Genomic DNA, 72,089 nt, shown 5'->3' with positions numbered 1-72,089 from the left:
GAGGCTGACTATGATCTAAGAGGTGACACAATGCACTAAACTCCAGGAGGATGTTTTTCAATATCCTCCAAATTTTGCCTTTTGCATACTGTGGCATGTAAGACTGCTTTTTTTTTCTGATAAATAAGCCCATCTTCCAGATACCGTGGGCCCCAGATGTGAGGTGGAATTACAGAGTTATCCAGCATGCAGCCATCTTTCTTCGGGATGGCATGAGGTGATAACAGGCACTCCAGGTAGGTGATGGTCAAGAGGACAGGCCCTGGAGACAAATGCCCTGGGGAGTATAATCAAGTTGCTTGGCCTCTTCTTGCCTTAGCTTCCTCGGCTAAAACATGAAGGTTATGATGGTAAATTAGCTCTTATGGTTGTGGTCAGGATGAAACAAAATTGTATACATAAACTCTGGGTATAGTTCCTGCCACACAACAAATACTTGAAATTGTTATCTTTTTATCACCATTTATTTCCTCATACCACCTAGCTGCAGTACTTTCAATCAGTCATTCTTCAAGTGTGGTCCGGGGATTGCAGAAGGTTCTGAAACCCTCTCAGAGGGTCTACAAGGTCCACACAATTTTCACATAAGTATTATTTTCATAATGGTAATAAATACCTGATTTTATTTGCCTTCTTACTCTTGTCCTCTCAGGCACGGACAGTGGAGTTTCCCAGAAACTACAGAGCATGAGATACCACAGTAGATTAAATGCAGAAGCATATGAAAATCTAGCTATCTTCTGTGAAGTCAGATATTAAAGAGATTTAAAAAAATCTGGAACAGTTCAACTCTTCTCACTAAATGTCTTTGCTTTAAAAAAATACAGGGGGCGCCTGGGTGGCGCAGTCGGTTAAGCGTCCGACTTCAGCCAGGTCACGATCTCGCGGTCCGTGAGTTCGAGCCCCGCGTCAGGCTCTGGGCTGATGGCTCAGAGCCTGGAGCCTGTTTCCGATTCTGTGTCTCCCTCTCTCTCTGACCCTCCCCCGTTCATGCTCTGTCTCTCTCTGTCCCAAAAATTAAAAAAAATAAAAAAAAATAAAAAAATACAGTACCTTTTCATAAAAATATGTTAACATGCAAAGGATTTTTTTTTTTAATTTTTTTTTTAACGTTTATTTATTTTTGAGACAGAGAGAGACAGAGCATGAACGGGGGAGGGTCAGAGAGAGGGAGACACAGAATCTGAGACAGGCTCCAGGCTCTGAGCTGTCAGCACAGAGCCCAACGCGGGGCTCGAACTCACAGACCGCGAGATCGTGACCTGAGCCGAAGTCGGCCGCCCAACCGACTAAGCCACCCTGGCGCCCCACAAAGGATTTAATATTATTTTAAGTAAATTAACACAGAGACATTTTCCTAATTTCTCAGTTTTAACTTCTAACACAATAAATATAAATATATAGAAATCATGTAAATAAAAGCTCTTTGGATTCCTTAATAATTTTTAAGAGTGTCCTGAGAGCAAAATATTTCAGAACTGCTACCTTAACTCACATGGGTAATCATTAGGATAATTACTTTTTTCTCTATTTATGATTTTTAATCTATTTTTTTATTTACAAAGAGAATGGGGAGATTTAGAGTATAAAAATAACCAAAGAGAAGGATTAAATATCCTATAATTAAACCATTCAGTAATAGCCATTATTAATATTTTGGCACATATCCCTCTGGTGTTTAGTCCATTCATATACCATGCACATAGAATTAAAATGGGATGATATGGTACATAGTATTTTGAAACATTTTTCTTTTACTTAAAATACATCATATCATCCATCCTTATCATTAACTGTTCTACAATAGCCTTTATGAGGACCACATTATCATTTATTTCATTAAGCTCTTATTTTTGAACATTTGTTGCTCACATTTTTTCACATTATAAACAATGTCATAGGATGTTAAGGGATATAATGAACATCATTTTTATACATAGTTGATTATTTCTTAGAATATATTCCTAGAAGTAAAACCATCATGTCAAGTGTATGCATATTTTTAAGACATTATGTTACCAGATTGCTCTTCAGAAATATGCCAGTACATATTTTAGCAGTTTATATTTGACACCCTTGTTATTAACCATTGTTTCATATCTTTGCCAGACTGCTAGCTTGAAAGTGGTATTTCATTGTTAATTTACATTTCTTCAATTACTAGTATGTTTATTTCTTCATATGTATCTTGGCTTTTTATATTTCACTTTCTGTAAAATGCCTCTTGGAATAATGAATTTCCATTGAACTGATACAGCTTCTAAATATTGCTCACTTCTCTCAAGTACCAGTTTCTATACTGGAAACATTAGCTTGTAAGATACAAGTGATTACATAGCTAATATGGTTTTTATATATTTATGAATATCAATATAATTTTTTTGGGTAAATTCAGTTGCTGCAAATTCTCCCCACTATGTTTGATCTTTATGAAAATGTGAATTTCACAGAAAGAGGCAACAATCATCCATATGATCTAGCAAGTAGAAACAGTTTAAAAAGAACTGTGTAAATTACAAAATGCTATTCAAAAGTAGGGTAGTATTATTCTTTCAATGTTTTGGTCACAACAAATTTACTTAGCCTATCTGGATAATATCCCAGCCAGGCAAAGTTCTCAAGAATGCTACTGAGAAGAGAAACCAGACTTAGGTGGCCCTGGAGAGACATCTAAGGATGGAAATGGCAGTTCCACAGGACAGGACAGGGTAGGATAGGATAGGATAGGATAGGGTAGGGCCACCTGAGACCCTCACAAACAATGGCATCATTAAGATACTAGATGGGCAGGGGCTGAAGCAACATAACCATCAGTTGCAAGTTGGACTGAGAGAGCATCATAATTCTGATGCCTGCCCTCTTCTCCCTTCTCTCTTTGACCCCTCCCCATCCATCTTCTGGGGCTAAAGTAAGAGAAGACACTAGACAGAAGATGCTAGAAAGAGCTGAGCAGAGCATTAGCCCCCAGCTAGGGGCTTAGACCAGTGATGGACTCCAACATGAAGAGAAACCCATGCTGATTGTACAGCTTAGTCCACACAACAGGAACAGAAGTCTTCTATAGAGCCAGGGTCACATCTCACCAAGTCAACAACAGCAAGCTCCTAAATCGTCCCTGTCCCCATTAAGAAGGGCTAAGCAAGCATTTTAGACCAAGGCTGTACCTGAGCGGAGCCGGGGAAGGGATAAGCCAACTGAATACCAGCCACTTCTAAAGACTTCTAATGCCACTAATCTCATTCTGTCGCTGAAACTGCAGGCAGAATACTGCACACAGTGGGGCTTGTAAATATTTGCTGAATGAAAAAAATAAGTAAATAAATGGGTAGATAAAATTTGTAAAACCCAGGAAACTAAGTAACAAATGATCAGTATTTTCAAAAATTGCTGTTAACTCTTCAAAATAAAGATTTTTTTTAACTAAAAATAATGGCGAAAATAAAATATTTACCTCCATTTATGTCAATGGCCATTACATCTATTTAAGTTTCCTACTGGGAATCCTAATAAACATTTAAGCCAACCTTGCCAGTTGGTACTTAGAGAGAATTAAGCACTGGATTACAAGAATGGTTTCTTCGGAAGCTTTGAAGTCTACTGTTTTAGGCTGTATGATCACAGGAATGTCTCATCCACTTCCCTTTCTCCTTTATTTTCTAATCTTTTGTTAAAGAAAAGTAGCTATAAACATGCCAACCTGTGTTGCTATAATGATTTTCTTAGTTAACACTGTAGTTAAGGTTACATACAGACTTTTACTGTAATCCCCTTCTTTACCAGTTCCCAAGGTTTTGAACACATCCCCTCAGCCTAAAGCTTTCCAGTCTTTGTTCCTCATTCAGATAAACTTTAAACTTGGCCTGCTCAGCTGCTTCTGAGAAGAGAGAAAACAAGAGGTGTAATGTTTTGCCCATGAGCGTTAGAAAGACTAACTTACAAAAGTTGACATATTCTTCACGGCTACTCGTTATTTGGGAAAGACGTCATCATTCAGGGAATTATCACAGAATCAAAAGACCAGGAGAGAAGAATCAGGTGATGTCTGAAAGCCAATTTGGCTCTTTTGACTGAACCTACTCAGGTATCTTCACAATTTCAAAATGTCTGAAAAGCAGTCTATTGATAGATGGTTATTCCATATGCTAGAATTATCTACTCAGGGGACGAATACCATTAAATGTGAGCTTTTTTATGCTCTTCAGGGTAATACTAGATAGGTAATACTATTCAGTGGTTTACTTGGTATAAAAATTAATATTCGGTTCATTAATGGTTAGAAAATCAAAACTTCCTTAAGTTTTTGAATTTACCCCACAAACCTTACAAGCCTAACACATTTCAGCAAACGTTTTTAAAGTCCTTAGATTAATTCGTCCATTTACAGATTTAATTAAATGCCTTAAAATATTCTTAACTATATTTATAAATTCAATATATTCCCTTTTCCTTTAAATATATTTTCTGGCTTAATAAACTCTTCCAAAGTGTTTAATAAATCATGCAAATGTCATAAATTGAACATAAAATTTTAATTATAAACCAATTATTCAATTCCACGTGTAAAACTTGAATTATAAATCTGGGATTCACCCTAAGAAGCCAAATTCTCTTAAACAAATTGCAAATGCTTAAAATGCCAAACATGTACAGATCTCTTTATGCAAAAGTATTAATGCTATGGGTTTGAATTTTTATAAACAGTATATATTGAATTCTGTATTGAGGGGGACTTAAAAGTTGTTTATTTGCTAACAAGTAAGTCTTCCAAGCAAATTTGGAGCATACCTCCTCAGGCATTCAAGACCCTTGACCCTTCTGTCATGTTAATGTTTCTTCTTTCCTAAGTCACTTTTCTCCATTTCCTTCTTCTTTTCGAATTTCTAGTGCTTGCTGGCCACCAACACAAAATCCAGAATTAATGCTAACTTCTTAATGAGGAGAAATTTAGCCATTCTAGGAAAGCTTCTCCTGATTGGGCTTGTCCAAGGAAGTCTTATCTTTCTCATCCCAAAAGTCCTATCAAGCTTAGCAACTAAAATCCAAGTGGCCTCTGAGTATCTGGTGTCATTACTAATGTTTGTTCTTCCTCTAGAATGCACAAATAAAGTAAGATTTTTTTTTTTCTAAATAGCACTTATTTTCCTTCCAGGTTAATTAGGTGTAAAGTTTCCTCAGGACAAAGATCATAACTTTTACTCTCCTTTTAACTCCACACTTGGAATTATCTCTAACAATGTTTCTGCTGGTTTGTGTGGACCCAGAAATCATACTTGTCGCCTACATGGTGTTGTCTTTTGAGAACAGGTGTAGCAAATTAAAGATAGGTAGAGATTTTTTGCTACTCATCCTACTGAAAGTTGGGGAGTCTATTTTCCTCCCCCTGAATCTGGGCTGACAGTCATCACTCACTTGAGTAACAGAGGCATGATAGAGTAGGATAGAGATAGAGTCCTGGACCAGCTCCAGGACTAATCTTTAAAAAGACTGATAGCTTCTGCATTGCCCTCTTGGAGCTCTGAGCCACCTACTACGAAGTCTGACTTCTTTGAGGCTGCTATAAAGTGAGGAAGCTCAAGACCAGTGAAGAAATCGTTTGTAGGTGCTAGCCAACAGTCACTATCACTACCACACATTTGAATCCTCTTGGACATACAGTTCAGTTAAGACTTCCGATGACTCTAGCTGGCATCTGACTGCAACTGCCTGAAAGACCCCAAGCAAGAACCATCCAGCTGAGCACAGTCAATCCACAGAAATATGAGAGATAATTATAATAAATTACACAAGCCACTGTATTGTGGAATGAGTTTTACTAGGCAGCAATAGATAAGTGACATAGCAGATAATCATGACTATGGTTCTAAACCTGAGCCTTTGGTGTTACTTGTGTTTAGTTGTTGAAATACATTACAGTCTTAAAGTACGTTCAGAGAAACTTTTGACATCCAACAGCATCTGACAAGTGTTTAGGAGTTCAGTAATCTGGAGCATGTCAGGATATCCCCTTTAAAATAAAGGACAAGGTGTATGGAGTGCCTGGCTGGCTCAGCCAGTTAAGTATCCAACTCTTGATTTCAGCTCAGGTCACCATCTTACCATTCATGAGTTTGAGCCCTGCATCAGGCTCTGTGCTGACAGTGTAGAGTCTGCTTGGGATTCTCTCTGTCCCTCTCACTCTGCCCCTCCCCATCTCTCTCTCTCTCTCTCTCTCTCTCTCTCTTTCTCTCTCTCTCTCTGTCTCTCAAAATAAATAAACCTAAAAAATTTGTAATGGTACAATAAATAAATAAAATAAAATGAAATAAAATAAAATAAAGGATAAGTTGTTGCATCTTGCATACCCTATGGCTAAGGAAAAGACATAGTGCTTAGTGACCCATTTTGAATTTTGGAGGTAGCACATACTGCTCTTAGGAATACCACTCTGATTTAGTTGTTGGACAACTTGGAAGACTGACAATTTCTAATGGGAGCCCAGAGCAAAAAGAAGGCTCAGCAGCAAATACAGTCTGCATTACAAGATATCCTACCCTTCAGACTATATAACCCAACGAATTCAATGGCACTAGGGGTACTCATGGTAAATACGTGGAACTATGGTGAACACAAGTGTGAGACCTATGGGAAATGACAATACAAAAGCTACAGTAGAGAGACACTTCAGATTTTGGAGTGAGACTATCTTCCATGGCAGAAACTATACATTTTGCAAAGTAGTTCCTAGCTGCTATTAAGCTCCAATAGAGATTAAATCTCTAACCAAATGGCTAAGTGTTGCAGCCCATTACTAATTGATATTTCTAGATCTACCAAGTTGTAGAGTCAGACAAGTGCAGCAACAGTCTATCATACTATGGAAATGGTACAAAATCAAGACCAAGAAAAGTGAGAAAATATAAAAAAGCTCCATGAACAGGATTTCTGAATCCCACACCCCTTACTTCTGCTGCATTGATGCCTAAACCTCAATTCACACATAACATTTTGTTGAGGGGATGGGAAATATTCCTAAAGCCAGCTGATGGAAGAGGAAAAATCTTAGACGTGGTTCATAGCTGAGTCAGAGCAATATGTTGATATAAACTGAAAATGGACTCCTACTGCAATGTAATCCTTCTTTGAGAGTGCCATATATGTCATTTGTGAGGGACAATCCTTCCAATGGACAAAGCTGGGAGCAATATTTTGATTTTTTTACTTTTTATGTAATAGAAAAGTAGCTTGAAAAGGATATATATATTATATCCTTATATATACATATATATGTATATATGTATTATAGGAAATATATACATATATACCTATCTAATATATATATATATATATATATATACATATATATATATATATACACACATTTGAAAATGGGTTGGCTTGTTGCTCAGGGCATGGAAGGAGCAAGTTTGGAAGATTAAAGAGAAAAAAAAAGTCTAGGGAAGAAGCACACAATGGACCCACTGAAGTGGGTACAAAGTGGAAACAAATCTCATGCTACTGCCCACCAGAGAGCATCCAAGTCAGGGGAGACACTCAACAATGAGGCTGACTCATCCTGTGACTCAACCTCAGCCAGTCTCCCTCCTCTACCACCCCCATGCTTGCACAATAGGGTCAAGAATAGAATCACCATGGTGGCAGGAATAGAGGCTATGCGTGTTCCCAGTGGTATGGTATGAGTCCCCACTCACCAAGGCCAAACTAGCTGCTGCTACTGAACACTCAGCCTGTCAAAGTGTTAACAACCTGAGACAAAGCCCTTGATAAAGCATCAGAGCTTGAGATCATCCAGACACTTAATGTCAGGTTGATTACATCAGACCCCTTTCACCCTGGAGAAGGCAATGATTCATCATTACTGCAATTAATACTTACTCCCAAATGGCTTTAATTTTCTTGTCTGCCATGTCTCTGTCAGCACCACTATTCAAAGGCATATAGAATGCTTGATTTACTGTCATAGGATTCCCATATAGTATCACTTCAAATCAAGAGACCCATTTTACAGGGAAGGGTGTGCAACAACTGATGTATGACTGAGGGATCCATTATTTCTATCACATAGTACATCACCTGGTAGCAGCCAGCCTACTGGAACAATGGAATTGCTTGCTTACTAAAGGCTCAACTGTGGCGCTAACTCGAGACAAAGGTGTTTGTTTTCTGTTCCTCCTGCAAATTACCACAAACTTAGTAGCTTACAGCAAAACAAATGTATTATCTTACGTGTCCTGTAGGTTGAAAGTTCAACACATGTCATTGGGCTAAAATCAAGGTGTGAGCAGGGCTGAATTCTCTTCTGTAGGCTATAGGGAAGAATCTACTTCCTAACATTTTCCAGCTTCTAAAAGCTTCCCACATTCCTTGGCTCATAGTCCCCTTCCTCCATCTTCAAAGCCAGCAATGGCATGTTGAGTTCTTTTTATATTACATCACTCTGACCTCCTCTTCAATCTCCTTCTTCTACTTTGAAAGACCTTTGTGGTTATATTGGGCCTACCCAGATTTTGCAGATTTCCCTGTGCTAAAACCACCAAATTAACAACCCTAATTCTACCTGCACTCTTAATTCTCCTTTGCTGTATTCATAGGTTCCAGAGATTAGGATATGGACATCCTTGGGAGTAGGATAGAAGGCATTATCCTACCTACGACAGTAGTAAAGAAAAAGAGAGTTTATAGATTTTCTTTAAATCTACCTTCATATTTATTTTAGACCTGAACTGTTATTTAAGATAATAGAACTTCAATTTTTTGGTTATAATTATTTATAACATTTGATTACATTAGGCTAGCAAGTCCATTTTCATTTTATAGGTGAACAGAATTGGATATGAAAAACAAAAGAAAGGACAAAAATAAATGTAAGACAGTGAGAGGGAAGGAAAAAGGAGGAAGGAAAGAAGAAAGAGGGAGACAAACAACTTTTATTTTATTTTTACTTATGGAAAGTATGCTTAGTTACTGAACCAATGCGGTCATTAGGTTGGTGTGATGGTTAATTTTATGTGTCAACTTGACTTGGGCTAGGGGATGGATAACCAGATAGCTGATAAAACATTATTTTTGAGTATGTCTATTAGGGTGTTTCTGGAAGAGATTAACATTGAGTAGAGAGAGTTGCCCTCCCCAATGTGGGAAAATATTATCCAATCCACTGGGGCCTAGATGGAACAAAAAGGCAAAGGACAAATTCTTTCTCTCTTCTCGGGCTGGGACATGAGAGCTCCTGACCAATTCTTACAAGAAAGCTCTTAAATATATCTCTATATATTCTAACAAGTTTGTTTCTCTAAAGAACCCTAATATAGTTGAAGAATACTGTCTGAAGAGGAAGAACCTGATTGCTTGAAGTTAATAATCTCCTTGCCACTCAAAAGCTCCGATGACAGATTTTGATCATCACAGCTAATCAAAAAACAATATATAACAAAATATAACAAAATATATTTTGTTAAATATAATTATAATTATTTGCACATTGCAGGTTTTCCAGCTCAAATTTTCTTGAAACAACTCATATTCTTCTTGATCCTGATAATATGGACAATGCTGAAGAGTCAATGGCAGACCATAACATCCTTCGGGAAAATAAATGGGCATTAACAGATAAAATGTATCTTACAGGCATCTTCAGTAATTAGCATTCATTGTTCTTGTGTGAGTTGTTCATATTTCATAACCTCCCAAATCTGATCTGTACAATTAAATGTGATAAAATGTTTCAGTTGACACCATGTAATATTGTATTTTACTATTGATCGCAATCCACATGATTAAGGTTAATTCTGCAAGACACATTACTTTTGAACCAGTAAATCCAACAAAAGTGATAAAGAAATGGCAGGGAGGTGACATCCTGAATATGCATTTGGCACTTCAAAACAAATGGATTGTTAAAAAGTTATTTGAGATTAGTTGAGCATGAGTAGGTATTTATTGCTTTCTTCTTGGCCAGAAAATTGTTAGAGAAATAAGGCTAATGGTAAAAATATTTCCTCTCATAAAGCATAATCATCTTTTCTTGAGAAGATTGGTTTTAAAAGGTCCTAGTGCTTTTAGATATTATGTCTTTTCCATTATGCCAAATATCAGTTTACTTCAGGAAGTCAGTAATATGATCTATGATATATTTAGTACAGAGAACTAAAGAGAAAACTGGAACCAGAAAGATGGTTCAGGAAGGGAAGTCAGTGCTTATTCCATTCCCTACCTAATTTGGTACTTTGAATTCCTTTTGAGACTAAATTTCCACTCCTGAAGACATCTGTTCCTAGAAAAGCCTTCCCTCTGCCTAACTCTCAAATTATTTCCTATTTTGATTGTTCTGATCTCTACTGGCAAAGAGATCTATTGATGTTCAAAAACATTAAGGCAAATAGTTAGGAGGCAGATTTACAATCAATCATACTTGTGAACAGGAATTGAGGGAGACTTCTTGTAAGAAAAAGTAGGTAAATCTGGTAATTTGTGGGGTTTTTTTATGATTCGGGGGTGGAGAAGGTCACTGTTGGGAACTGTACATATGTATTATATAAGTGGACTCCACTTATATAATATATTATATTATAATTTTATATTATTAATTTCATGATTTTATATATTATAATTTATAATTATATATTATTAATTTTCTCAGAAGAAATGAAGGTAAAATAGGTAATGTATTGCAATATGCTGAAAATGATGCAAGTTGTCCTCTTTTCCTATGTCTCCTTAATATAAGCAGTAATTAAAAGCTTTTGGGGGAAAAAGTGAATATATTAAAAAAATTCATCGTCAATGACAAAAAGTCACAGAAAATGTCTAGAGACAATACACAGACAAAATTGCTCTCTTTTGATGTTTTATTTTTCATCATACCCATTAAAGAAATTCTGACACATGAAGTCTTTGTTACATAGTTGTCCACCAAATTCTAGTGAATAACCTTTGAAGGAAAAATATCTAGGGCACAACAATTAGAACCCCATAATGAAGAAATTTATGTTACCCAGAAGACAGCAACTTAAGTAATTTGCTTACATCTGTATAGTGCTCTGGCCACAGAACTCTTTGATATCCACAATCTCATTTGACTTTCACAAACTCCCTATGAACTTGGTATTGCTAGGGAGGCACCTCTGACCATCCATACTGACTGAAGAAAAAACTGTACTCAAGAAGTCTTAGTACTTACCAAGTAAGTGAGCATTTGAACATGAAACTGTGTTTTATCCAACTCACTAGGTAACTCCTCAAAGAACTCATTAGCTAAAGACACAATAGGAATTGAAAATGTAAATACACCTCAAAAAGGCTTAAATAAAATTCATATAAAACTAACTTCTAATGGGCTATAATGTGCTGTTTTGTATGTAGCTATTTAATTCCCCCCCCCTTAAGATAAAAATAATTTCCTTTATGAAATACTTGTCATATTGCATAGCTTTATCCTGTAAAACCACTGTATTCACCATGTTATGTCTGGAGTAAGTTTTAGAAAGAGAGTTCTTTAAACATAAGTGATAGGAAATTATACTGCTGTGCATTTACTTGCTTTAATTAATCACAGCTTATGACTGGTGTGTCTGGCTGGCTCAGTCTGTTAAGCCTCGGACTTTGTCTCAGGTCATGATCTCACAGTTCGTGAGTTCAAGCCCCATGTCGGGCTCTGTACTGACAGCTCAGGGCCTGGAGCCTGCTTTGGGTTCTGTGTCCCCTTCTCTTTCTACCTCTCTCCCCACTCTCTCTCCCTCTCTCTGTCTGTCTCTCTCTCTCTCTCAAATATAAACATTAAAAAGAAACCATAGCTTATTACTAATGCAAACATGAAGCATATCTTAATACCAATACTGACATCTGTCATAATATCTGCATTGTATATAAGAAATTTTCTGTATGTAAAGATTTTTTTTATTTTTATTTTTTTAGAGAAAGAGCACAAGTGGGGCCAAAGGGCAGAGAGACAGAGAGACAGACAGAGAATATTTAAAAAAAATTTTTTTAATGTTTATTTTTGAGACAGAGAGAGACAGCATGAGCGGGGGAGAGGCAGAGAGAGAGGGAGACACAGAATCAGAAGCAGGCTTCAGGCTCTGAGCTGTCAGCACAGAGCCCAACGTGGGGCTCGAACTCGTCAACTGCGAGATCATGACCCAAGCCGAAGTTGGACGCTCAACCTATTGAGCCACCCAGACGCCCCGAGACAGAGAAAGAATCTTAAGCAGACTCCATGATTAGCATGGAACCCCATGCAGGGGCTGACTCCATGACCCTGGGGTCATGACCTTAGCCAAAATCAAGAGTTGCCCACTCAAGGGGCGCCTGGGTGGCTCAGTTGGCTAAGCGTCCGACTTCGGCTCAGCTCATGATCTCACGGTTTGTGAGTTTGAGCCCCGCATCAGACTCTGTGCTGACAACTCAGAGCCTGGAGCCTGCTTCTCCTTCTTTCTCTGCCCCTCTCCTGCTTGTGCTCTGTTTCTGTCTCTCAAAAATAAATAAACCTTAAAAAAAAAAAAAAAAAGAGTTGGCCACTCAACCGAGCCACCAGTCCCCCCCATAAAGATACCTATTTTCACGTAGTCCCATTTCTATTAGAATGGTCAAATTAAGAGGAAAGCTGTTTCCATTTCCAAATATCTCTATGTTAAAAAATATTTGTATATTATTATTATTTACCCTTTTGTGGTTTTGAGAGTTTTCAATTGAGAATATTACCAAATTCCAGTCAGTCAAAGCACTAAAAAATAAGCATGGCTCTCTAGGACTGATAATAATAAATTCCATCTAATAAGTATCTGTCATGTACCAGGTACGTATACAAGTTACTTCACTTGATCCTTACCTTTATGAACAAACTCTCAGATGTTATTATTCCATTTCATAGATGAGAAACCTAGAGAGCACATGTAATATATCCAAGAACATACAGCTTAATAATGGTGGAATTAGCATTTGAGCAGGTCCAGTAACTCATAATTCTTAAACTACTCATTTAAATGACAAAGGATGTTATCATTTCAAGAATTATTATAGAAGGTTTAATAAGAAAGAGTCTTACTTACCTTGATATTAAAATACCATTACTATAACCAACCCAGTTACACTGAATTTCTCTGCAAGTATCTCTTACACACATTGAAACTATCCAATCTTCTTAAAAGATAGCCTGTTCTGTCAATATTTTGCTTAAATGATAAAACACAAAAGAACTTTCAAACATTGTATTCAAAACTGTATAACAGTAGGCAAGAAATATTTTGGCACACGCATCTTATACACAATATTGGCAGATAACATTAAACTGCATCTTGTTGTAGTGAATCACACAGATATTAAACAGGATTATCCATTGAAAAGAGACACAACTCTTCTTTCAAATCATGGTAGACCAATCAAATGACTGCCTGAAATTCCATAGCGATTTACTCTAAGCAAGATAAAACATGACTAGTGCCCAGAACCATCAAATTAAAATTTAAAATTATAATAGTCTCAGCACACAGTTGTAGGAGACAGAGACGGAAGGTACAGCTTAGTAGAATAAGCAATCAGAAGTCTCCCTTCCAAAGATTTTTTTTTTTTTCAGATTTAGAAAGAATGAAGAAATTAGTAATGGGTTGTTGACTCACAGTGAATCGTGGGTCCAATACTGTGGCAGGCATATGTCCCAAGAGAGGGGCATGGAGGCGTAAGCGCCCCTCTGCAGCCACTCTACAGTTGTACTTTCCTCCTGGTGGGTCAAGGGGCTTCTCTCCTGAACAGCTCTGAAGGCAGGCTGTTAACTGGCCTTGCCTTGAGTTCTCCCCAGCTGGGAGACCACCGCAGCCTCCAACAGACTGGACTCTAGGCTGATTTTAGTTGGAGATCCTGGAGGCAACACTGGATCCCAGAGCAGACCAAAAGGGGAAAGGGGAAAGACGGGTGGGACAGATGACCTAGGTTCAAATCCCACCTCTGCCCCTGTCTTCTGCATCCTTAGAGAAATTACCCAGCCCCTGGGACTATCTGTTTGCCAATCTGCAAAATAGAGTTTGACTAATATAAACATAAATGGCATCGTGAAGATTAGCCACAGTAATGCCACAGGACTGGTACAGTGCCTTGACATAGTGCGTTCTCGGTAACTCTTCCCTCCTCCCTTCCTTTCTTCCCACACATCTGTGAATACACCCAGGGCTCCTCCTATCTCCTGGGTGATACGGGAAGCTTTAGAGAAAGCACTTCTCTGTCATTGTTTGCACTCCTCAACCTCCTCATTTGGCTCCATGTCCACTTTTGCAGTTTCCCTGAAGAAGGGGTTTTGAATGGAGAAGTGAGAACCAGTAACCCTCCTGCTCAGTCTTTTCGTGGAGCCCCAGGGTCATTGTGAGCAGGCCTGGGGAGGCTTTTTTCACTGATGCCAAACTAAATGATGCATTAAATTGGGTGAGGTCTGCCTTCAGGTGAAGATGAAAAGGCCCCTGGCTGCCCTAGGAGAGAACATTTCCTCTGGGATGTTTTCAGCTGCACTTTTCCATTACACATTAAATAGCTCAGGTGATAAGGACTTTATGTGAATAACCCCCTGAACCAGCCCAGCAGCCCCATGTCACTTTCTGCTACAGAGAAAGAGAGAAGGGAAGACTGTGCAAGAAGAGATGCGTTAGCTTTCCTTTCAATTTTTTTTTCCCTTCTTCATTCCCCCTTTGGAAGGAAAGAAAATACAAGCACAAAGAAGATACCACTTATTTTACCAAAACTTCAAAAGACACCAAATCCAGGTCTCCAGGTAAGTTTCTGGAGCATTCCAGTAACCTTTGATTATAGTTCCAATTAGGATAAGTTTTGCTAAAATGAGTTAGGTATTTCTATGTGTCTGCCATGGTCACATAATAGAGACAATCAGTCGTTTGCTGTACACATCAGCGGAGGACCCAGGGAAGACTGAGAAGATGTGGGACTCCATCTCTCCAAAAGGTCAGAGGGCAGATAATTTCACAATAAAGGGCAGTGAGATTTGGACCTCAAGGTTATGGGAGAAACCTTGCTATCTGATCAGAGTGCAAATTGCTCTAAGGTTTGGCTGTCAATCACAGCAGAATAAGTAGACCATTATATTTTACTGTCTGCTGCTTGCATAGACTAAATGAGAGCAGTTTGTATACGTTTGATCATTTTTTGGTACTTGTGCTGTTAAAAAAAAAATGAACATGGCATATATCCACTTTGGTCATGAGAGCGTCAAATATAAAGAAAATCGAGAGAATACTTTTTAAAAATCATTTTTTAAAAACCTTCCCAGGCTATATAACAGATAAAGCAGTTTTTGGAACCATACACATATAGAATACAGAAATTAGCCACACAAATATGGATACTGCCTACCTATCAGCTTATATATTTCTAGAAATAAATGGTATAGCAAGATATAAGTGCAGGTCTGTCTAAACTCTACCTCATACGGATGTTGTGAAAATGAAACATAACAAACTCTGCAAAGTAACTTAGAGCGTTGCCTGGCATGTAATAAGCACTCCATAGAGGAGTCCCTCTGCCAGTACACACAGACACTTCATTTTCACCTTACCCACAGGGCTTTACTCACTCCACACCCCACAGCCAGCCAATTGACACAGGGGCCCAACAACGGTTAGCCATCTGCAAGTAGGAATGACAGAAGAATGGACAAAGATGAGGCTATCGAGAAAGGAAGAAATAATTTTTAAGGCATGCTGCCTGGGAAAACAACAAGCCTCTGTGATAGCCTATGTGAGCACGAAACAAGGTACATCGAAAAAGACACCAGGTAAGGGCAATGGTATTGGCTTGGCGGCAGGTAAGGAAATTACAGGATGCAGCATTCAGCTTTGCTCTGCCAAATGCTAGAGCCCAGCTCCAAGTCACCTTTTCTGTAAATGAAGGTCGTAGGTGAAAAGGTGATAGTCAAGGCCCTGAGTGGGTCTCTGACAAGAATAAAAACAAGGTCTCCCCTTTGTTTGCCTTGGGATATGGCCGTATTTCCTGATGACCAAACCCTATCTGACTTGTACACTGTATAATTTCCCTACTTTTTTTCCCCAAAATGACTCACAAATGCTATATTATTTTACCCTACGCAAATTGCTTTCCATAAACCCAGAGGAGAAAAAAAGTGCTCAGCGCCATCATTATAAACACGACACATCTGTTTTTAATAACTGAAGAAGTATAACAAAACCTTGACTTGGGGGGAACATCCAGAGTTTTATCCTGAAGAAAAATTGTATCCATCTGGTCCCAAGAGAGCTGGTTTTTGCATTAAGTGATATTTGTTGGTTGGGTGATTGGAGAGTGGGAGTGAGGAAAAGGGGGAAGTTGTTAGATCCAACACTTATCCTTAAGTGGAGTTAGTTTCTAAAAATGTAGCATCCAGAAACTGGTGAGTAATCCTTCTTCGTAGTGCAATATTATGTCACCAGATCTGCTGATCCACTGCACAATAAAATTAATCCTCCATTCTGCAAATGCCGGTGATATGGCAATCACAGATGTGCTGAAACAGAAGTGTTCATGCCAGGCAGAGTTCACGAGACACAGACGTAGCCGGTTGCCGAGTTTCCAGTCCATCCTTGACTCCAAGCCCACAATATCTGAAGAGGGGAGGAGGCTGAGGTTTCATTAGACAGCCTTCCAATTCTATTTCCTACATCCCCCAGAGTTGTTACTGCACATTTTAAGTTTCCCACCAATCTGGCAATATAGGAATTATGAATATGGTATGGGACAGGGGTGTGGGGGCAGAGTAAATAGGTAAGGGAGAAGAGCTGACATTTCTGGGCATGTGCACTACGCTAGGCAACCTAGATGTAAAATTCCCTCAGACCCCATGGAACTGGTGTTACATGCGTTACACAGCTATCCAGGGACAAAGCTTTATTTGGGACCCAAATCTGTGCAACTCCCAAGCTCTCTTCCATTATACCGTGCTGATCCAATCATCATATGGTCTATGCTTAAATTCTCCTTCATAATGATCCCTATTGATTTCCAAAAGGGGTGCACTAGGAATTTAAGGTCAATATAGTTGAATAGTCATAGCAATGGCAAACTAAAGCAAGTTAGCCTTAAATGACAGGTCCAGCCCCTTATGGCTGTCCATGACTATTCCATGATATCAGCAGTGGCCTTCTTCAGAACCTGGCCACATGCCCATGGGATCAACACCCAGCCCCTCAAATCTTGAGGAAGGAGATTCTAATTGGTTGAACCTGGGCACTGTGTGGTTAGGGATAGACAAGATCCCTTGACTGATGGTCTACCAAGACCACATGCCATGCAAAACTGGGTTGCTGTTACCAGAAAGCCCAAATAAAAGATATTCACTGGAATGATACTATAGAAACCTGCAATTACCTTGTCCATTATTTAAATTCTTATTACCTCTCTCCAACTAGAATGTAAACTCTGTGAGGGCAGGGAAGTAGTCTAGTTTTGCTCCTCTCTGAAACCAAACAAGTAGCACAGAGCCTTATACATAGAAGGGACCCAATAAATATCTGTTACTGGAACGGACCAGGCAAGATCCACATAGCGCCTGAAGTCTCGTTATAAGACACTAAACAAATAGAGCTTGGCGCTTACTTAAAACCCAGTGATTTATTAAAACATACTCTTCTATCAGTTGAACCTCAAAATTAAACATGAATCCTAGAAGACCCAACTACATCAAGGAGAAAATTACCCAAGCACTGACTTTAGCTCCTTCACAGAAACAACACTCACCAATTTCTCATGCTTGGCTAGCCAGTCACCCTATCAGATGAGCTATAGCACCTCCCATTAAACATCCTTATAATTTTAATTAAATACCCTTTATTTTTAAGTAGGTCAAGAATCATAACTACCAAATACAATGCTATATCTCCATTTCATGTATTTATGACTCCCTTAGCTTGTGTCTCAATACCACAGAAGAAAATCTTTTAATTAGAAGCATGATACATTTTTAAAATGGAAATTAGGAATCTGGGATTTCCTTCAACTCATTTTTACCAGCCCCAAACCCCTTAAAAATGTCATTTTTGTGTTTTGTCTCATTGCACTTATCAGAAGCTCTTTGAGTTCAGAGACAGTGCCTACCTTATTTCTCATTATATCTTGAACACCTAGTCAGTGCCCAGCACATAGCTGGCACTAAATAAATAGCTGTTGTACTTAATAAACACTTAAATAAATAATGAGTAAATAAATCAAAGTGTCTTTTCTTTACATCGGTTTCAATTAAATGCATCCAATGTTAATTCCATGGGAATTAACCAGCAGGCCACTATTGGGAACCCAGAGGAAATGTGATATTAATGTTCTTGTTAGCCCATATAGTTATTTTTCCCTCAAAGACTCACTCTCAGTAAGATCTACAGTGAGAAAACAATACTAAGGAAGAACAGGTTGTCTCATGAAATAATTTGACTTGTTTAGCACCCCGCACAGCACCATTTGGTAAGTGACCTCGCTGGGGCAGGACCACATGAGGATTTTCATGAGACTCAGCATTGCACCATCATGGCTCCCTTCCTCCATGAGAATAACTAAAAGTTATTCTTTAAAGAATAACTTTATAACTGTAAAGTTATACTTTACAACTGTGCTGGTGTAAAGATGAATATGAACCAGGCTGGACTCATTATTATATATTCATTATTATTATGTTCATTTTTTTCTTGTTTTAAACAACATTAAAATAAAAACATTTATGTGTCAGGACCATAGGCCCTATAAGGCACTGTGCCTAATGGGTAAGTGGGCCGGACTCTGGCCCTTGAGGGGACCATTTCCCCACCAGAACAAACTCACTTCCCCCCTTTCTTGATGGGGTGCAGTTTCAAAGCAAGGAGCTGGTCCAGGCTTTCTAGGTGGAGTTCTAATTCAGGAGACCTCTCTTTTTCTTGTCTGATGAGAGCTAGATGCTAAGAGAGAAAATCCCTATCTGTACCAACTTTCCACTGGGTCTTAATCATGCTGACTCTTACCTTTTCTGTTGCTAAGCTTTGGGAAAATTATGCCTCCCCAACACTATAGAGCCCTCCTCTTGTTTATGTAAAGACCCCAATTAAGCTAGAAATAGAATTTAGCACTGCAAACATTGTTTAAAAAATGTTAAGACATCCAGTCCAGTGCTCCTGTTCATTATTCTCTGCTGAAACCTAATATTAGTAGCAGCATGTACCGAGGACCTGGACCATGAATTAATAATGAAGCACTTGTACTGGAAAATATGTGAGCACCTAGTGGCTTTATTTGGCAGGCACCCGGGGAGGGGGGGAAGACAGAAGTTTACTCTGTCTTACACAGCACTTTCAGTGATAGTTCTGCGGGATAAAAGTAGTTATCGGTTATTTTGGAGGGATTACCTGCAGGGGAAAAGGTAACTAAGCATTCATCTACCCCCCACACTCCTCCCTGCTCTGCCATCACTGATACAGGGCTCCTCAGCACTGTTCTGACCTGAATCGTTTCTTCCGTGGAACTTTCGCTTTCCTCAAGCGTTTTGCTGCATCAGTGTTCTAACGCGTGCAATTTCAATGATTTCTTCGGCTGTTTTTTTTAATTCACCACAAGATTAAAAGCCCCGTGAGGACAAAGAAAGAATTGTACAGAGGAGCAGTGTGGGATAGGGTTGAGGACAAAGGTCTCAGATTAAATCAGATGTAGACTGGAATCCTCTCTCTATAGACCACTACACGTTAGCTACACAATCTTGAGGAAATCATTTAAGTTTTCTGAGCCTCAGTTTCTCCTCTGTAGAGGATGGGTTGGGGTAATAGCAATTACCTTTCTGGACTAAGGTAAGGATCAGGATGAATGTAGTAGGGCACCTAGACAGTGTAGTTGCTGGTGGGCCTTTCATAAATTCTAGCTGATACCACTATTACCCTTTCCCCGTCACCTTCTTTGTATCTCTACCATCTAGCATAGTAATGAGGAGATACTATGTTTGTTGTATAAACCATGTAACATATTTTCCACGGAGTCCTTTGATCCAAGAAGAATGGCTTAAGAGAGATTTGTTTTGTTGGGTTTGGTTTTTGACAAAATTCATTTTCATCTGAGTATCCTCCTTCCACTGCATCATCCCCGTCCCACCACCCCTCCCACTCCCAGAGGCATCTTTGAATGCCTGATAACAACGTATCAGGGATGTTTTCCAATGGGTTTCCAATTCCTGATGGATTTTATTTACTTCCAGAGAGTTCAGAACATTCTCAGCCAGAGGGGATCACAGCGCCTATTGTAGCAATGAAGCGAAAAGTAAACCTGAACGTCAAAATATGTTTGTGTACAGAGGGACCAAGCTTTTGGCTCTGTATGTGTTGCTACAACTTTAAGGATTATTTGGTTTATTCCTTGCAAGTCAACTCACTCACCTGTCCCCTAAGACCGGGCTTTTTGTTGCTTCCTGTGCATGTAAAAAATGCCTTTCTACGTCTGCAGAGAACAAGTAGTTGTTGTCGTCACTACACTTGCCCTGTGAAACCTTAGCAAGGTGATAGAGTTACACAGCCCATTCCTTCAGGAGGAGCACAGTATTTCACCTCCATCGTCAGGAGCTGCATCCAGGGAACCTAATACACTTGGCTTTGGAGTTTTGTGCATTTAGACATGAAGTTATTTTTTAAAATAAAATAAAACGCAAAACGCATTTCAAAAACAAACCAAAAGAAGTTATTTTTTACAAAAGGAAAGGGTTGGAATGCTCTTGGCTGATGAAAACCAATTCATAGGAAAATGTCTGGTTGTTGTAATTGTTGTTTTAAAGCTATTACATAACTGTGTGTAACATGTGGTACAGGAAATAATTTTGCCCGTGCACCTGCACAGAAAAACCCACATCAACAAGTTTGCTTCGGCCATCAATCTGTGGGAGCAAGAGCTAAGCCTGAAAGCAAAGGTGAAATAAAATACGAAAATTGCACAGCAGCCGCAGAGGAGTCAGCTATCCAGAGGCCCCTCCTGAAACCCCATCTTTAGGCTAGAGTTTCAGACACATTTTGATGTTTTGGTCACGTGACCCAAGCTCTGGAGCCCAATTGGCCTCCAAGTTTACAGGCTAAGTAATGATGTAACCAGAGTGTGTGGGAACCAGAAGGAAGAGACAGATACAATTTTTCCCAGTCGTTTATTAGACTCGGCTACTAATTCTGCTTGTTCCTTGGTTTGACTGCTGGTTATCAGGAAATTCGAACTACTTAAAGGACATAATGAGTTTACGAATTTAGTCACATTCATATAAAATTAAACTCCAGTTACAGAGAAGAGTAACTTGTGAAGTTCAAAGATTTATGTTTGAATTTGGGACCAGATAATTTTAACGTATCTATATTTTGTTTTTCCTGGACTTTTTTTTTTTTACTAATCATCATTTACATCACTTACAATATCATTCTTATGTTGACTTTTAAAAAATGCATCAAAACAAATAGGTTGGTTTATCCATGATTTTTCTATTTTTTTCTTAATCTTACCGTTTTTGTCTAAACAGAATTAATGTTTATACTCATGTAATTTGTCACTATGGCAACTTTTGGCCTTTAAAATGCTGACACTATATCAGAGAAAACCAAGAGAAGAAATTATCCTTGTTTGACAAGAATAAGCAGAACCAGTTTGGCAAACTTCAGGTATAACCAAACATAGCAGGGCAAGGATGCCTAAGGATAAAAAGCATTTGTTGTTCTACCCATAAGAATTCATGTCAAGGAAAACCAGAGCATATTTGGATTTCCTGGCAAAAACTAGAGATATAATGCTGAGTACAAAGCTGGAAGGGAGGGCTTTTTTCCTTCAAATTCCCTATACCTGTCTGCCTGGTCCCCCTCTGCCCCCCGTCTGTCCTGCCCAACCAAAGAAATCATTTAAGTAATTTCTAACACTCACACTGTATTCTCTTTCTGATGTGTCAGCATGAGTTCATAAAAATTTTCCAACTTATAATGCTGAGTCTCAAATTGCAGTTGGCCCTCACAAGAGCTTATCAACAGTTCTACAGAAAAAAAAAAAAAAAAAAAAAAAAAAAAATGTCATAGGTCTCAAACTGATGACATGGCCGGACTTTAATAAACTCCCTGCATGATTTTTTTTTTTAATTAACAGATGTTATATTTTGGCATTCTTACTTACAGAAAGTATGTTGCATTCTCCAAATACGTAATCTAGGTAGCACAGTTGTCTTTAGGAAAGAAGTCGCTAGAACACACTTCTTCATCATTTGCCCTATGTATATCACGCTCAACACATATGCAATAGATATGGTGTCTGTCTGACATCTGCTTAAACCTGTTGGGGACTATATCAAACATTAATGGAGATTAGTGTTAGAACTGGTGTAAACACAGCAAACAATCTGCTGAAAGTCCATACTCACATTTCCATATGTTATGCGGTAAGCAGAGTCATTTAAGAAGTAAGACACTCAGGGAGATGGTGTTCAGGTAGTGAGCGTTTGGTTGGTGAGAAGTAAACACACCCTGGATATATTGACCTCATAACACGAGTTTATACATCCCTATCCAACTCTTGCCCTTGAGCCTTGACTCAAGAGTTAGGTCAAGTTCAAGATATGCAATTTCATTATGAAAAGCTTCTAAAACGTAGATAAAAATGATTTAGTACTTCCAGGTGCACTGTAATTCTTGGCAGAAAAAGTTAATTCCAGGTGTGTAATCTCCTAAAGAAATCTGTTGTCAAAGCTGGATAAAACCATCACGTTAGAAAAATAGAAGTTCACCCATGAACAAAGTACAAGGTATGGCTAGGAAACCCTCTGCTCCCTGTAGAAATTACAGCATAAAAGTGAAACTCCCTTTTACTTATGTAAACATCACTTGGTTTGGGGCATCATTTCAAAAGAGGTAGAGCTGAACATGCACGAACATATAGAAATATGACATGCTCTTGGTGGGAGGTTTGGGGTGGGGCCCTCGTGCCAAGCCAGACTCTAATACACAGACAAAGGAAGAAAGAAGATGCGTTTTATAGCTTACAGATTTTTTCCTCATTTTTTTTTTCAGCAGCCGGACCAACCGAATAACTCAATCAACAACAACAAAACTGAGATGTGCCACACAGTGGAAAATGTTATAACAGCTTGAATAACAAGGGGGCCCTGGCAGGAGTGGGAATCCGGGTGGAGGGGGCGGGGACAGAGGTCCCATATTATGGAATCTTTAAACTTTGTAATTCAACGCACATTTATTAATTGGTTTCTTTTTAAGAGGCACTTATTTATGACAGGTTTACGAACAATATCGTATGTACAGAGCACTGAAGTTTTCCCATGACTTGTTTTTATTTCCATATGTTCAGATGAAATGAACATCACATTTAATAGTAGTACTAGCTGCTCTTGAAGTGTTTGCCAGTGCTGCATCCCTTGGGACTTGTTACCACCAGATTAATATCCTGTGGGTCACTTAATTTAAAAAACCACATTATAGAGGCATTATGTGATTAGATGTACGGCTTTTACAAGCCAGTTGGGGTGTGTACTTTGCATCTGGGCTGGCGCAGCCAGTCTTATGAAGACCTCCAACCTGGAGTCTCTGAGAGGCCAATGATTGTACAGACACATGGACAAGCAGAGAAAAAAATGTCCTCCGTCTACCCTCAGAAACCGCCTTGAAAACAGGATCTAAAAGGAACGACTCACTTAGTCAGAAACAGGCCTAAACAGCTGGTTGGAACTGGCTGCTTCAGAAACGGAAGGGAGGTGCTCTTAGTCCCCCATCAGGCCTGCTTGTCACCAAATGCTCACAGTAAATAACAAATCTTGCTGTTTCCACATTACGCTCTCAACACGAGTCCGACCAATTGTATTTTGCTTGTGAATTTAAGATGCGATCTTTATTCTCCCTTTAAACATTTTCAAATCTGGGCATAGGGCAGACCACCCAAAACAGGAAATGTGCCCTTTGAGTGAACAAGAGGAATTTGCCATTGGCCCCAAGGACACCCTGGAGTAGGATGCCCAGCATTTCCTGCAGGAGTTTCAAATAGCATCAGGTGCAGAGGCTCCAGGCAACACGGAAGCATCAATCATCATTGATGGCTCACCATTGGTTATCTGTAAGGTGATCATTCATTTAGGCTTCCTCCAGGCCAGGCCCAAAGAGGCCTCAGGCTCCCATCAAAAGGGAAAGCCCCCAAAAGGCATCCAGGTGGGAGCTGGACAACCCGTGTGGGAGGTACATTGTAGGTATTTCTGGTTACATTCACAGTCGAATAAAAACTGTGCTTTCCTTCATTCTAGCAAATCCGCCGTACTTACGTGCCTTTTTAACTGCCCTGGACTTCTACAAAAACTGTAGACAGAAATGATTGTTTTAAAAATGAAGTTATTTTGTTCAGTCCTTCAAACTGTCTGATGGTTCTGTTTGGGGAAATGTTTTCTTTCATTAAATACAAATTGAACTGACCGACTATAAAGTTCATTTCACTATGTAGAGGAAAAGGAATGTATTAGGAGTCAAGGCTGTAGGAGATGCATTGGGCAACAGAAGTGATGTCCCTACGGGTTTGCCAAAGCAGAAGATTCCTGACAGGCTCCCTGTAAGTACAGCCGAGTTCTTATTTTTCAGAGGAAGATGAGGTCCTAGAGAAAAGAGGCATCTCCAGCAGATGCTTTTGAAGTCCTGCTTCCAGATTTAAGCAGTGAGGATCACACGGCTTTTGGCCTCACCTCAACCATGCAGGTTTGCCCATTACTTTATTTTTTACCTGAAGAAACAGCAAAAATGTGGAGGTGAGAAAGGGAGCGCTGAAAAGATGAATTATACTCTTTGTATTCTGGTCTGCCACTTGCCACATTTCTAAAGTACCAAATTTCCCAATCCCAAGAGGATGCACGAATCCTTTGCCCTATTCATCTTTAGACAAAGAACTAATAATTCCCAATGGCTGAATAATGACTAGAAACAATTTCCAGTTTCTTGCCTTTGTATCTTTAAACTGACAGCGGGTGGAGATCACTCCCGATGGGCACTGACCTAGACACTTGGATCCTGTTCCAAACTGGGCCACCCGGAGTGGATGACAGAGTTTCTCTGTATCTGTTTCCGTATCTGTAAAATCCTCATATTATCTGTCAAATGCACGAGGTTCTTGAGAAGAATTAAGTGAGTTTGTGACTATGAAAATAGCTTCAAGAATATGAAGCACCCAATAAATTCAAGGAACAGTGGCAGTTATGAAGATGGCAATGATAATGAGAGAGAATGCAGGTGGGACTGTGTACATTTATGAGATTACATTTAGTATTTGTCATTGGGAATTTTTATATTTTGGGACATCCAGGACTGGGATACTAATAAAAGTTTATGAGCACATGGTGATCCTTGAATGAAATATATTTTAAACATACAAGGTACTCTTTTCAAAAGAAAATTAAGCATCTGCATATTTCTGCATTTACTAGTGCTACCAAAAGTAACAAAGATATTAATGCAAAGGTCCCAACCGTTGACACACTTCTGGAAATTATCTTTCCCTGCTTTGCCTACACGAATCACCTCCTCTTGAGCGATGTGTGGCAAGGCCAGGTGATGGTCACCGTGAGACCTATCATCTGAGATACCATCCTGTCCTATTCAAGGGCTGTGGTTTCTGTCAAAGGATGAAATGAACGTGCTCCTCAGTATGATCACTCCAAACACTTTACCTTTGACACTCTGAGCCTGCCTTAAGTGGCCGCTGAGGGATGGAAGGATGAAAAAGAGGAAGAGTATATCACTGTGAGAACTAAAACTATGCCCTAAAAGAAACCCTGGTTTTCCTGGGATAAGATACAGATTTAATTCTGCTATATTAACGGCTGCCCTATTAAACAAGCCACCGCACTATAAAAAAAAACTTTATCTTTCTGGATATCTGTACCTATCTCTGTCCACAGTGCTCTACCACCACTGTCTAAGGCAAAGGAAAGCATATTGATTTTTTCCACAAACTTCTGTAACTTGTTTTTAAGTTGACTAGCTGGAAATCTGCTGTCTAAATAGGCAGCTATGTCCTGCCTAGGTAGCTAAAGTTGCCAGCAGAGCTTTAATTGATAAGACATTCAAGGACAAAAGCACTAGTTCGAAGTGAAATGTGGGGGGGGCATCTTCTTGGGGCTGCTCTGAGAGAACGATTATTTATACTCCACCTTATTACTCAGACACACAAAATAAGGCAAAAGCAAGAAGAGTGGTGTTCTCCATGGAGACATGAGAATGATGGCATTCTGGATGGATAGATTTTTATTATCCTGGTTTCCGGGTAAGTAAACAGAGAACCAGAGTGCATGGATTACTCTCTGAAAGGAGGGTGAGAAAGCCTGGGACTTATTTTCTTGTCTACCCTCAATATCCTGTCTAGAGCTTTGAGAACACTTGAAATCCTCTGGCTTTCCTCTTTTTGCCCATTTTATTCCTTGTCTACAGTGGGCATCTTCAACTCTGCCAGCAGTGTCTGTGAGTCTGTGCTCTGGATGTCAGGACCCTGCGGACTAGGTTTGCTAATTATCCTAACTCCCCCTGCTGGTAGGTTTAACTACAACCCAAACTCCAACCCCCACCTCCCCAGTTGAACACAGTAACGGTTAAAATATTTTCCAAGTTAATCCAGAGAGTATAAAAGAGTTGGTCAGAAGAAGCAAGAACACTTTAAAAGAAGGTGAATTTTACATGAGAACGAAACTCACTATAATATAAATAAATTGGAGGTTTGATATTACTTCTAAAACTGGCCTTTATGATTAGATTTGTAAAATAAAAAAATAGACACATTGGTCTAATTTCCCTCTGATTCTCTTTTTGTTCCCACACCTCTTTTCATTTTTGTGGTTTGCGATATTTCCCTTTGTCTCTAAGCTCTAGACTTCTACTTAATAAGTACCAATAAAGATTGGATGTTATCCTTAAACAGTGGTAGCATTGCCCACCTGCTAATTGCTTTATTTGTACTTACTGTTTCCGTTCTCTCATCAACAGGGGCTTTAGCATAAAGGGCAATGAAGTAGAACGTGATGAGGCGAACAGGAGCCAGCCGAGTGAATGCTTCTATAATTACACAGTAGCCTGGAGTAGCTCTTCTCAAATCAAATTATGAGCCTGGATTACCTAAAACTCTCAGAACACAGCCCGGGTTTTCATTTGTCTGTAGGTTACTGTCGACAAGCAGCACTCTTTCCTCTTGCCTTTATTCTTCACAGAGATTATCAAAGCTCCAATTCCAATGCAATAGTCCCAAAGCAATGAGATGTCGTGAATGCCATTTTCTTATATGGCTCGCCTGACCCCGTGTGTTTTATAACTCTTTAAATTTTTTTTGAGAATTTTTTTCATGTTTATAACTACCTCTGTCATTTGCATAGCAAAGTTTATTCCCAGCTGGGCTTGTTCATGATTTTTTTGGTAAATATTTATACTTTATCAACATCCCAACCACCCATAAGGCAACTGGAAGAAGAGTCATTAGGCCCCAGCAATGTTTGGAGTTTGAACACCTGATCATTCCCTTGAAAATGTACACTGCACGGAAATAACATAGTAATAAAAGGACCAGACTTGAGGTCAGACCATCTGGAATAGAGACTTAAATCTGAAGCCTACTAGCTGTGTGGCCTTGAACCAACTGCTTAACTTCTCATTTTCTCCACCTGAAACCCAAGGAGATTTAACTGGATAATCTCAAGGTCCCTTCTAGTTCGGTGGCTCCATATATTCATAGTGTTACATGGATAATGTACACAGGAGACTTAGTACATATTTGATTGCAGTAGCGAAGCAAAGCAAGACAATGCATTTCTCAGTTTAAATTGCTTATTAAATCAAGATTTGGTGTGCCCAAGATCAAGTCAAAAGCCAACAAAGTGCGGTAAGTCTTGGCTGGTTGATGGCGCCTAGGGAGACAGCTGGGTTCATGGCTCAGTGCTGCCAGGCTCTGAGCAGAGCTGGGGTCAGTCCACAAAGCTTCTGAGAAGGGTAGGCAAGGTAATCTCCAAAGTCATTCCCAACATTGAAATTGTGGCTCAAACAGAAAAAAATTTAAATCATCCCATTCCTGTATGTATGTAATATTCAGTGGATATGGAACAGAGAATATTTGTTTCATAATTATTCAGACCAATATCCATTTTTCCTTAAGAATATAGAGTGTATATTGGTCTGAATAATTATGAAACAAATATTCTCTGTTCCATATTACTCTATATTGAAGAGTTTTCCATTGGTTTATAAATATGTATTTAAAGTGGGCAACGTCTTGGAGAAGATGGATATGATTATAACCATCACAAAGGTAAGAGACTTTTAGATATGGTCATCATAGTGATGTGTTCTGACATCATGTGCCAATTTGTTAAGGTGACTCTTAGCTAACATCAAAAAGATAATGAGATTTTTAATTTTTATGGCTAATATCTTAATTTAATTAAAAAAATTTTAAGCGTTTTTACTTATTTTTGAGGGTGGGGGGCAAAGAGAGAGGGAGACACAGAATCCGAAGCAGGCTCCAGGCTCTGAGCTGTCAAGTGCAGAACCTAATTTTGGGCTCAAACTCACGAGCCCTGTGATCGTGACCTGAGCCGAAGTTGGATGCTTAACCGTCTAAGCCACCCAGGCACCCCATTATCTTAATTTTAAAAGTCACACCAAAGTGAACTGAAAATATTAGTTGCATTGTTATGCCCAGAATTCGTGATCCCCAAAGACCACCAGGGAGCCGAGTCCGATGCAAAAGCAGAAGAGCCTTTATTCGAGCTAGCTTGAGCTCAATCCCCTACCTGCACCAACACAGCGGTGAGATACCAGGGAGAGAGAGTGAGTTTCAAAAGGACAAAGGTTTTATTGGGGCCTAGGGGCAGTTGGTGAGGTAATGGCTGTCCTCAGCCGATTGGCTGGGGAAGGGTCGTGGCCTCGGCCGATTGGCTGGGGAAGGGTCGGAGTCCGGTTATGCAGGTCGCTGGGCGTGTTTTGATCAGGAAGTTTGAAGGGGTGAGTGGGAGGTTACTCAAGGGGAGGAGGCGTGGTCTAGGTGAAGGACACAGAACAAGATGGAGTCGGCGGCGGAGGCCCACCCTTTCAGTATGTCTACATATTAAAAAAAAAAAGCTATGTTTCCCATACTAAACCTCCTTTTAAAAGCCACCCATTAGCTAAAATGTTACAAAATAAGCTGAGTTTTAAATTGATTCCACTTGAGAACTAAAGGACTTAATGATGTAAATTTAATTTACTTGTCCATATTATTATTCTTAATTTAAAAATAATAAACATAAGTATTATCACCTTTTGGTACTTTCAGTACTTACTTAAAACACAAGCTCTATCCACAAAAGCAAGCCACCCAACCAGTCAGATATAAATAGAGCCACCGAATCCATGAAATGACAAGAGCCCCAAACGGACTTGATCCTTGTTTCGGACCACTGTCGTCCTTTGCAAGGTTCACTGAGATGGATGGGCAAAAGAACATCAATTGGGAATATATTAGGTAAGTGGATTACCAAAGAACTTAGAAATTCCAGGTACACAAATTATACACAAGTTAACAGGAATCTTATTTCTGGTATTTCAAGTCAAACCTGAAGACCTCATTCCAGAATTTTCCTGAAGCATTTGAAAAACTTTTAAACCTATTTTGCAAACTTGAAAGTTTACAAAAATATTAAGGTTAGCCCATTTGGAGTTTGTTCTTAAGCATTGTTTCCCTCTTTCACTTGTGGTCGAATCAGGGAAAGTAGGTTTTATCAAGAGTTAATTACACATTATTTGTCATTTTCCAATCATAATATCCTTTCCCTTCTATCTCATTTAATTGCCATTAGCAATACTACATCTGACTTGTTTGTCTCATAAAGGTGAAAATTTATATGCATGTGCATGAATTTATAATATGGATTTTATACATATTTAGTATGTATTTACACTTACACATACACATACAGTGCAAAAGGAAGTATTGCTTAGTTTTCTGGCTTTTCTTTTTAAAAAAAAAAATATTGCTTTCTTTGCCTCCATTTCTGACTGGCAATTGACTGTCAAAACTTTCTCCCAAATAAGCCAATAAAATATGCTTGTATGGAATAATGGTTACACACTTGTATCTAAAGCTAGGCTATGCTTGCAATCCTGGTTCTACTTTTCTTTGTCTGATAACCCTAGAAAATTGTTTAGCCTCACTGTGCCTCAGTTTCCTCATCTATAAAATGAAGATAAGAATGGCATCTATTCATAAGATTGTTGTGAGAATAAGATGAGTTTATATGTGTACAAAATTTAGAATGATACCTACCACATAAGAAGTATTAGACAATTAGGGGTGCCTGGGTAGCTTAGTCAGTTAAGTGACCAATTCTTGATTTCAGCTCAGGTCATGATCTCATGGCTTGTGAGATTGAGCCCTGCATCGGGTTGGGCTCACGCTAACAGCACAGAGGCTGCTCGTGATTCTCTCTCTCTCTCTCTCTCTCTCTCTCTCTCAATAAACAAATAAATAAACTTTAAATCTTTTTGAAATCTTTTTAAAGTATTAGACAATTAGATATTTTATTACTATTGGTTTAGTTTATACTACAGATGTCTATAATTAAACTACTATCTTCATGAAAGATCTTCCAAGTATATTGTCTTCAAAATATAAAATCTCATATTTCATCTTTCCTTTACCCTCACCATTCTCCACTAAAATACATATTACTGGTTTTATTACTGTCATACTAATACTTATTATTAGTTTTATTACTATTATTTTCCATGAATACTTATGTCAAGGCAAATTCTCAACTTGGTTATAGAGAAGTACTGTCCAACAGAATTTTCTTTGATGATGGAAATATTCTATATCTATCCTGTCCAATACAGTAGCCAATAGCTACATGTAGCTAATGAGCATTTGAAATGTGGCTAATTTGACCAAAGAATTGAATATTTAATTAATTTAATTTAAATTTGAATTAAAAGAGTCATAATGGTAAATAGGACTACCATATTGGACAACACCATTACGGAGCATTTTGGAGTCACGCCTAGTTTTCAATGCATGGCCCTAATATTGACTACTTCTACGACATTTAATCTTAGAGCTTCTGTTTCTTAACATGTAAAATAGAAAGAGTGATGCCTATTACCCAGAATAAATACAATAATATATGTAAAAGGGCTGGTATAATGCAGTTTATACACATTAGCCTTTTCTGAGTCTCTACCTTCCTTTAAATTGGTATTATTTGGATGGACAGCTCTTAGAGGAACCAGACACAAAGCAGAGAGAACCTTTTAGCTCTTTTCAGATTTCAAAATGAAAAGCACCAGCCCCTCAATGTTCTCACTTGCTCTGCTATAACTATTTGTCTTGGGTAGAAATGTGATGTTCTGTTTTGACAGAGACCCCTGAAAACGCCTGAGTATCTCTCATAAGGCGCAAACCTAAACGAATCCTCAGGACCCTCTCACAATCATAGAGCTGCATTTGGGGTCCCCAGCAGTCTGTGGTCATGGAGAGCCCATTTGTACATACTCTCCTACACGATGGGCTGCAATCCAGGCAGCCTCTATTGCCTCTGTCAAAAATCTTCATCAAAAACTGATCTCAAATAATTGGGGAGCTCCCAAGAGAACCTCCTTATATTGAAAACTCCTCACAATTACATTCTAAAAGGGAGTGGAAGAAATTTTCATGCATCATGGAAATACAAGTGTAGTCTCTTTCAGTACTTTCAAGGACATGCTCATAAAGGTCAAGGATACCCAATCTGAGGGCATAAATAAGCTGAAAATTACAACCCCGGGTCTATTATGAAGAACTTTGGAAGTACAGATTGCAGTATTAGCATTCCTAACATTGGGACTTGAATTCAGGAGAGCAGGATGGGGTCCAAGAAACTTTGTCAGCAACCTTAGCCCTTTTCTGACGTTATTGTCTCTGCTGAGAAAACCTCCTGCTATCAGACCTTTTATTTGATGCTTTAAAGATTTTAGTCAAGTTGGCTCCTTACCAAGTCATGAGCATAAAGACTTTCTGAACATCCATAGCTTCATAAGAATAACATATCATTATTATAATCCAGAAACAGGAAAGACCACACATCCATTCAACCATTATAAATTGTACGCCAGATAGACTGTGATGGGGAGGGATGCATTGATGAGAAATATTAATTTCATGCAAGCCTGGGCTAATATATATCCAAAGGGAAAAAAACAAACAAACAAAAATGCCCAAATTATGTGAAACAGCATGGTGCTATGGCAAAAGCAGTGGCAGGGTGTCATAAGACTCCTTCCTCATCACTCAGTGACTGTGGGATTTGGGTCCAGTTACTTGATTTTTTTAAGCCTTGGTCGCTGTAATGTGGGGATAATACTTCTCTATTTTGAGGATTATGAGGATTAATTAGATAATACATAGAGTGCTCAGCACAATAACTACCACAGGATTATAGTCAACAAAGATTTGTCTTCTTCACTCCTTAGATATTTCAAAATGATATTATGATCATTCTATTTAGCATCCACAGTTAGCCCAGGCTATGCAAAAGTATTTACTTAACCTTTTATGCAGATTTCAAAAATGAATTAATCATCTAATAATAGCCACAATACCACTTTCAAGCCAACTTTGATGAAGATTTGGGATTTGCACTCCTAGACCTCAAATAAAGTTCCTGTAATAAGGATTTTATTTTTTTCCTGATACATGAGTTGAGGAACAAGAAGACATCCATAATATAGGCTTGGGTACCATTTGCCTAGATTAGCACAGTTTCTTCCTTGCTGAAAGGCCTGGTGTCACCGGCACCAAAGAGATCTTCCCCACCGTGGGTTTTGACTACATGAAAACCCCTTCTTCTCTAGAACTGCTTGTGGCATTACAAATAGGAAAGAAGACCCTAGTGAATGGCTTCTGAATCCTCTTCCAGGTCGTGGTTACACCCAAGAAAGACCTCACTTCCCGTATTTCCATCTACATCCCTTCACCAGCTTTTCCCTTTCCAGCTTGATCAGCATTTTATTTCTCTACTACACAAGCTCACCTTTGAGCAGGCCTCACTGCGTTAGACAGGATTAAACACAGAGTGGAAAGAAATGAAAAATGATTTTCAGGCCCGTCCAACTCTGCGATGCCGTGATTTTAAAGTTATAAAATCCAATTTTTTAAAGCATCACTTCCACCCCCTTCCATCATAGCCATTCTACCTTATTCAACAAGTACCAGAATGAGAATGCACACCCTGTTCCCCTCTATACACTTGCCTCCACAAAGTCTTATGCAGAACACAAAGTAAACCTTTTTAGTTTCTCATTGCTTAAAAACTGTAATTTACAAAAATTCTTCCTGATCTTTATCCACTTCACTTGCAGAGCACCCAAGCTTGGTGCTGAACATGTAATTAGCACGGCATAAATACCTGTTAATTGATTGACAATGTTAGTATTATTCATTCTTTTCATTTCACATACTTGCTCAGTGTTTTACCTGTTGTCTATTTATCTTCTGTGCTACTTCCATTGTTGTTTTCTCTAAAACTACAAGCTGCAAAGTGTAGGAGCCACGTTTCTTTGACTCACTGTGGATAATGGGCTGGAGAGATGCTTAAACAGGCTTTTCAACTGATTGATTAATAGAACGATTGATGGATGGATAGAGGAAAGGGTGAATGCATTACAGCATTCTTCATTTGCTATTCCAACAGGCTAAATTTACCAAAGGGGTCCCTCTCTGCCCCTGCCGCCTGAACAAAGCACCAGAGGTAGGTTAGTGAGAAGGGTCAAGGAATAGCCGTCCCTACCACACACAATAGAGAGGGGCATCTTACAGAAGATACAGCCGCTGTTTCTTCCACTAATTGCTGCAAAATATCTTTGGAGGCAAGGTGGCTATTTTCTATTATTTTGGGGTCATTTTCTTAGGGTAACTTGTATTTTTTTTAGTTATAAAAAGAAAACACTAATAAGCACTACACTTTTTTTAACCCCACACTTTTTAACTGTAGTCTAAGTACAAGTGTTTCCCCCACCATTGACAATTTATTTATCCATTTTCTAGGCCAGCATACATTCAGTCTACAGATGAACTTTGCTTCAAAAACCTAAAAAAGAAAAGTGATACATAAAATATTTAAATCCTTAAATTTCCAGATTTAATTTAGAACGCTTGTTAATTTCAAGTCCACACTAAGGGTCTTGGAACTCAAAAGTATCATTTTTTTTTCTAGATTGTTTTAACTAGTTGCAGTTGCGGATGGGACTAGACACATGGAAACAAACAATAGATCTCAGGGTTTTCATAAATTCTGGCTAGAAATATAGAACCATGTCTCCATTCACATTTATTTTTAGCAGTGCTACATGTAACATGTAAGAGTAATGAGTCCCCTCAAGAGATATGCCCAGTATTCCCAGGGCACTAGCTAAAAATCCATTACTCTCCCTGCCACTCAAGAAAATATCCCAGAATCTAATAAGTGAGTGAACAAGAATATAGTCAAATTTATTTTTTTAATTTTTTTAATGTTTATTTATTTTTAAAGGAGAGAGAGCATGAGGGGCAGAGAGAGAGGGAGACACAGAATCTGAAGCAGGCTCCAGGCTATGAGCTGTCTGCACAGAGCCTGATACGGGGCTCGAACCCATGAACCATGAGGTCATGCATGACCTGAGCTGAAGTCGGACACAACCCACTGAGCCACCCAGGTGCCCCTAGTCAAATTCATTTTTTAACTGTTTGTTCATTCATTTATTCAAAAGTATATGTTCAGTGTCTCCTATGTTCCAGGTACTGTTCTAGGTACTGGAGCTACACAGGTGAGAAGTTAGACAAGTGCTCTGCTTTCATGAAGCTTTGCTCACATAGTTTGGCCCTTTCTTTGCTAGTAATTAGTAAACTGGGTACATTGCACCACTGGGACACTCTTTCCTTCTCTTTGGCTTCTTAGCATTGTTCTATGGGCCATGGGGAAAACAGACAGAAGTAGGATCTGAGCTACTGGAGGGATCCTCAACAAACTCTCAACATCCATTACGTAGCAGGAACTGGCCAGGATGGTGCCTGTGCCCTTCCCTTTAACACTGGAACTGTGATAATAATATCGCTCTAGATTGGCCCTTAACAGGGGCTCTCATATTATGACATCGTAATAGAATATTTCACAATAGATTTATGTTAGATTGCTAATAAAAAAGCACCTTATAAAACATTATACACAGTACAATGCTATTTTGATAAAAGTTAAAAAAGTAACCATACACAGAAAAAGATGTCCAGAAGGCTAGAATATATAGCAACATGCCTGCAGTGGACAGCTCTGGTTAGAACCGAGAGTGCTGTGCATGTGTGAATGCGTATGAATGCATGTGCTTTTCAATGTTTTCAAAAATGTCTGCAGTGAAAATGTTTACTAAATTCTCTAATCATTGGGAGAAAAATTTTACCCTTCCTCCCAACAAAACTACATCAGATATTACTGCAAGGGAGGGCAGGCTCCAGTGACAGAGAAGCCAGCCTCCCAGCTAGGTGGCCTCCTTTTGTAGCTTATGAGGTAAGATTGTTTGGCCTTGACCACATTTGGAATAAAGCTTTGAAGTTTTTCTTGTCAAATTGCACTTGGGCCTATTAACCAGGAGCAACCTAGTGACCATAATTTTTTAAACCCTGCTATTAGGTACAGTGCATGGGTGGTATTTCATCACCTATGAATAGTTGGTGATTTTTACAATAGCACTTACTCTACTGAAATAAATTATACATTCTTCACAAATGTCATCAAAAGAAATGTATCACAATGGTATCAAACATAAGACCCTTTGACAAGTAACATTTTTTTAAAGGGGGAGGGCACATAGATTTCCAAATCAGCCATCCTGTTAACCTCATCGGAAATATATACATTAAAAAGAAAGAGACTGTTAAAACAAAAGCAATGACAAGACATACCTTCTTTCATTTTAGTCTGTTTCTTCCAAATTAAATCACCCTCCTCCCCTCCTTGGAGTAAGCACAAGGCCATTCACCAATAGAGAGAAAATAAATGTATAAACTCCTAGAACCAGTTTGTCACAAATTGGCAAATATAGTTAATGGTTAATTATCTGCAAAGACTTCAGTCTTTTCACTTTTCAATTTTCTGGTCAGCACCTAACAAAAGGAATCAACTCTAAATAGTAAAATAATTTTCCTGGTCTTTATAGAGCTGGTTCTCTATAAAGTTCTTGGAAAAGCTTGCTTTTGTTTTGTGTGGGCTTGTGTGTTTTTTTAAGTTTAATATAGTTCCCTTACTCCTATATGAGAGCTAAGCACACTTGCACACTTAACCCACCTCCTAACGAGGAAAATATATAAATATATATATAAAAATAAAAAAAATTATTTTATATATAATTTTTTTTTTTTTTTTTTTTTAAGATCACTCTTTTTTCTTAAACACAGATCTAGGTGCTCTGAGTTTCTGCTGCTATTCATCTGAGGTGAATGGCTAAAAGAACTTAAGCCTCCCAGATAGAAAGTTGTATTTGAGAGTTAGTATGAGGTTTGCTTCACCCATGTGAATTATCTGGGGATAATAACAGAATCGGGGCAGATGATATGTGCCGCTAATAAGAGTCAACATTACAGATACACATGTCGATAGTTCAAATTAGCAACTGGCTCCAGTTAGAAGAGGCTCTCCTCCTCAGGAAAGAGGGTTTGAGTTCATCTCCGGGCTCCTCACTGCTGTTTACCTTTGAGTTTTTGCGGGGGGGCCATGAATGCGAACCTTAATTCATGGAAGATCCACTAGACCCCAGGCAAGGATTTGGGTCCCAGGCCCGGATCGCCTCCCGCGTCTCTCCCGGGAGTAACGAGCAAGCAGGCTTCATTACTGGCAGCTGAGGGGAAGGGTCACTGGGAATGGATTTGCAGGGCCCTCATTGAGCGATCGCTCCATGCTGAGAGGAACTGGCCGTGCTCTCGGACACCTGGTCATTAACATTGCTAATTAGCAGCCATTAATCAGGGCGCTCGCTTTTTGTTGTTGTTGTTGCGTGTCACCGGCTCAGAGGAAGCAAGTGAATAAGAAGATTGTTTCATTACCTCCACAAGAGGTGGAATGAAAGCGGTTCCCATCAGCTCCAGAAGAGATGGATTAAGGGAAAGGAAAGGTTAGACAACAGTTAGAGATGAGCTGGGGCGGAGGGGTGGGGGCGTGGAGGGGCCGGGAGACCTGAGCTGTCTGCGCAGGGAAAATCAGTCACCTATAATTAATGAAATCTTCTGCAACCTAATTCTAATCACCGTGTGAGCGTTCCTCCAACACCAAATGTTTGGAGTTGAAGCGCTTTATTTTCTTCTGTTAGTGCAGAGAATTATCTTTAAGTCACTTTAATTCTCTTTGGAACTCATAAGTGTTAAGTTTGATGATTTCTGCCTTCTCAGTCGAACGTCATTTTTTCCTTCTAAGAGATTATGACATAATTTACATTTTTAAGTAGCTATAGCTTAAGCACTTTTAGAACATCTTCACTATTTTCACCCAAATGGATCCATTCCAATCAACAAAGGATAATCAAAAAATAATAATTATGCAGATTTAGAGTGGAAATAATAAAAATAAACAGTTTATTCTTACTCCAAACTGCCCCTAAATGGCAAGAGGGAATGAAAAGCCTCTCTGGGATTTGTATATAATGGTACGGAGAAGAGTAACGTGTCGTTAAAAACAGCTAAAGGTGTGTTTGTGTGTGTGTGTGTGTGTGTGTGTGTACATTGGTTTGGGTTGTTGTAAATTCAAATGCAATGGGATGAACATGTTTTCTTGGAGCCTTTTCTCTTCTGGAATGTGGGGCGTCACATATATTATAGCGCATTATATTTATCTTAATTTCTAGGAAATGGAAATCTTGGTAACAAATTGCATATCCCAGTGTTGTCATCATCATTTTTTACCTACGAAAAAAAATAGTGAGAATACTTATTTAATTAGCAGTTAGTTAGCAGCTACGAATTCATTCCTTTATTTGTTAAAATGTGCTCATCCAAGAGCTGCAAAGCAAATCTCCCCTACTTCCATGGAAAGTTCTCTTTATTAAACAGTGAGCACTTCGTCCAGCATTTTGCTACGTTTCTGCTCTGGGTTTCTCTGTAGTGGGTTACAAAATGTGGTTTGCAGTGGCACTAAGTGACGAGGAAGCAGAGATTGCCTAAGTATTTACTCGTGTTGTGGCTTCATTTGGACATGTGTAATAAATATACATTTGCACATATAATGTGTACCCCTGTACTTTCAAAGCAAAATTATTCATTTAATGTGCCCTACATTTCAAAACAATAAAAGGCGAAACCTGTTTTTTATGTGCTAATTTGCTCTGTTTATGAAGAACTATGAAGTTGTTGTGGGGGAAGGACGCAAGTATGTAAAATTCATCTGAGGAGCATTTCAATTAGGTTGGAAATCCGTAATATGATTTCTAGGACTTCATGGGAAAGTTGAACGCTCAAGGGGAAATTACACAAAGAACAGCTGAGAAAAAGTTGCATTCTGGCACAGAATCATGCAAATGGGGCACATTCTTCAGTTTTCTCATGACGGATTGCCTCTGAAGCCACTGAGCCAAGCTGCAGCGATGCTAATGAGGGGGGTGCATCAATGAACAGTGTCATCCCTGGGGCTTCCAAAGGGGACAGGGCAGAGGGGGAGGGGGCCAAGAGGGAGTCGAGGAGGAAGAAGGAAGAAAGGAAGAAGAGGGAGAGAAAGAGGGGTGGGGGAGGAAGAAAAAGAAAGAAAAAAGAGGGAGAGCAGTTGAACTTTGAATTATTAGGGCTAGGCCTTTAAAAAACAAAACTAATTTAGCAGGTAGGGATAGAGGGTACAAAAGGAACAGTATGATAATTACAGCCCTTTAAGACTTTAGAGATTTTAAGAAACAAAATAGAATGAGAGCTAGAACATTTTTTTTTAATTGTCTGCCTATTGGACTAAAAACAGAAATTAAAGCTGGGAGCTAAAATGCTTCAACCCAGAGAAGAGCTTGTGGTTTCTTTATTAAGGACTCTAGACTATAGTGGAAATGACTGGGGGACCATTTATACCAAGGAGGAAAAAAAAAGTAGCATTTTTCTGTCTCAACTTCTCTGTGGTTACAGATTTGTCATTTGAATATTTTTAAAAAATGTTTTGTAAGTGCATGCATTTGTAGCTCATTTACCACAAATGAAAGACAGTTTGCTTGTCATTCCAATTGTGTTTTGAAAGATTTTTTTTCTTTAAATGCATACATACAAAGATCAGTTTTTTAAAAAGAGTATTTCTCTTGAGACTAACAAATGACTACCTTTGTGGAGATCTGTGAGCAGACTTCTCTTTCTTGAGTTGCTAAGACCATACCACTTGCTTCCATCCCCACCTAGTGAACACAAAACTATTAATTTACTTTGCATTTTCCTTCCACTCTGGGCTTCCAGTGCCCTATATTTCTCATGGAACTCAAATCAATAGCTATTTATTGAGCGCATGTTATTTTCAAGGCACTTTAAAGTATTTTTATAAAGAAATTTCTCAAGAATATGTAATGCTGTTAAGTTTTAGGCTTTTTAAAGTGGTATTAAGTTTCCAAACATTATGAATTAACTCCCTTTATAATGACTCCACACTGAGCACAGACAGTTTGGTATTGATGTGAATTGTGTGGTACACTTCCAAAATGTCCCACTGAAACTTCGTGCTGGTTCAATCACAAGTACAGTTAAAATGGATTGTATTTTTTTTTTTCAGTATCTTATTTTATTAGCATCTGGCTTAAAAATGTAAACAGCCAACTGTCTCTTGTTTGCTGGCACTGCCATTTTGGTTCCTTTAGCTAGGTAAATAAACAACTTAAATAGGAAAAAAATGGCCAGTAAATTTTAATTCTTTAATCAATGAGGAGTATATGAGGAACTCAGCTCTTGCCCATCAGCATAGATTGATGCTAAAATGAGGCCTCTTGTAGCCTTTTGCTCGATTTCAACCAATAGGAACTACAAGATTCAGTGTTAAAGCTGAAAAAAAAAATCCCTAACTCACTCTATTGTGTATTACAGTTCATATGGTATAGTTTCCAAGACCACCCACAGTTCTGACTGCCTAATGGAAGATTGTATCAGCTGCTGTACCTAATGACAACTAGATGAGTTAAGAATGAAGTGTTAGCATTCATAGTACTTGTGGGCATAAAGCAGATTATTCACATCATTTCAAAGATAACCTTTAGAGCAAAATGCATTCATTCATGTAACACATTTCTAACTAATCAAGTACATTATCTATTGAAATTAGCTTAAAATTTGAATTTCTCAGATAAAAAATTAAAATCTATTGCATCAAAGGATCTGTTAACCTGTATTTAGACAATTTTAAATCATATATTAATGGAAACTGCAAAACATGTTTCTGACATCTCACCATGTCATTTAACAGCATAATTATGAGCAGTGTTATTCATTAGTAATCCACTATTGTCCATCACGCACCTGAGATCCCAGAGTGTCTCAAAAAAAACTTTCCCTCTGAAAAATCTCTAAAGGCGAGGAGAGTACATTTGAACCATAAGACATCTGGAGTAAAGGCTGAGGCAGCACCTCTCCTTGTTACCCTGCCTTCCTTTGCAAGAAGAGACATTTCTTTGAAGTCTCCTGTTTCTTAAATCCCTATGATTTACTCCACAATATGGCCACGTTCATTTTAATATAAAAATGATTTAAATTACTATTTAACTCGCTTGCTTTTAAAATCTTAGAATAAAAGTGAAACTCTAGGAAGATGTACCATGTTAACTCCCCCCACCCCGGGGAAAACTGTTGTCCTGGGTGAGAGGGTCTAGCAATCAGTGAGCCTTTCTTTGGGCTAAGGGACCAAGTTTGATACCTGATTCACTTTGTGGTTTTGGGCATCTAATTCCCTTAGGTGCTTTGGTCCTCGGCTTCCTCGTGTGTAAAATGAGGGGGTAGATTAGGTGCTGATCTTGAAATCCTTTCCACTTTCCATTACTATGATGCTATAATAATTCTGATAACACATTTTGTTTTGTCAGTGGAGAAGAATGGCTACTAAGAGATTAATGTAGATTAACTCTGTGAATCTTTTCCAGTATGAGGATTTTGAGAGTGCATGACCTCCATATGTGAAATATAAAAATAAAAAAACCTACTTACTGTTTTGGCAAATTTAAGCGTCCAAAACTATAAATAGCAAAACCTGGAAAAAATGTCCTGCTTATATTCCCTTTTGTTTTTGCTTGTTCAATAAAACCATGTTTGACTGGAAACAAGTAATCAGAACCCTTTATTAATCAAAGATTTTTCTTGAAGCAAACTTCCAAGAGTAAGATGCAGGGGGGAAAATAACCAAAAATCCATATAACAAGTTTTTTTTTTTCATTTAAAAATGTCTAATTTTTTTTTATTGAATCATATTTAACATAGAGTGTTATATTAGTTTCAGGTGTACAATATGATTAAACAATTCTATACATTCCTCAGTGCTAACCCATGTACACAGATATTCACTAGACTCAGTGTCCAACACATCTACATCCTTAACTATGGCATTTCGGTTTCCAGGTCGGGCTCTGGAATCAATCCTGGGTGGAAATCCTACCTCCACCATTTAGTTATGGAAGTTATTCACCCTCTCTAAACCTCAGTGTTTTCATCTGTGAGATGAAGATATAGTAAGTACCTCATCAAGTTGGGGTGGATTAAATGAGATAATATATGCCAAGTGCTCAGCATAGTGTTGGCCCAAGGGAAGTATTCCAATGTTATCTCTTATTAATACCATTGCCAGATGGTGGGAATTTATTCCCCTTAGCATTAAGGGCCCATTTTCGAGGTACCACAGATACATGAAATATACCAGAGATGTTACAATAGGAAAGGAATCCAGAATGCTTTGTCCAAACTATTTTCCAAAGCTACCATCTTTGATCAGAAATAAAAAGGCTTCCCTACTTCCTGCCCTCCCCTCTGCAGGGTCCCACCCCTAAGCCACTATCGCGCTGCTCAGCCTCTTGGATGGTCCTCGCTGCTGGCACGGTGACCACCTGCACATTCAGAATCAGTCTCTAGTGATCCTGGTGAGGTGAGCTCCTGTCTAAGCCAACAGCATAACCCACACACCAGCACCCTCAGGCTCAGTGTGGCCAGGTTCACCCTCACCTCGGTGCCATGCCATTGCTTACGTGTTCCTTCCCTCCAGGGTAGTCTCTTTCTTCCCAGGTTTCAGTTTGTGCTCTTCACTCCTTCATGAGCTCCTACTTCATTCAAGTCCATCAAGTCGAAACTCCTTCACGTGGCCTTCCAGTCCTTTCTCTCCTCTCCAGTCTTCAGTCTCAATTTTCGTCCCTGCCTGCCACCTACCACCCAGCCTCCAGTTGTGATGTATTACTGAAATTCTCAAAACTCCCTATATTTGCCTTTACCTCCAGGCCTTTGGGGTTCTCTTTTTTCTGGAATATTCTTTTTCTCACTTTCCCTGAACCTCTCCCTTCAGACTCCCCATAGCTAATTCCTATTTGGCCTTAAGTTCTCAGTTAACATGGGATCATCTTCTGGCTGCAGACTTGGTTAGAGGCCAGCTCATATGTCCCATGACAGTGCAGTCCTCACCTGTATCAGAGGTTTTTTTCAAATATCCATGCATATTATAGGTTATGTGCTTGCTTGCCCTACTCCAAATAATAAATTCCTGACGACAGGGGCTGTTTTATCACGGACACCCCTAGCCCTGAGCACAGAGCCTTTCACATATTAAATTCTCAGTAAATACTTGTTAAATGGATTTCTGTTATGTCTATCAAACTAATTCATATAATCAATCATCTTCAGCACCTAACATAAAGCATATTGTTTATAAAAATTATTTTTAATATTCTGCACCAACATTGGAAACTGCCATTAACTAGCCACTAGGGACCTAATAGAGCACATTGACACTCACCTTCTTGCCCTACTGTCCTAGAGGATAAAGGCATGGATGTTGCCGAGTTGTCCAAACCGAGCTACTAAGTTTCTGTTGAAGAAAAATTTGCTAGCTTATTTAAGTGCCTTCAAGCTTGTCCCTTTCACCCTAAATGCTGAGGAACACGGAGGGTCAGGGTGGCACTGTGGGGAGATAAAGAACATATAACTATAAGGAATAACCAGCAAGATTTACGTAATGAAGTTGTGATTGGTTGTGCAGAAGAGTCTGAGACATAAAGCTTTAAAAAGATTGATTTACAGTTGAGGAAAACTGTGAGGTTTTCCAACCCTGGTACCTCTGAAGTGTGTGCGTGTATGTGGAGGTGAGATGGGCAGTTTTCTTCACTGGGTCTTATGACTCATACTAATCTTTTAGGAAGTGCTTTTCCACTTCCTAAAGTGGTCCTCTACCCTGATGTGACCCAGTGTTTTACCCAGTCACCCCTCCTGCACATCACATGCCAGTAAAGGGAAACTTCAAAATGTCAGCTCAGATCACAAACACTTTTTCCTGGAATACCCCATCTCACTTCCTTTTTGGTATTATGTGCATTCCACTTTCTCTAGATTTTTTACCCCATTTTCATGCCCATTTCTGGCTTCCATTAAGGATCCTGGAACTTGATTTTGCTCAAGTTTTCCCCTTGACATTCTATTAGAACTTTTGTTCCTTATGCTCAATGTTTGACTAATTCCACTACTAGACTCTAATTCTCCTGAAAGACAGATTTTTAAAAATCTCTCTTTTACTAGAAATATAGATTTCATATACACCAAGAGCTAAATAAAAAAAAAAAAAAGCAGCCATTCTAACTAAATGTTTATTTATTTTTGAGAGAGAGAGCAAATGTGAGTGAGAGCGGGGGAGGGGTAAAGAGAGCGGAAGAGAGAGAATTCCAAGCAGGTTCTGCGCTGTCAGCACAGAGCCTCAAGGGGGCTTGGACTCCCGAACCGAACCATGAGATCATGACCTGAGCTGAAATCAAGACGCTTAACCAACTGAGCCACCCAGGCACCCCTAAACAGCCATTCTAGAACAAAATAACCATGATGGATTTTGGGCGATCTGAGCCACCAGCCACAGGATGGGCTGGTGTTTCCCAAAGTGTAGGACATGCAGGACATGTGGACATGCCACCAGAGGTCATGCCACCGCAATATGATCGGCAAGCTGGGGGTATGCTAGCATGGCATCAGATACCAGTGGTCCACAAAGTCAGTGAGGAAGTGATTCTCTTTTCAGTTCTCTTTACTCCTTCTGCCTATAGTGACAACAAAGTCTAAGTGCTAATCTTGAACACCTTTCCTATACCTTATGACACCTCCAACACAAAAGAAATTACGTTAACAACTGTCTTCATTTGTTTACTTTAGTACTTATGGTCTCTGTATAGCCTATCAGATTTGTTTACCACTTATAGTAGGGATGTTTTCATAGTAAAGAGTTTCCCTTGCCACCCAGTTACATTTAAAAGGTAAGTCCATCAAAAGGAAATATTAACTTAAATAGTAGTACAGGTAATGTGTGGCTTTGATTTAAAAAAATAGTAACAGTGGTCATGAATTGATGAATTTTGGTAAACAATAAAAAATTTGCCAAAGTTGTAGGTCAAAATTAGACTTAGGTATCAGTAATACTTTAGATATTTTCTGCTCCTCAAAATACCAGGTTTTCTTTAAATCAGCAATAAGAACGTTTTCACTAATTCTCTAAGCATTTTTAAGGACATTTTAAAAAATGGAATCTCCTCATACTTTTATCCCGGGCCCTTTCTTCCTCAGAACCATGAAATGATTGTTCCATAGACTACAGCACTTGTGGGTCAACCAAAAAAAAAAAAAAAAAAAAAAAAAAAAAAAAGAATCCTTTAGTTCCATAATTACCAAAGGAATAAGCAGAACCTTGAGAAAACAAGCTGGTGTTCAAGAAAATAATTTTCATTGCCGGCACCTAACCACCGGCGTCTTTCTTAAAAAGAGGATGAGGCCCGCGGGGTAATAAAAGGGCCTATAGAACCGCATAAAAGTTCCACATGTGCTACTCCCTGAGTGGCCTTCAAGGGGGTAAAGGCTGAAGGGGGGGGCAGGGGAACAGGGCTAAGAGCAAGACAAAAAAAAATCTTGCTTCTGGAGAAGCAGCTCATCTCACACAAAAAGCTAATTAACATGACGGGTTCCTGTTTGCAGAAGATCTTGTTATCAGTGAAAAACAACAACAACAATAACAATAATAATCGCAATAATAATAATAAGATGAGCCCTAGCAGTCGGGGTTTCTGCAATTACAGTGTGAATTGCACGAGAGGATTATATGAAGTGCTCTTGGCTTGGAGGGGGGAGCGCAACGCTTCAGCTTGCAAGTCGCAAGCAGCTGCTCGGGGCCGTGCACCTGCCGGTTCCAAGGCTGTTTTCACCTCGAGAGGAAAACAGGCTCCTTCTCTTTTCCCTTTCACAGCCCCCAATCCAAAAACCACCTCTAAGAAGCAGGGAGAAAATGGAGAGGAGGAAAAGGCAGAAAAAAAATAAAAATAAAACTCAATTTAAAAAGTTCCTCCATAACGGCAAGGGAGCCCTCCACGCTTCCCGCCCCCCCACAACTCCCCGCCACTTTGTGAGAAAATCGTGGAGCTGGAGAGCAAAGGGAAAGGTAGGGGGTGGGAGGGGGGCGATAAGTGGGAGGGAATAACTTCATTCTAATGCAGCAACAGACAGAGCTCGATCTGATATTGGCAAAGTTTCAACGAAAATGGGGGGCGAAGGGGCGGGAGAAGAAAGGACTCTTTTACTGTTTCAGGCGTCTAAGTCTTCCCGAGGAGCATAAGCTCAGCTCGACATTCTGGGAATAGCAATGAGGCACACACAACAATCAAAACACACTAAATCTGTTTGATGATTCAAACACATCATGCATCTGCACCCACAAAATAGGACTTCAATTAAATAACCTTGCAGATTTGAACAGGAAAAGAAGGGAGAGCGTGAGGATTTTTAATTAGTAACTCGGAATACAAGCAGTTCTGTAAAAATTAGGTGTTTGCACTACACTTTATTCTAAAGTGAGTTGTAAGCGTGTGCTGCTAAAGAGCATAGACAACTCCTCCCTAACATTGGCTTGAAGTTGTGTTTTCCTTCCTTATCAAGAAGACTATAGAAAAGTGGCTTCCACCAGGCCTTTACCAAAGAAGTGAGAAGACTCTACATGAGGGTTTTTCCTACGCATTCACGCAAATCCATGAATGTACACAGACCTTTTTCCAGTATTACAGAAAAACTCTTTATGATTTATTAAAACAAAACACACACACATACCAGAAAAAGAATAAAAGCCCATGTCTCAAACTGGGTCACTGTGCAAACTACAATTTCTGTTCCTAAGAATTCTTACTTTAGAGGTATTTCTATTTCCATCGTAGGGATAAAATATTTCACTACACAATTATTACTTGGTCTTTGAGCATATGACCTATCATATATGTTTGTATCCACACTGTAGAATCACCCACAGTCAACTGTGAATGATGTGCTTGAGTGCCCCAGAAAAGGCCTTTTTTTTGTTGTTAGAGAGATCCAGATTCACTTATTTTCAGACTGACTTCCAAATAAGCTTGGCTTGGTCTCTGCTTGCTTTAAAAAAGTCAAAAGGAAATAATTCATATTGAAAAGTGGGAAAGTGTTTGTAAGGCTCTCTCTTTGAGGCTCTTAGAAACACTTCTCTCTTTTATTGAAAATTTATTCTACCCATCAACCTAAGCAGAAATCTGGACAAATAGGAGGGAACAAGTTTCTGAAACTTTCTAGACTTCAAAAAAAAGTCTCCAAATATATCAGTTATCTGACAAAATACAAATAAAATATATTTGAAATGGAAGCATTTTTCTCAACATGAATCTCTGCCATTAATACAAAGACAATTTAGTATAAAAAGAAAGTGAAATTTGCAAATTAGTAAGACATGAAAATTAAATCATTCTTTAGAGTCTGAAAATATAAATGAATCACAGAAAGGGAGGCAAGAGTTCAAGAGCAGGAGGATGAACATAAAACGTGTCACCACATTTATATTTTCAAAGACTAATTTGAGCAATCGGGTGGTTTGAACCACGGTGGCAGTTATCCTTTTTAGAAACCATACAACTTTGGGTCAAAAACAGAGCTGAAATGTTTTTGCAACAGTGAAGTTGCAGAAAGAGAAATTTAAAAACGACATTTACAATTGCACTAAAAAGAACAAAATACCTAGGAATAAATTTAACCAAAGAGGCCAAAGACCTGTATCCTGAAAACAATAAAACACTGTTGAAAGAAATTGAAGATGACAATTCCAGATGTTAAGATATACTACAAAGCTGTAGTAATCCAAACAGTACGATACTGGCATAAAAATAGACACATAGATTGATGGAACAGGATAGAGAACCCACAAATAAACCCACAGATATATAGTCAATTAATCTATGACAAAGGAGGAAAGAATATACAATGGGGGAAAGACAGTCTTTTCAATAAATGGTGCTGGGAAAAACCAGACAGCTACATGTAAAAGAATGAAACTGGACCACTTTCTAATACCCTACACAAAAATAAACTCAAAATCAATTAATGACCTAAATGTGAGACATGAAACCATAAAAATCCTAGAAGAGAACACAGGCAGTAATTTCTCTGACATAAGGCATAGCAATATTTTTCTGGATTTGTCTCCAAGACAAGGGGAAAAAAAGCAAAAATAAACCATTGGGATTACATCAAAATAAAAAAAACTGCACAGCCAAGGAAATAATCAACAAAACAGAAAGACAATCTACTGAATGGGAGAAAATATTTGCAAATGATATATCCAATAAGAGGTTAATATCCAAAATATATAAAAAAATCCTACAAATCAATCCCCCCAAAACAAACAATCCAATTAAAAAAACGGTCAGAGGACCTGAATAGACATTGTTCCAAAGAAGACATCCAGATGACTGACAGACACATGAAAAAATGCTCAGCATCACTCATCATTAGGGAAATCCACAATGAGATATCACCTCACACCTATCAGAATGACTAAAGTCAGAAGACAAAAAAAATAAATAAGCATTGGCAAAGATGTGGAGAAAAAGGAATCCTCATGCACTGTTGGTGGGAATATAAATTATGGAAGCCATTATGGAAAACAATATGGAGATTCCTCAAAAAATTAAAAATAGAAATACCATATGATCTAAGCGTTCATTGTTAGCTGAATGAATAAGGAAAACGTGATATATATATATATATACACACACACACATATATACATACAGTGGAATATTATGCAACCATAAAAAGGATGACATCATGCCATTTGTGACAACACGGATGGACCTAAAGGGTATTATGCTAAGTGAAATAAGATAGACCACAAAATACAAATACCATATGATTCCACTCATAAATGTAATCTTTAAAAAAAATGAACAAACAAAAAACAGAACCAGAATTATAAATACAGGAGAACAAACTGACAGTTGCCAGAGGAGAGGGAGGTGGAGGGCTTGGGCAAGATGGGTAAAGGGAAGAGGGAGATACTGGCCTCCAGTTATGGAATGAGTAAGTCACCAGAATAAAAGGCACAGCATAAGGAATACAGTCAGTGATATTGTAACGGGACAGATGGTTAGCTATACTGGTGGTGAATATAGCACAATGCATAAACTTGTCAAATCACTAAGTTGTACAACCGAAACTAATATAACATTGTATGCCAACTCTACTTAGATAAAAAGAAAAAAAAAGTCCTCTTCTTCACTTCACTATAAAAAAAAATAAATCAGAGTTAAAAGGAACTCGAGCTAGGGACATTAGATATACCCATCAGTCCCAGGGAAAATATGCCCCTTTTAAAAGTCTGCAAGCTTTAGGTAAAATATGAAAAAAAAAAATGGACAATTTTGTCAACCATGAAAGTGGAAATTGCCTGCACTTGTTGTGGTAACCTGTAAAAGCAGTGAAGTTCAGAGACTGCTCACAGCCCTCTTCAGCCAGCATCCCCTAGGGGGATGGATGAAGCTTTGTCTCCCATAACAGAATGAGGCCAGATTTGGGGCGAGTCCCTCCCTGATGCAAATGAGGAAGGGACTCCAATCTGGGAGGCAGGAGTCCAGAGTCTCAGGCATAACTCAGTGTGGCCTTAAGGAAATAACTTGCTTTCTCTGGCCTCAGTGTTTTCATCTACAAAATGAAAGAGTTGAAAAAAAAGCAGAGTCTTTTTTCAGAAACTCTGTGATTCTGTGGGTAAAACCAGATTCTGTGGGTAAAATCACAGAAACTGTGATTCTGTGGGTAAAACCAGACAAGACCAGTAATACATTTTGCACAAAGTAGTAGACAAGGAGATTTCTATGTCTCTCCCACTGCCACGAATAAAATCCCCAAAGAAGTGAATTCCCAATAATTCACAGTTTCCATGGAAGCTCTTCAGTTAGGCTTAAGTAATCCCAAAGAGTCTAAAAGAATAAAAGTGAATTATCAGTTATGGAGTGCCTGGAAGTTTTGACCACTCACTTACCTTTAAAGCCCCAGTATTTTTCAAGGTGTGCCATGTGAGGTGAGGGTTCAGAATCTCAGTGGAAACCAGGTGAAGGCCAGTTATTTAGGCTACACAAAATTCCTTTCCCTGAACTCAAATCCCCATTGCATAGTGAGACACTGCTGTTAACAGAAGCGTGTCCTGTCCAGTGCTAGGAGGAATAAAGATTAAAAATCATTGTACCACGGCACCCCCCACCAAGCCAGATTGAACGTGGCCTTCGAGCTTCTGCTTTGCTTCTGGAAGATTTTGCAGACCATCCCACATGAATCTTTCTCCTTTACAAATCTATACCATAGAGTATATAGCGCTCATCTGACGTCCATTATGCCTTATGACAGCTCATATTTTTATTTAACTTTTAAAACAGCATTTCCTCAAATATGACATTACTTTGGTGGTCCTCAGCATGCTTCTCCGGTCAGAATCTAGTACTTGCTGGATGAAACAAAGTTGACCAAACATCACGGCGAAATGTCTCTGAGCAATTACTTAACAAACGAATGTGCAGTGTGGCACTCCATGTGGTACAGATAGCATTTGGTCTGCCCAAGCTTACATTAAAAAAAATTTTTTTTAATGTTTATTTATTTTTGAGACAGAGACAGAGCATGAGCAGGGGAGGGGCAGAGCAAGAGGGAGACACAGAATCTGAGGCAGGCTCCAGGCTCTGAGCTGTCAGCACAGAGACCGACGCAGGGCTTGAACCCACAAACTGTGAGATCGGGACCTGAGCCGAAGTCGGATGCTTAACTGACTGAGCCACCCAGGCACCCCCTGCCCAGGCTTACTTTTTTAAAAAGGCCTTTATCATAAAGTATTCTCCAATCTCTCAATAATAGGGTTTCACATAAGAATTAAGATCCAAAAGTTGGCTTCACTCAGCTGATCATTCATGCCACAAATGTTTATCCAGTACCTGCTTCGTGTCAGGCACAGCTGTGCTAGGTGGGGAGCTATCAGATGAGTAATCTCCAGCCTCTCAGGCAGGTGGAAGAGTGGTCAGGGAGACAAATCTCTTTCTTCAGGGGGTGACATCAGAAGTGAGGATGGGAGGGAGCTATTAAAATACTAACATATATGTAACAGTTCACAATTTCTAAAGCTTTTCTCGTGTATTAGTACAATGCCTGCTTTTTCATATCCCCTTGAGCACTTGCAATATATTATTGCATTTATTTGTGCTTTAATTTGGCCTTCTGAGAAGGCGCATTTCCTTCAGAGTTTTCCCATATGTTTTTCCTATCTACAATGCGTCTAACCCAACCTCAGATGAGCGAGAAAGGCAAATGAAGTTTGAGCCTGAGGCCCCTGCATGTTCCTCGGGGCAAAACTCCTTAAGCAATAATCTGTCAAATCCTCAGGGAAAGAGTAACAGTAATCTTTTTCAAAATAATAAGATTTAGCTATTGAAAGCCAAATTACATAAAAGAAATTTTTGTTTGTTCCTGGTAAAGGTTTGATCTGGAATTCCTCACTGGAGTAACAACGGAAAGACCATGGACCCTGGAAGGAGGCTAGCTTCACAAATGTAGTTTTGTCAGACAAAATCCTTAGAGATACTGCCCGGAAGGTAGCAGCAAGGCTTCCCTTATTAGCTAAGGGGTATTGTGAATCTTTCAACCTACAATAACTTATAGCACATGTTTTAACCATAAATCATCCAAATGCATTGATAATAACCTGAGGTTTATTGGGATTCTGTAATATTTATACCATTATCAGTTCCACCCAGATGTAAACATGATGGGTCGCCCACATGGGACACACCTCTGATTGCTTCTTTAAAATTTAACACCGCCTATTTTTCTGCAGTGACATGTTAGATGATGACATCACAGGCCACATTCTTCCTTTCATTAGGATAACTTATGAGAAATAATATAAGATAGGTTCTTCATACCCCCCAGGCACAGGAAAGAAAAGATCCTTCCTCCTCCCCATTCCTACCTTGCTGTGTAGAGAAATTTTCTTTGGATTTTTTAAATCAAGTACAGGAAACTTGGTGGTAGGAGGATGGGACAGGGGAAGGGAGGGGCAGTGTGTGGGAAAAGCAGCAATAACTTCTGGCATGTGGCAGACTCCATTCATTCTGTAGTGAATAGAGCACTAAACTAGAAGTCAAACAGTCTGGGTACTGGCCCAGCTCTATCTCTTGCTAAGTGTGACATTTTTCTTGTCTTCGCATAGAATAACATCCTTCCAGTGGTTGGGTCATCCCCAGGTTGCTTAAGAGGTTCCAAAGAGTGGAAAAAGGGGAAGGCACTGTAAGAAGTCTAAAGTGCGAAGTGCAGTATCCAAGGCCTCTCTTCCCTCATATGCTATTTGGTCAAGAGCGTGGACCCCAGGGTGAGACCCACCTGAATTAGAGTCCTGCTCCTGCGTCAAAGCAGCCGTATGACCCTGAGCAAGTTTCACCCTCTAAACGTCACGTTCTTTATCTGCAAAATGAAGATTACTAATCCTCAAAGAGTTCTGAGGATTTAATGAGATTATAAATGTCAAAATCTGACAGTGTCTGAAACAGAGGTCTCTCCTTGCATGCTGGTTCCTATCATTAGTGAAGAGCTACTGCCATATGGGTCGTCTTATTGCCAAGATGTGGGAGAACGAGACCCATCCAGTGCTCTTGGCAACCCCACCAGATGTAAAATTCACATGTTGCTTCCTCATTAGAGGCTTTCCTCACTCCCCCATCCCTGCCTAAATTCATTAGTCTGTCTCCCAGACCATCTCTGTTTCAATATTCTATTGCACATATTGGGCATCATTTTGTAATTTATTTATTTACACCTGTCTTCCACTAGATTGTAAGAAATTTGATGGCAGGATTCTGTCCTATTCATCTCAGAATCCCTCATGCCTAAGCCAGAGACTACTTCATGCACTAACAAATGCTCATGAAATTGGATGCATGCATGTAGAATGTTCTTCTGCAAGTCAGCCCTCAGATACATGATGGAGACATAAATACTAAGGTAACATGAGGCAGGGAAGGAGCAGCATGCTCAGGGTCTAGACCTCCCACTCACTGTAGTGTGGACTTACGTAGATCTGGTGCTTCTGTTATGCAGTTCAAGCAAACATTCATAACTCATTCATTTTACTAGCCCTGTAAGGCCAATAAAAATGAAGCGAGACAGTATTGGAAGTAAATGTTGAAAATTAAGCTATCTCCATCTTTCTCCAGATTGTGCATCCCTCAAATACTGTCACAAAGTCCTGAACTCCAAATCAAAGGGAACAAACATAAACTGTGGCAGAATCAGGACATTAAAACAGGGACCAAGACATGATGAAGTTGATGGCTTCCCACAAAGTGTGACTTCCAGATAGATCTACAAGACCCGGCCCTCTCAATAATTTTTTTTTCCCCAAAATCTTTTCCCTCCTTCAAAACTAACTCAAAATTCTTGCCGTTGTCAAGTTTATGTCTCTTTGTGTGCATCTGTCGTGGGGGTAGGGGTGGGCTAGACATGGCATCTTGAGAAAACCCTTGTAAAATGCCTATGTTTCACTTGCCTTTTCTCATTAGCATATTAGCATCATCCTTGGGAATGTGCCTTATAAATCATAAAAAATTACTATTGTTAACACAAGAATTTATCATATAAGCTTTCTGGTCCCGCAGAAGACAGTTTGACCTTAGGGAAAAAGAAATTGGGAAAGACAGATAGATTTTAATCATGGGCCTCCAATGGTTGAGGGATTGGAACCAGGTGCAGCCTGGAAAAGGTGGGCCAGGGTGAGGTGACTTGATTAGAGCCTGGGCCCTGGGCAGCTGGGGAGGAAGTATAAAGATGGAAACCAACATCAGTATTCGATCCTGTTGTCCCTTGAGTCTACTCATTCTTCTTGTTGTTTTAACTGAGGCTTCCTGAGTGCTGAGCACGTGCTAGCACTACCACAGGTCTTGGTGTCCAGCGGTGTGAATGCACAAGTAGTACCCTCTTATAGAGCATGTAATTCTAGAGTGAGAGACAGATATTAACATGCAGGCATGCTGATTTAATAGTTAATTTTAAAACATGCCAGAAGCTAAAAGGGAAAAGTAAATTATGAAGCAAAGGAATCTACCTTTTGAATTGTGTGTGAAGGTGGATTTACCTTGAAACTAATGGAAGTTTAAACTTTTTCCAAGGGTCTTGGAGATGGGGGGAGCCCTGCAGAGTGTTCATATGACTATATATTTTTGTGAAGTTTGCAAATCTAAGATATTTTCACTGCAGTCAGTTAAGACCATGGTCTCTCTCTACTCTGGTTTCAGGTCGTATTTCCCCTTATGTGGTGTGCAGTTGGAGAGCCAGGGGCATTTGGGAGATCTATTTAGGGGAAAATTGAGATGGAAGTAAGTTTCTTTTGCCAAGGTGGGTGTGAGGGTGGAGGGATATGTTACAAAGCATAATTAAGTTACTGGGAGGGTCCCAATGTATACAAGGTTTCCAAGAACACTCCTCCCAGCCTTTTTACCAGCCTCTACAAGCAGGAAGACACAGAATGCAGGTCTAAAATGTCCCCTAATATGACTGTGTCCTCTGTTGCCCAGCACTAAAAGTAGATAGGTAGGTGGGGAGAAACCAGATCTGAAATGCAGGGAACAAGATAAAGCTTTTGCCCTGTGTGAAAATATAGTACTAAGCATTTGCATGGCAGTACTAATAATAATTTTTAAAAAAGGTTGTGAAGCTGAAATAAACTTTTCTGAACTGTCAATATTAAAAATCTAAATTTGGAGGCCCCCAAGTGGCTCAGTCGGTTAAGCATCCTACCCTTGATTTTGGCTCAGGTTCATAGTTCATAGTTCGTCTCACAGTTCATAGGATGGAGCCCCAAGTCAGGCCTGTGTGATTCTCTCTCTGCCTCACTCTCTGCCCCTCCCCCACTTGCACTCGTTCACACGCTCTCTCGCTCTCTCTCAAAATAAATAAACTTAAAACAATAAAAATGAAAAACAAATTTTGGTTATTGTGCTAGAGGAAAACTAAATTATCTCTCTAGTCTCACTGTGAAAAATATTATAATATCATTGTCACATGAAAAGACAATCAAAAGATATGTAACCATGTCAATTATATCTCAGTTAAAAATAAAAAAAAGATATGTAGCCATAGAATGCAGGGAAAAGCTATTAAAGCAGTATTTATGGTACTAGATACATTTCTAAATTCATTATTTGTGATGTCTTTTCTTATTCTAAATAAATACTCACTGTTGAGTATAAATTTATGTTTATAACTTTGTATTCATTTTTTTTTTAAATTTAAATTCAAGTTAGTTAACATACAGTGTAGTATTGGTTTCAAGAGTAGAATTTAATGATTCATCACTTACATATAACACCCAGTGCTCATCACAAGTGCCCTCCTTAATCCCATCACCCAGTTAGCCCACCCCCTCCACCTGCCTCCCCTCTAAGAAACCTATTTGTTCTCTATATTTAAGAGTCTCGTAGGGTTTGCCTCCCTCTCTGTTTTTGTCTTATTTTTCCTTCCCTTCCCCTTTCATCTGTTTTGTTTCTTAAATTCCACATATGAGTAAAATCATATGATTGATATTTGTCGTTCTCTGACTGGCTTATGTATTCTTTTTCTTAAAGAGAACCCCCAAAGTATATAAGCTCCAGCCCCCACAAAACCTGCCTCTGGTTACAGCTTCTCTGTGGAGATGATATTTCAGCTGAAACCCATGGAAAGTGAAGCAAAAACATCCATGAGAGAGGAAAATCTAGGCCCATGGAAAGAAGCATGTGGAAAGGCCTAAAGGTGGAAATGAGGTTGGAGAATTCATGCATAAGACCACAAGTCCCATTTATTTCTAACAGCACTTGTTTAATTATAGAAATTATGCTTGTCCATTGCAATAAGTTTGAAAAGCTCAGAGAAGCACAAAGAAGGGGGGAAAGCACCATCATTTGTGTCCCAATTTTTTTACTGGGAAACTATGATTGCTCCAGTTATACCACAAAGGCTCTAGACCAGCTAGGGTAGCTCTAGAATGATATGGAAACTGGCAGATTTTTATAGCATTGTACAAATGTCAAAAATCTGCTTGCTCTTATCATCATCATCACCATCATTGTCATTATCAATGCCCAGTCAAGAGAAAGCATTAAAAATACCCTCTTTTAAATCTTTTGCCAAGGTCATCTGGCTATGAAAATATGAATAATACCTCTGTGGCAGGAAAGGCATAGATGAAGAGAGGTCCCCTGGCATTTCTAGTGAAGTAAATATGTATTGTTCTACTTCCCACCACTGTCTTCTATTCTAGGAAACATGCTCTCTTCTTTGGGGGAGCTAACCCTACCACTCTTTCAACCATATGATTTTGATAGAACATGACAATTAGAATTCTTTCTCCCAATTCCCAGTCTCAGTTGATGGGTTTGGGAATGAGCACTTGATCCATCTAAGCCAATCTGAATCCTATGCCCATGATTTTCTAGCTAGAGATCAGAAAGGTTTGGCTTTTTCTGTAGTTGCAAAGTGGGGAGACATTGGATGACCATGTTCCAAATAGCAGCTGGTCTGAGGAAATAAGGCTGTGGATTGGGAAGAGGAGCAGAGATGATTGTCCTGGTGACCACTCCAGAGAGTCTCTGTTTCTAGGCATCTCTGAGACCTAGCTGCCCTTACAGCATTTCCTGCTGATTGGCTAGGTGAAACAGTAAAACCCCCTCTTGTCTAAATTAGTTCAAGTTGCGTGTCCACTACTTGGAATCAAATAATCTCCAATACACTAAATTTAAGTGCCTCAAGTGGATCTATATCAAGTACAAAGTACCCTACTGGATTCAAGGTTGCTAATAAAGAAGAAAGGGACAAGGACTAACATATGGGGTGTCCACTGAATTTCAGGGACTATACATAATTTTTTCCTTATAGCAACTCTAAGAAGTAGGTATTGCTTTCAAAAAATTGAATCGTATTTTGGTTGGTAACTTAACCAAGCTCTCACAAGAAGTACCAGAGGTGAAATTTGAACTTAGATTTGACCACATATCTCATTCTTACTCCTCTACTACATGTTGCCCATTATAGGGTCTTATAATACAATTCAGAAAAGAGATATTTGTACAAATAATATAATGGGATATGAGCTGTTGCAAACAAGGAGTGGTAAGAGTGTGGACTGATCACCCGAATTCTAGGTACCAAATTGGAATCTTAAAGCCCTATTATCGCTTTTAAATCCTGTCCTTGCTATGAACCTACAAAATGCATTGTTACTAGAGAAGAGCCTTAGTCAAGCTCCCAGCTTAAATATGGTCAGATCTATAAGACTGGAGGTAGAAAGTAAAATCTTCAAAGACAGCAATTTCATTGGGAGAAGAGTAATGTTTAACCAAATCTATAATAAAATGTGGAAAGATCCACAAAATGCAGCCATCCAAAGACAGGGCAGGAAAATGGGTCTAACCCACAGCAGAAATCACTTAAGTTCTTTATATGGGACAACTGTTGGCTGATGGTGAGGGCTGTTAAACATTGAAATGTGTTACCAGGGCAAGCCAAGGAATCTCCTCATCTACAGGCCTTTAAAATAGTAAAATTGTCTTGGTCTGAATGGCTTTACGTGTGGTCTTCCCTGAGGCCGGGTGGGGCTGGGGAGCTACAGAGGGAGGGATGACCCCTCCAAACCCTTTCCCAAAGCCTGGGATTCTTCCTACCTGATGGTCATCACCTTGAGAAAGGGGCTCTTCACCATTGGTCAGCATGCCCTCTCTCCTAGTGCTCGCCTACCTTAGTAATGCACAAATTCACAACTGCTGTAGAAATGATTGAAATATTTAGACATAATGGAGGAAGTTTAATAGGGTCCAGTGGGAAACCCAGGTGTTTAGATCAGCTTAAAAATAATAACCACCTCCCCTGCCGGGGGCTTTCTATTCACAATCAGCTCTGCTTTTATTCTTAACCATAAAGGCTACCTCAGACAGGAAATTATTCACGTGATTGGTCTTTACAAGTGCTGTTGGGTTTAAACTGAGGGCTGTAGAGGTCATTAGTGGGCAGCCATGTGATTAACCTTTGCTAGCCCGTTGCTTTTCACACTTTGTTAACAGCTTCCATTATTGCCCCTCTGAGTCTTGAGGAAGCTGTTTATTGACAGTATTAAAAATACATAGCTACAAATTCTTAAGAGCTGCATGTTAAAGAAAAAAAAGAAAGCCTCCCAACATCTTATAGCCAGCCGACTGGGGAAATGGAAAACCTCTAATTTGCCATAAAGGTTTATCAAGAAGTGCATTAAGTAGCACTACATGTAGCTCCGGACTAGTCCCTGATGTCGCTCCTTTCTTTCATATTTATATATGTTAGGGTGACACTAGAGAATTTTTTTTTAACACCAGAGGATTTTAACATCTGAGGAGGGAGCTGTAGAACCTCTGGAAGTATTCGCAGCTCAGACTCTATTATTGCTGAGGAAATTAAGTTGTGCACGTTTGGGGAAGGAGAGCAGGAAAGAGGTTGACAAGGAAAATGTCTCTCTTGAGGAAAAGTGAAGTCCTCACCCACATAAAACGACCAAGAGTTTTAGAAAGGATTTTTATATATGACTCAGTACTTATTCTGATGGGAATAAATGATGGTTGTTTGAGTTTTCACCCCTCTCCTCACTCCTACCCTGGGCCATAAAATGTCTTGGAAGGCATTTCCTAGAATTGTTTGTGCAAGAAAGACCATATTGATGCTTCTCAACCAGTAATATGCCTAAAATCTACTTAAAGGATGGCATTCTTCAAGTGATCCTAGGCCCATGACCCCTCCCACTGCCCCCATGACCTTCCTAAGAGAATTGAATGCCCTCTCTATGACCCCCCACCTCAGCATAAGATTTCTTCCCAAGCACTTTCCTTTTACTTTCTGAATTCCAGTGAAGAATTTAACTCCCTGCTTCACAAGTCTCTAAAGCTTCCCCCATCCTAGGTCAGAATTCATTTTCAAGAGGGGAAAAGGCCCGGAAGATGATTCTTCAAGATATTTATAAATATATATACACACACACTACATCTATAAATACATATATATGGCATATATGTGTACATATGCACATCTATATACATATATGTGTATATATATAAACTAAATACATATAAATATATATATAATAAATCAGTAGGGAAGGAAACCATTAGAATTCCATTTAAAATTTCTGTGCTTAAAAGATTTAGAGAACAGAACAATGTACAAAAAGAGAGATGATCCTCCTTCGATTGCCTTGAGTTTTGTTTTTATTTTGATGCTTTCACTTTAACTTATTTATGTTATTTAAAATATGTAGCCATAGGCCCCAACTCTCTTCCTGGGAATAATCACTGGGCAGGTATTATTTGTCTCACAGAAAAATACAAATCAATTAATGTTCTTATTAAAAGAAGACAAGCACCTGCTGCCAGAACTGGTGTATGCTATAGATGCCTCTTGTTTGCATGGATTGTACTGCAGCCAGGCTTTAGTCCCCACCTGTATACTCTGGTCAACAAATCCGAACAAACAAACGAACGAAGGTTCAATTTCCTTTTTTAAAAACCTTTATAACTTTTAAAACTGACAGGACACACATTCCTATATTTCGTGATGGAAAGGTGGAGGGGAAATTGTTGCTAGGATAAGACTTTGTGTTTTATGTCAAATTGTATCTGGAAGCTCATTTTAAAAGTGAAATTATAACCCGCCCACCCCCCAAAAGCAGGGATTTGAGATGAAAATGCCAAAATAACTTTAATTATAGGTTTGTTGGGGGGTGTGACACTAAAATATCAGTCAGTGGAAAACTTCACATTGTTAATGTGTCACTCAAAAAATTTGAAATTTGCCTTATACCATTACTATTTATTTGTACATTCTTGGTCTCCAAAGCACATGCTTTCTAGATAAAAGCCCAAATCACTATAACAAGTGGTCCAACGTTTTCAAATTTCTTTTAAAATCAGTGTTAAATATAAATCACTGTAGGCTTCTTAATGTGAAACTTTGGTTCCAATTATTACAGATTTTTGAAATTGGACTGAATCATATACAATTTCTTTAATATAGAAAAATAAAAAATTTCAACTCGATCTATAATCTTTCCACTTTTTTCCTACAAAATTCAAAATAGTATTTTGCCCCTTGGAAAAAAATATATAGTAGCCTCTAACATCAAACTACAACTTCTTACCCTAGACGTATTGTAGACAATAATTGGTTTTCTTCACTCCCTCTCCCAGGCTGCATGAGAAAGGAAACCATGGAAACTAGGCCACCATAAAGCAATGCTTTCTAACCTCAGCTGAGCTCTCACTGATCCTCAGAAATGGTTTTACACATCCCTTGTTGACTAATCATTATAGGGAACCACAGTGGCTGTTTTCAACATTCATCCTCAAAGGCCCACCCCTTGACTTCCTTCAACTTAACCTCACTCACAGGACATGACCTTATGGCCTACTTCACTGGGGAAGGTCAGTTCAGCATGAGCTCCTTGCTCCTTTGGTCTTTGACCAAAACAGACCTGGGCCTTGGCCTGTCTGGCTGGCCTAGCCGGGCCCAGTACATGTAGCTGGCTTGAGTTCTTTCCATCTGTGTATGCTCCCTACCTTGGCCAGACAGCCCCAACTTGATAGTTCATCTTTCTTAAAGCCTCTATGTTGCTCCCCAGTACCAGCTTACTTTGATCCAGAGTCCACCGTAACTCATAAGAGTATTTTTTATTTCTTCTGCAGTGTCCCCATCCCTATGTCTGAGAACATGGCCAGCTCTCCCTTATCCTTACAAATTTCCTTTGAGGCTTCTTTCTCTAGCACCAGTGCCACATCTCCAAAGTTTAATCCTTGGCATTCTTCTTTAGCTCCCTCTCCTTTACAATCGGTCTTCACTGTTTTCTTTGGTAATGTCATCAGAATGACAGTATCTACTCTGACCTTCAGGCAACAAATTCCTCAGTCTGTAAACTCACATTTCTTCCAGAGCCCTTGATTAAGTCCTCAAAGTAAAATTCTCTTTGCCCATCTAACTAGCCCTTCCTCTAAACTTCCTCATTTTGATAGATGTTGTCATTAATGTCCCAGAGCCATGATGTCTCTTCTCTCTCCATGGCCAATGAATTGTCGTGACACTTATAATGAATCCAAACTCCTTTCCATGGACTAAGACTCTCTCTGTATAGTATCTTACCTCATACACCTGTATCCTTCCCTGGCTCACCATGATTTGGCCACTCTGGGTTTGTTTCTGCTTCTCAAACTCACCAAGCTTGCTCTCTCCTTGGGGTCTTTATGGATTATTGCCTCTCTTCCTGGAACTTCTCTACCCCACAGATCATCCTGTGGTGGCTTCTTGTCATCTTGCCAAAACGTCACCTCATCAGAGAGATGGGTTCCAGAAACTATCATATCACATTGTTTATAGTTTCCCAAGCAACTTTCATGACTGATATTAATCAGCCAGGATTAAGAAATGATGAGTAGCTAAATCACAGTAGGGACACTAGGCAGGCAAAGGAAAAGACAGGATTGGAAATTGATTAAGAAGCAAAATCAAGAGAATTTGATGACAATTTTACAAGTAGCAATGGTGAAAGAGTTATAGATTGTTTCTAAATTTTTGACATGGAGGACCAGGTGTATAGTGAAGTTATTAAGCAGAATCAAAAATATAAGACTAAGAACTGAGTTTGGAGGAGAGACAATTAATTCAACTTAGAGGGTGCTGGATTGTGGTGTCTACAGCGCAGACTGAAATATTTCCATGAGGCAATTGGAAATATGGGTCCAGAGCTCATGAGAAAGCATTTGAAACTATGTGAATAGAAGACATGGGGTATGGAGAGTAAATTTCAGACTTTCAGCTACAAAATTATTTAACTTCCATTAATATCATTCCTACTTAGAGAAGAAAAAGAAAGAAAAGCTAGTCTTTACAAACAATTCAATATGATTCTTGCCTTCATGACACCCATGCTTCTCAGAAAAGCATTCTAATCTTTTTCATAATCCTCTTCTATCTTGAGACATCTTGATCTGAGCCTGTTTAATTAGCTCCCACATAATAGCTACTGACATGGCATCTTAAGCAGGTCACCTGGCTGTGTGAGCTTGAGCAAGTCATTTTACCTCTCAGAATGTAAATATCCTAATCCATCTACTTTCAGTTCAGTTACACCATGAGATCGACTCTCACATTAAACCTTTATCACTCACTCTACTGCCAGCAGGACATACTGCGTACTTACTGGAAAAATCTTTGGGGATATACAGAAAGATACCTATTTCGGCTGCTAAGCCACAGCAGAAAGTTGAAACTTGGAGCTCTGGGGGAGCTTACAAGGTCATTTTCCATAAGAGAAAGATCAAATAATGTTACTGCAAACTGCTATTGTAGTTCATTCTTCCATAAAGATTACCTCTGTTGTACTAGCAAGTTCAGCAAGACCCTGGGTTATCAGCCAAATAAATGCCACAACAGTAAGTTATTGCTGCCTGGGGCCAGCTTTAACTTGCATTGTCAACTTTTTTCCTATCTAAAGTTCTACTGTAAGTTTTGCATTCATAAGCCATGTTCCCCTTGGCGTTATTGCTTGCCCTCTTATGACTTCTCCCCTCCTCTTGGTTGTTAAAGAGAGCCCCATTGTGTCTACTAACACCCAAGAGCTTCACCCAGTGATGCAAAAGAGTCACATTCAAATAGTTTTGAGGTAGAACAAAATGCAAAAGCCCACTGAACATTTCCTTACTATGTGAAAATTGTTGCCTACATCTTTGTACCACAGTTCTGGGAATTCAATTCAAAAGAGATGTGTTCAAAAGTATATATGACTTTGGCTGTCGTGTATGATCATGAGACAATAGGGGAACACTAAACTTTGCAACAATTTTTCAAATTTGTGGTTCTATGCAAAATTTTACCAATTTTCCATCACTTGAACCAAATTCAAAATGGATTCAGAAAATGTGGTACTTGTCTAAATGAAAATAAATGTTGTTTCAACAGTCTTTTCCAACCCCTTTAAATTGATGGTTAAGCATATAACAAAAGGAGAAGACAACAAACAACATATATATACTTGCCTGAAAAAGCCAAAATAATGCCACCCACATACACAGAATACCACACACAGTCACTTTATAAAGAAAAGTCAGATGCCATATAGGGTAACCATTGAATATTGATGACACTTTTTTCTACCCCACACAAATTACTCCTGCTAAAGTGCACCCAGCTTGTTTTTTGCTAGTGTTTCTCTCCATTATGTTGTCAAGTGTAGATTAAGGATATATCCTAGGAGCATTCTTCATAAGAACATTTCTCTCAGTGCTACTTAAACATGGCCTCTCATGTACCTCCTCTGCGTCATTGGCCTTTGATAATCAGTAAAGTATCTTTGCTTTAAGAAAAATGAGTAGAAGAAGCCTCTTCTAGGAAAAATCAACGAGTGTAAGTAGGTAATGGAGGTTGAGAGTACAAAGCCCAGAAACCTAATACAAATTCTCCTTAAGGACACACCATTCTCCTGTAACATGAAAATGACTGGCATCGCCCTAAGATGTCCCCTATGCATCTTAAGTGATTGTAGAGCAACTTTCACTAAGTTGCTGGAACTGATGGCTTTAAAACATTACCCTAGTCCCTCGTGTTCATAAAGAGAAGACTGATTAATCCCACAAGGCAGATTATACTGATTTGAGGAGGGAACTCTTATATTTATATTGAATAAGAGTATGCCTAGTGTTTGAAAATTGGTAACTCAGCAGAGACATAAAATACACTGTGAAGATCTGGGTTCTCCACTTTGCCTCCTTTGCTTAACTCATTCTCTCCTTCTAACTCCACGCTAAGCATTTATTCATTAATTTAACAAATACTTATTGAGTACCTCGTATGTGCCAGATACTATTCTAGGGACCGGAAATATAGCAATGAACAAAACAGACAAAAAGTCCTGCTTACATTCTTCATCTCTTAGATTTGTATATCAAGCTAAAGTAGAGCTGTCTTCTGTCTCCCAAATTTTGCTGATCTGCACTTTCACTTAGGAAGAGGGTCAGTTGTCTAAGAAAGAGAGCCCTCTCATTTATTAGAATAAACAAAAGTCGTCAACAATCATACACACATTCATCCAACAATTATTGATGAACGTCCCCTAGATGCCAAGATGTAAGCTTCAAATTGGGGACAGCGAGATGAAAACCATGCAGTCCTTCGTTTGGCAGGGATTATATATATTTTGTCTTTCATCTGAACAAATTAATAACTGATAGTTTTTTAAATGAACTTGAATTTTTGAAGTCTGCTGATAGCTGAGAGTTAGTTGCCTTCTTTTTTCCCAAGCCAAATATTTCTCCTAATGGACTTAAGGGTAGACTCTAGGGATAATGGCCATTTCTCAAAAATATGCTACTGCCCAACTTGAAAAGAGTTAGGCTAGGCTTGGACGTGCATCTGAGTGTTCTCACTCCATTTTCCATAGTCACAACTCCTGCTATGTTTTCAATTAGCTACAGTAACTGAAATTAATATTCCATTACACTTTTTTGATCGGGCTTTAATTTAACCAACAATAATGATCAGGGCATAAAATAGCCCAAGTCCTTTGTTTAGGGTTTGGTGAATAGAACCATATGCCTGACCTCAACCCTTTGGGGAATGGACATTCAGAAAATATTTATATGGCCCTCAATTTTGTTTGTTATATTCCTGTTGCTTTTTCGGTCTATGTGGCTTTGTTTTCTCTACTGACTACATGTGGGGGGTGAGGCTGGACTCAGGGGTTTGACTTTACTTCTGGAATTATGGCATTTGAGAATATTACCCTATTTGTCATTCATTAAGCCTCTTTTCTGTTAAGTATTTATTCCAGAAGCCTTTGGTCAAAGTGTACACAAAAAATTAACAAATATTTCTTTTCTTTTTTTTCTGGTCCTGCGTGTGTGGTGTGTGTGTGCACATATGTGTGTATGCCCCCACGAGTGCACATGCATGTGTGCAAGCACACAGATATATATATATATAGATAGATATCTACCTTATCTTCTTAAGTTTTTGTTTATTTATTTTGAGAGAGAGAAAGAGAGAGAGTGCAAGGGAGGGGCAGAGAGAGAGGGAAAGAAAGAACCCCAAGCAGCCTTCGCACTGTCAGTGCAGAGCCCAAGACAGGGCTTAATCTCACAAACCATGAGATTATGACCTGAGCCAAAACCAAGGGTCAGACACTTAACTGACTGAGCCACCCACGTGCCCCAATATCTACTTTTAAGTGTTGATATCTACATATCCCACCTGGAGTAAGAAGTTGACCATCTATAGAAGTCTGTAATCCAAATGCCCCATGGAAGCATGCAATTCTTGGTGGTAGATCTCTGCCATTCCCCACGAGGTGAACATACGATGGCTTTGAGCCAGACACTCTTGAAAGCAAATCCGGCTTTACTTTTCAGTAGTGTGTGACTGGGCAAGTTACTTAATAACATCTCTGAGCCTGTCTCCTCATCTGCACCATAAAAATGATAAATGTTACTGACATTGTTGGCTTGGCTATGAAGGTTAGAGATAATGTATATGTTGAACAAAACATAGAATCTCTATGCAAGGCTTTCAATAACTGGCAGTTGTCACTAGCATTGTCCATTGTCATTATCATTTCTTGCAATCTTCTCTTCCATTCTTTCCCTTGTTCTCATCATCTGACCTCTCTCATTTCCTTTTTTTCTTTTCATCTCACTTTCTCATTCTCCTCTTCTCTCTCCTGTGAGTGGTGTCCAAAGACGGTGCTCAGGCCCACCAGCAATACTCAGAGACAAAGTTATTGTTTGTTATTGTTCTCCATAACCAGCCAAAGAAGAAACAGTCAGAGAGAACACCATCTAAGAAATACTGCCTGTGTACAAGGATGCCTGGTGCATTCAATCAGTGCAGTCTAGCTACAGTTGCCCTATTTCCTAAAAGTGATAAATGTCAAGGCCCAGAAATTTAACATTCCCTTATTCATTTATTTTTTCATTTAGAAAATGTATTAAGCATATAGAATATGCTGGATCCCCTGCTAAAATTGAAACCATGAAAGGCTTGTTTCTTATTTATTTTTGTTAATTTATCAGCTAACTCTACAGATATATGTGGAATAAATAGCAGGTAAATGTTGAACAACCCATAGTTTCCAGTTTTGAAAACATTGAAAAGAAAAAAATAAAATTTTGTATTTGTCAAAAATACAGATTTGAAGGGGTACATGCACCCCAATGTTTATAGCAACATTACCGACAATAGCCAAACTATGGAGAGAGCCCAAATGTCCATTACCTGATGAATGGACAAAGAAGATGTGGTATACATATATGTGTGTGTATATATATATATATATATATATATATATATATATGTATACCACATCTTCTTTGTGGTATATATATATATATATATATATATATATATATGTATATATATATATCTCACATATACAAGGGAATATTACTCAGGCTTGAAAAAGAATGAAATTTTGCCATTTGCAACAACATGGATGGAGCTAGAATGTATTATGCTAAGCAAAATAAGTCAACCAAAGAAAAACAAATACCATACAATTTCATTCACACGTGGAGTTTAAGAAACAAAACAGAAAACACATGGGAAGTGGGGAAAGAGAAGAAAGGGAAACAAAACACAAGATACTCTTAACTATAGAGAATAAACTGAGGGTTGATGGAGGGAAGGAGAGGGGATAGGCTAAATGGGTGATGGGTACTAAGGAAAACACTTGTGATGAGCACTGGGTGTTGTATGTAAATGATGAGTCACTGAATTCTACTACTGAAACCAATATTGCACTAAATGTTAACAAACTAAAATTTAATAAATGAATGAATGAATGAATGAATGAATAAAATAAATAAATAAATTTGTCTTTGTGAATGTAAGTTGTGTATATGTACTTTAGCTACTTGTTCCATTAAAATAAATCTGCACCCTCTAAGTGTGTGGGTTCTGAACTGGATGCCAAATTACAAAGATGAAAAAACAAAATATGGTCCCTGATTTCTGTTCATTTATTTACTCATCCATGCACTCAGTAAACATTTTCAAATACTTTGTGCCAGGATTGGGCTCGGGGCTTCTGATACAACCTTGATCAAAATAGACATGAAACCTGATTTTATGAAGCTTATTTCCTAGGATGGAAAAAAGAAAACAAACATAACCACCCCCAATAAAATAATTATAAAATAGAAGAAGAGCCATAAATGAGACAACAGTGGCCAAATATGGACTGGATATCTACATTAGACAGTTTAGTAGGAGACAGAAGAGTAATCTGATAATCATAATTCAATATTTGCTTATCTGCCTATCAACATGTAGGTACATTACTTCCTCCTTCATCCTCAAAAAGTTTTGAAACAACAAAATATTCTAAGACCAGTAAAGGAGCGCACAGTATAATGTGGACACGGGTGAATGAGCAACCACACTGTGTGGGATCCTAATACTAACACAGAAATACAGGAGGGCAAGTAATATACTTAGTAGAAAGGCCTAAGAGACCATAGGAAGGACCAAATAATGGGGGTGAGGTTGGTGCAAAGCCACCTACTTCCGGCCCAGGTCCATGAAGACTGGCAGCAGCTTCTACCTAGTAATGTTGTCAAAGTGTCACTGTGGAACCCAGACCTTGGATCTGCATGTGTGGTTTCTCAGTACCATCTCAATGTTCCTGGAGGCTTCCATGGCCCACTCCTTGAGTCCTGCTACTGAAGGACAGGACTGCTTATCCTGCTACTAAAGGACTACTTGACTTGGCATCAAAGGACCTAAGCTCGCAATCCATCTCTACCACTCATTAGCTGTGTGACCTTGAGCAGGTCACTTCCTGGCTCTATCTCAGTTTTCTCTGCTACACAATGGGTGTATTTGTCAGAGTACAGCTACAAACAACAAAATCTGCTCTAACTTATTAAAACAAAAAGGAATTTATTACTAAGTATGAGTAGCTTTTCAAATCATTGGAAAGGCTAGATGACTGGGCTTCAGGCTTGTTTCCAGGTATAGCTTCCAGCCCCTAGAACCACTTAACCTCTGGCACCTTCCTTGCTAACAATGTAGATGTTTCATGTCTAATCTCTCTCCCTATATTTAACCCTATGACTAATCCAAGTCTCATGAGAGTGCAAGTGATAAAACTGAAACTGCATCAAAAATTATAGCTGCAAGAGCATGTGGGAAATGTCATTTTTAGCTGCACAGTCTCTCTAGGTTAGGCAGGCACACCAGAAGAGGTTGGAACAGGTAGAGCAACACAATCCATACGATTTGCAACCAGGGACAAACTTCACTCATCATCAGTTGTTACAAAGATTAGTGTTTGTGAAGAAGTTTCCATTTAGTAAATACTGGCTTGCCTTTGCACCATTGGCCAGCATGTCTTGTGCATTAACACTGGGTTCCAAAGATACCACGTCCAGCTTAGGAGTTCAGCCCTACAATCCCAGATACCTGCCCATGCACTGTGGCTCTATCTTGCTTCCAGCAAACTATGCTTCCCATCTGATAGACCTTGCTGGCTTACGGCATGGACTCGTGCAGAAAAAGAGGTTCTGCCCCCAACAAACCAAAGTCCACAAGGTAAGAGTGGTGAGTGCTAGATTTGCATCTTTAGAGCTATGAAAATCCAGAAGAGGGCAACCAGTTCTCTGGAAAGGGTTAGGTGAGACTTCACATTTCATCTCCCCTGATAATAGTAGGCATTTTAGAATATTGCTCTATTTGGCCTTCTTTCTTGACCTATAATCCATCATACAGATTTCAGGGCTAAAATCTGCCTGTATGGACATAGAAACTCTATTGTATGCGTATTTAGCTGTTTGAGAATCTGGCCCCAAAGCATTAAGCCTGTTCAGAAAGGAGGACCTCTTTTGACACTGTCATTTTTTTAATTAAAAAATTTTAAATATAGGGGCGCCTGGGTGGCTCAATCAGTTAAGCATCTGACTTCAGCTCAGGTCATGATCTCACAGTGTGAGTTCGAGCCCTGCATGGGGCTCTGTGCTGACAGCTCGGAGCCTGGAGCCTGCTTTGGATTCTGTGTGTCCATCTATCTCTGCCCTTCCCCTGCTCACTCGTGTGTGCACATGTGCACTCTCTCTCTCTCTCTCTCTCTCTCTCTCTGTCTCAAAAATAAATGAACATTAAAATAAATTTTTTAATTTTAAATATAACTTTTCTTACTTACAGAAGTAATATATACTTATTAAATAAAATTTGGAAAATACTGAAAAGCATAAAGAAAATAACGATTATCTTTCATCTCATTGTCTAGCATTAATCACTGTCAACCATTTGTAAACATTTCTTTCCAAGCAAACACCAACTGAAATAAGGTTGGTGTAACCATATCATCATACAAAACTGACTTTAAGGTAAAAAGCATTTCAGAAATCAGAATGGTCAGTACATAATAATAAAAGCTTCAGTTCACCAGGAGCATATAACAATGTTAAACTCTTAGGTATATGTTATAGCTTCAAACTATATGAATACACAATTGAAATGTCTGTTAAGAAAAATGTGTATGTTCATACACTTTGACACACTTATTTCTGTAATTGATAGATCAATCAAACAAAGAACAAGGATATAGATTTGAACATAAGTAACAAGCCTAATCTAAAGGACATATTATAGAACATTACATCCAACTACTTGCTGAACACACAAGGGCTATTTACAAAAATTAACCGTGGATTAGGCTACCAAGAAAGTCTGATAAATTTCAAAGACTCTATAGACCACATCAGCAGGGAACAATGTAATAAATACAACTTTCCAAAAAGAACAAAATAAAAATCTATCCATTAGAAATTCTAAAATACATTTTAAAAAGTTCATGACTAAAAAGAAATCATAATGGAAATCAGATTATTATATAATACTTCAAAAGAATTACATATGACAAATCAACATATCAAAACTTGAGGTTTTCTTGGAAGGAAACATAGCCTTAAATGCTTACAGTAGAAAAAGAGATTCAGCAGGGTGCCTGGGTGTCTCAGTGGGTTAAGTGTCCAACTTCGGCTCAGTTCATGATCTCACAGTTCGTGAGTTCAAGCCCCACATTGGGCTCTGTGCTGACAGCTCAGAGCCTGGAGCCTGCTTTGGATTCTGTGTCTCCCTCTTTCTCTGCTCCTCCCCTGCTTGCACTCTGTCTCTGTCTCAAAACTGAATAAATATTTTTTAAAAAAATTTTTTAAAGAAAAAGAGGTTCAAAATTAATGAGTAAAACATATATCACAAAATTAGAAAATATTTAGAATTAAGCAAAGTCAAAGTAAGGTCATTTAAAAGACTAAAATAAAATTGAAAGCTTTTTTGTTATGTTCATCAAGAAAAGGGGCGCCTGGGTGGCACAGTCAGTTCAGCTCTGACTCTTGATCTTGGCTCAGGTCATAATCTCAGTGTTCCTGAATTTGAGCCTTACGTCTGGCGCTGCACGTTGATGGCATGGAGCCTGCTTGGGATTCTGTCTCTCCTCTCTGCCCCTCCCCTGCTTATGCTCGCTAGCTCTCTCTCTCAAAATAAATAAATAAACAAAAAAATTAAGAAGAAAGAGAGAAGGCATAACAAACAATATTAATAAAGTGGTCATAACCAGAGATGCCATACAAATGAAAAGATAATAAATTAATACTTTGAATAATTCTATGCTAATACATTTAAAAACTTTGATGAAATAAATAAGTCCTGCAAATATACAACTTAGCAAATGAATGCAGTATTTTAAAAATTAAAAGATAAAAGAAAATTTGAATAGATCTACAAAGATATCAGTATGTTTTATGCCACAAATGCAAGGTTGGTTTAATATTAAAAAATATTACATTACATATAATGGTTATATATCAACAGTAATAAGTAAAAGACAATAATCTCCATAAATGTAGAAAAATCATCTGAATACACAAACAAAAAATACTTAAATGCAAATCCATGCATGATTTAAAGAAAAATAAAAATCCTTAGCAAACTAGGAACAAAAGTATCTTTCTTTACCTAGTAGAAGGTAACCAGAAGACCGACAACAAATGTCATACTTAACGGTAAAATGTTGAAATTATTCCTTTGAAGTATGTTCACACCTCTATTGTAGCTCTTATTTTGAATTGCAATGATCTAATTATATCTCCCCCTCTCCCAGCTCCCCTCACCCCACCCCCAATACTCAGCACAGTTCCTAGCATACAGCAAGCATGCCATTCATGTTTGTTGAATGAATGGATGAATGAATAAAGCAGAGTTTCTTAGTGCTAAAATGCAGGTTGCCTAAAGGTCACCAGGTAAATTCTGATTCCACAGCTGTATCCATTTAGCACTCAAGAGCTTTTTGAATGGAATCTGAGTACTGCAAATGTGTTGCCCCGTGATATTTAAGACATTCCAGATGGCTCTTGTACCTTCCCAACCTGACTATGTAAACATATCCTTCAACTTGTTTTCATTTGCTTAACCTTTCTGGGAATCAGCTCTTTCCCTTGTAAATGGGAATAACAATAATAGTATGTTTGCTTCATAAGGTTGTTGTGAGAATTGAATGGATGCTCATGAAACAGCTGAGTGCTTATCAATTAGTTAGTATATAATAAATGTTGGCTGTGGTTGTAATTATTAGCAATATTAGGACTATTTCAGATTTCCAAGGTATCTAGTATGATGCTTTGCACATAAAAGCAACTTCTCAAAGATGTCTGCTAAATGAATGAATGAATGAATGATCAGTCTGTGACGCTGAAAGATACTGTAGTCTTTGTGCAATCAGCAGTCACTCATTTGTTCATTCATTCAACCAAAATGAATTGCATGCCTGCTGCATGTCAGATACAATACTAAGCACTGGGAATACAGAGATGATTAATGATTAAGGCATGATTTTAGACATTGAGGAGCTACCAGCATATCTGAAACCTAGACAAGATGAATTTACTTTAATTTGAGAAATCTACATTGGCAGCTCTCTGTAATGTATGCCTACCTTTCACAAGCAAGGTACATTGACCCCTGTCAGGACAGAGTCAGCATGCAGAAAAATCATGCTATATCAGAGCAGAAACCTTCTCACAAAGACTCAATGTTAAGTCTAGGGCAAACTCACTTGACTGTAGTGGTTGGCCTTAAAGGGCAGCCGAAAGAACCAATGATATTGCATTCAAAGACAGTCATGAGCAGAAGTGTGGCTCAGAAAAGTACTGGCAACTGAAGGACCCATTTCAAGGCTGGGCCATGGCCACAAAGGATGGTATCTGGGTCCCAAGCAAAAGTCACCAGTAGAAGACATGTTCCGTGCATCAAGTTCCCCACTAATAGATGGGAGAATGAATTTTGGAGAAGAGATGATGTGATGAAGGTAAAAAAAGAGCAAGGTCCTTAATTAAGAAAGAGAGATGTCAGAGATGGGAAAGGTGAGCTGTGCCCCAAACCCCAGAAAAAAAGTTTCACATACTACTAAGTTACCAGACAGAGGAAATTGAAATAATCATGTCATATTGTTTTATATTAGTTAAAATAAAAATATTAGTGTCTTACAGGAGATAGTAGATTTTTGCTAGTTGCTCAGCACATTCTGA

The sequence above is a fragment of the Panthera uncia genome, chromosome C2 (assembly GCF_023721935.1).
Source record: "Panthera uncia isolate 11264 chromosome C2, Puncia_PCG_1.0, whole genome shotgun sequence".
NCBI lineage: Eukaryota > Metazoa > Chordata > Mammalia > Carnivora > Felidae > Panthera > Panthera uncia.
This window is presented reverse-complemented; position numbering follows the sequence as displayed.